Source organism: Fundulus heteroclitus, unplaced genomic scaffold (assembly GCF_011125445.2).
Source record: "Fundulus heteroclitus isolate FHET01 unplaced genomic scaffold, MU-UCD_Fhet_4.1 scaffold_77, whole genome shotgun sequence".
Lineage (NCBI taxonomy): Eukaryota > Metazoa > Chordata > Actinopteri > Cyprinodontiformes > Fundulidae > Fundulus > Fundulus heteroclitus.
Genome location: NW_023397219.1, coordinates 1,037,443 through 1,105,671, shown reverse-complemented (window position 1 = coordinate 1,105,671; position 68,229 = coordinate 1,037,443). Strand labels below are relative to the sequence as shown.

The window sequence follows — 68,229 nt, the reverse complement described above, 5'->3', positions numbered from 1 at the left end:
ATATATATATATATAGAATATAGTGAACCCTCGCTATAGGCGGTTCACCTTTCACGGTTCTCGATGCTTCAGGATTTGCATTGATGAGCCGTTCATTACAGTTCTAATCACGGTGAGCGTTTTCGGTTTTATAAGAATATTTTTTGAAAAAGAGTGACAACTACCATAAAAAGTGTCTTTCTCCGAAAAAAAAAAACTCCTGCACCGCGGGCTTTAGAAGAAAACAACGCTACAGAGCGGAGTCACGGAGCAGCGCTCAGTCAAAAGGAGCAGTGAAATACACACGAGTCACTATTTGTCCTACTGTACTTTGTATTTTTTTTATAATAATTTTTAATTTCTCCCTTCTAATCCAGTGACTCGGGTCGCGGTGGGCCACGCTGATCTCCTTCAGTTCGTATTGATTAAAATTATTATTTTACAGCTTATTTGTAAATAATAATTAAAAAAAACGTTATATAGTACTTTCATTTGTTAAACAAATGCTTGGGCCGGTAAAAAAGGTTTGTGTCTATGGTTTCAATATACTATAGGTATTTAATTGTATATAATAATTGTAAAAAACTACTACTACTACCTTTACAGATTTCGCCCCATCACGGGTTCTTTTTGGGAGTATATGTACATATGTACATGTACAAATGTGTTTGTTTAAAGCAAATAAAAAATTATAAAAAAAATGTGTGCGTGGCTGTGGTTTTGAAACATAATACATCATGTCAGAATATTCTATACTTTAACCCCACTAAGATTATTTAAACACTGGACCATTTGTTATAATAGCTATAGTTTAAAGTTTAAGCTAACAAATGTGAAAAATTAGTTCAACATTAAACGAGTTATAGTTGATTAAAATTGATTCTGACCTGGTTAAAACATTAGGACTGAGCGGATGTTGTCGCCGCCCCAAGATGGCGCCCCTAAATCTCTTCAGGAATAAGGCGAGAGCGAGTCGATCGATGCGGGGTCTCCTCTTTATATATGTTCTATGTTGTGTCCAGTATCACCGGGTGGGTGTGGTGATTTACTAGTTAGTTGGTCCAAATCCTGGTACTGGGAAGTTCCTCAAAAAGGTGCCAATACCTTAATGTCACCAAAGCTCACCAAAGGCCATGTGTCAGATGCTGACAAAACCACTCACAGAAAAAATCGTTAAATAGACGGACTGGTTAGTGCTGGTTTGTGCACATTTGTGCGTTAAAAATTAGTTTGTGCGTTTTTGGTTTTGAAGATATTAAAGAATATTTGTTAAGTTCATCTAGAGTTCACCATCCCATCATTTTGCTTTGAATCCAACCAAGCTGGTCAACTTCTTTAGTGCTTCGTTTGTGCAGGTTGTGCCGTTTAAAATTAGCGTTTATGCGCTTTGGTTTCGCAGATAAATATAAGTTTTAATTCCGGCCGGTGACGTCACCACAGGTCGCCGCTGCAAAATAAAGCGCTACATTGTTATTCCTTTGCTGGTTGCTGAGCTGGAGCCAAAGCAAACCAGATTGGTCAACTTCTTTAGTGCTGTGTTTGTGCATCTTTGTGCCGTAAAAATTAACGTTTGTGCTACTATGGTTTCGGAGATATTATGAATTTAATGTGTTATACTTTATAGGCTGACCAGTGTGATTTATTTTTTGCAGTTTTTCTGTTATTGATTTTAGTTTGGGTTATTGTTTTTGCGTTATATAAGCCTGTATACTTTAATTGCCCTTTTGTTAGGTGCAGACACCCCCAAATCTCCCTATTGTAGAGCAATAAAGGTTTGCTATTCTAATTAATTCAGAGGAGTAAGAACTATGACTACTAAGATCAACTATAACCAAGTTACTGTTTGAAAATGTTATAAATATTATACTCTCGAAGAAGAATAAACCCTTCTGATTAGAAAAATAGACTTTATGAAAACAGTGAACATTCTAATAAATGAATGCCTTTTTTGCAATGTCACTTGACATTGCTATCTAAAGTAAAGTTCTTTAAATGAGACAAAATAAATCGCATTATTTATTCAGGAATAAGTTCAAAAAAATATAACACACATTTTACAATAGCAGCTAAAACAACTTGCATGATAAAAGAAAAATATAAAATTAATAACTGCTTTCTTGAGAAAAGTGTTGAGACCAAACGGTAGATCTGACCACATCTTTTTACACAAATGAGGAACATCATTAAGGACGCCAGCCATCCTGCACAGAGGACTGTTCCAGCCTCTCCCCTCAGTCAGGAAACTAAAAAAACAAACAAAAAACATGTGTCCCAAGAGATCTTTGCCAATAAGCAGGAATATATAATCATTTTATAAGAATGCTGTTCAGGGGGGGGGGGGGGGGGGGGGGCTCGGTAGATGACACAACTTCATAGTAATGTTACATGATTTATCAGTAGAAATATATTAAAAAGACTTACGTTTTTTTCCAGTGACGGCAATAACCATATGATTTACCGTAGCACTTTATTTTGAAGCGGCGGGCTGGGATGACGTCATCGGTTGACATTAAAATTCATAATATCTCCGAAACCAAAGCAGCACAAAACGATAATTTTAACGGCACAAACCTGCACAAACAAAGCACTAAAAAAGTAGCCCAGTTTGATTGGATTCGAAGCAAAATGGGGAGATGGTGAATTCTGGATGACCTTAACCAGACCTCTCAACTTTTATCAAAAGTTAGGAGTGAGATTATGCTAATTTGGGGGCGGGGCTTGTTTGGGGGCGGGACTAACCGGACCCTGGAAGAGCCGGTGGAGTCAACTCCATCTCATTTTATCCCACCAGACATTGAAGTAGACATGTATTACTTGTGTTAAAAAGAGAAAGAGGACATATTAATACTTATTGTTCAGTTAATGGATTAAAACATAAATAATACACAATTGTTTAAATAATACTGAATAAAATTAAGTAGATTTTAATTATTGACCGAATTATTACACTGTTACACATTCATCTATGGGTTGTTTATCATTGTGAATCTATAACCTGATTGGTGAATCAGGCTGAGTTTCATCAAGCCTTTATGATCCCCTCAGCAGCAACACTGAATGCTGGTGAAGATTCTCAGTCACTCCAGGTCATGGTCATTCCAAAAAAAAGGTAAAACAAAGCAACTGGACTTGTTTTCCGTAGTTGAAGACGTTTCGCTTCCTCTCCCGGAATTGAGAAAGCTTCCGGGAGAGGAAGCGAAACGTCTTCAACTACGGAAAACAAGTCCAGTTGCTTTGTTTTTTACCTTTTTTTGGAACAGCAACACTGAAGCACACAGAGGTTCCCGCTGCGTCTTTACGCACGATCCTGCTGCTGATGTGTCCCTCCTTTCAGCTCAATGCACTTCTAGACTGTACAGTTTATAACATTCTCATCACCTTTCACAGCGACAGGTTTCTCAGTCAGTCACCGCGCTGACTAGACAAATCTCTATTGCTCTCGTCAGTGCGCCCAGAGCGCACCGCTCCGAGGGAAAGGAGGGGAGGGAGAGGAGCAAGCGCGGAGGCACAGAAATACGGTGCATGTAGTTAAAAAATGCAGAATTAATAAAAACAAAACGTATAAACAGACCAAGTGGCGTTTTAAACTGCATCTGGTTAGCAGAACTGTTTTTATGATCAGCGTGCAGCCATGACTGGTTCTGAATGAACCGGTCATCTTGCAGCAGCTCTCCCTCCGCCCCCTCCCCTCCTGTGTACGCGGTTACAGGACCTTACCGGCTTATTTTCACCACTGTTAAGACTAAAATTATTCATAACTCTGATCACTCTTCCTGCTGCTCTGTTAACACGAACTGCAGCAGGAATTACTGATGGCCACAAGTTGTGAAAGAAGCTGAAACAGCTCAGCAGAAGGCGGAGTTTTGTCGTCCGCAGCCCAGATGGGCTTTGTGATTTTTATGCGTGAAAAATGCCATGTTTGCGTGTGAAATGTCTTGTGTTGCGTGTGAGCGTGTGAAGTTAGTAAAATGCGTGTGTCACACGGTCAATGCGTGAGAGTTGAGAGCTATGCCTTAACAAATATTCTTTAATATCTTCAAAACCAAAACAGTACAAACGCTAATTTTAACGGCACAGACCTGCACAAACGAAGCACTAACCCATTCTGTCTAATAAACAGAGTTTTTTTTCTGTGGGTGGGGGTGTCAGCTTCACGCAGCTCTTTACCGGCGCTGCAGCACAGGAGAGATCGCGCTGCTGTTAGGCTTTTACTGCCATCCCTCAGTGCCGTGTAGCCTAGCCACCGCATTTCTACCATAATATAAAACCGACATTAAATAAACGACTCACCGTCACGTAGTTGCAAGGAAAACACCCAATGGAACACCCTTCGTCTTGGACTTCATTCAACAATATCCTTCAGTAATTTAGGAAAACGGCAGCAAAGCACAGCAAGCCACAAGATGGAGGAGTTCACCTCTGACCCGGAACTCAAAGAGTACTGCTTGTTGACTGTTTGAGCACAACAAGCAGCGCCCCTCGAATTACGGCCGCCATCTTGGGGCGGTTGACCTGCTACCCTAACATGCTGATTCAAGCTGAACACACTAACGATACCCCGGCACTGTGCGGCGTATTTTTGTTTAAATCGACGGACTATTGACGTCAGGGCTCGAGGGATAACTTTTCATATGTAAGATTAAAGAGATTGTGATGAATTTGATTGTTTTATTGTAGTATTTGGTATATTTAAGATATATGCTGGATAAATTAATCTGGCTATTGATTTAAATGAAAAAATCGTTTTTTTAAAGCCAAAGGGAAATGAAATATTGTATTTGGTATATTTAAGATATATGCTGGATAAATTCATCTGGCTATTGATTTAAATGAAAAAATCGTTTTTTAAAGCCAAAGGGAAATGAAATATTGTATTTGGTATATGTAAGATATATGCTGGATAAATTAATCTGGCTAATGATTTAAATGAAAAAATCGTTTTTTAAAGCCAAAGGGAAATGAAATATTGTATTTGGTATATTTAAGATATATGCTGGATAAATTCATCTGGCTATTGATTTAAATGAAAAAAAATCGTTTTTTAAAGCCAAAGGGAAATGAAATATTGTATTTGGTATATGTAAGATATATGCTGGATAAATTCATCTGGCTATTGATTTAAATGAAAAAAAATCGTTTTTTAAAGCCAAAGGGAAATGAAATATTGTATTTGGTATATTTAAGATATATGCTGGATAAATTAATCTGGCTAATGATTTAAATGAAAAAATCGTTTTTTAAAGCCAAAGGGAAATGAAATATTGTATTTGGTATATTTAAGATATATGCTGGATAAATTCATCTGGCTAATGATTTAAATGAAAAAAATCGTTTTTTAAAGCTAAAGGGAAATAAAATATTAGGTGAAAATGTAATTGCCTGAAATTGGCACAGCTTGGATTCGAACTTTCGATCTTCTGCTTTGCAGCCCGACACCTAACCCACTCCCCCACAACACCAGTGCCGTGCTCAGCTGCGCATTTTTGAAAGGTCAACTGTGTTGAAGAAGTGGTTTTTGGTGAATTTTAAGTGGTTTTTGGTGAATTTTGTTCCAAACGTAAGCCGAAACGGCGTCAAGTACAAAAAGCCCTGATCGCGGCCTCGAGACCAACGTTTCGATATATAGTATGTGGGGGTAGACCCTACGGTTCGGGCTTCATTAACGGTACTATAATAATAAAGAAACCCTTATTAGGTGCATAGCATAAGGCCTCCGCCATGCATTTTCAATGCATAGGCGGGCGCCTAATAATAATAAAGAAACCCTTATTAGGTGCATAGCATAAGGCCTCCGCCATGCATTTTCAATGCATAGGCGGGCGCCTAATAAGAAATCCTTATTAGGTGCATAACATAAGGCCTCCGCCATGCATTTTCAATGCATAGGTGGGCGCCTAATAATAAAGAAACCCTTATTAGGTGCATAGCATAAGGCCTCCGCCATGCATTTTCAATGCATAGGCGGGCGCCTAATAATAAAGAAACCCTTATTAGGTGCATAGCATAAGGCCTCCACCATGCATTTTCAATGCATAGGCGGGCGCCTAACTAGAAAAATTTCTGAAGAAATTTAGCAAGGCGCCTGCCACTTTGTGCGTACCGTACCGTCAGAAATAGCAAGAGGAAGTAACACTGCGAATTTCAGGTTCCTACGGTCTTCACAGCCCTCGCAGCGGCCGTTGAAAGGTGCCATGTTAAGTCAATGGACCTCCTAGGAGCCTCTTGCTAGCAGCGTTGTCATGGAAACTCACTGACAGCTACAGCCCTCTCTGTCTGTAAAGGTTGAAGAACTCTGGCTAAGCAGCTGTTGGTAGGACCTTCCTAAAGCTATTTCCGGTTAGCAACATGCTAACGGTTAGCCGCTAGCATGGCTGTGTTCAGTATCACCGGGTGATGTTACTCTGTTAGTTTGGTTGAAATCCTGTACTGAAAGTGCCTAAAAAGGGAGAAAATCCTAAAATTCACCAAATCTGTCAAGCAGAAGTTTGTACAGGCTTCCTAGAGCTACTTCCGGTTAGCAACATGCTAACCGTTAGCCGCTAACATGGTTGTGTTTGGTATCACTGGGTGAGTGTACTCTGTTAGTTTGGTCCAAATCCTGTACTGGGATGAGCCTCAAATAGGGAGAAAAAACGTCATTTGTATCATTGCCATGGTAACTCAAAATGGCGGGTGGTACAAAAAAATACTTCATGGGATCGCCACACATGTTTTGATATATACACTGTGGGGATTATAATACAAAACTCTTAGTCTCCCACACTGGGTTTCGATCCCACGACCTCTTGCATGCACCTGCTGTCTCCCGATCTACGAGCAAAGTAAGCCCAAAGTAAGCCCAAAAGTAAGCCCACTCCAGCCAATCGCAGCGCGCCCTCTGCCGGCGCTCGGCCAATCACCTGCCCCCGCTGGTGGGCTTACATTTGACCAATCGCCTTCCAGCACCCCGGATCCCTCATGAGCGCTCGGAGGAAGACGCTCCGCAGTCATCTTTACGTTGACAACTGTCTGGACTACTTTGACGAATGGTAAGTTTAAAATATATATGAATATTCTCTCTCTGTTTATTACAAATACCGAGCATGCTGCAAAGACGGCAGATTGATACGAACTCTTTCTGTTAACGTCTCGGTTTTAGCCGTTGTGTCTGTCGCTAGCTTGTACAGCGACCGTCAAGCTTTTTTCATACAGTAATAATAATATTTTACATGAATGTGATCAAGTTTGCATTTTGATCACACTTGATCGCGCTGTTCTGCTGCTGTTATAACCCGCTGCTGTAATAATGCGCGCTTCGCGGAGGTTGTGCGCGCCGGTCGCCCCACTTAAAACCGGCCCGTTTAGCGCTATTCAGATTAGTTATGACTTTCATACAGTAATAATAATATTTTACATGAATGTGATCACGTTTGCATCTTGATCACACTTGATCGCGCTGTGCTGCTGCTGTAATAATGCGCGCTTCGCGGAGGTTGTGCGCGCCGGCCGCCCCGCTTTAGCGCTATTCAGATTACAGTTATGATCATCACTTTATGAATGATCATAAGTGCGGACTTCTTTGATTTTTGTCTACCTCCCTCCCGCCAAGAAAATAAATTGAAATTACACCTGGTATTATAGCAACAACATTATACGAACAAGTAACACGATTATATTAACAAGTGTTGATTCATTTTTGATAGAATTATTATTAATATATCCTAATTTTATTTTACTTAATTCCCGCCTAAAATAGCGCGGTTTTAAAAACAAATGGAAATTACACTTGATATAATATTGTTACTACAACACCAACAAGTCTTATTTTTGTCTTTAATACATTTATTGCAAAAAAGTTTATTATAAAATATATATTTTTTTAAATTCCCGCCTAAAACAATGCGCTTTATTTGCAGTATAGTACAATTTTTGATACCTGGTGATGCTTTATAGCATCAGTAAATGGTAAATAAATGCTGCTGCTCATTTGTAAGTTCTTTAAATGCTGATTGTAAAAATTGACATAAAATCCAGAGTAATGATCGTGCAATATTTCAAATGATATTTCTACCAGTCACATTGTGCTTATGCTGCTCTCCTTTTAGATCATGTATGCGTATCCTGTGTTCCATAAAACTCCTCAGGGTCGACTCCTGATGGGGCCGACTGAGGAGGCAAATAGGAGTACGGTGGTGGTGGCCGGGAGGGCCCGGCGTAAGGAGGAGGTTCTGGCCGAGGCAACTGCCTTTGTGAGGCAGAACGGAGGGGATCCTGGTGACCAATTCCTGGTTCTGGCTCATTGTAAGATCCAGTTTGGAAAACACCAGAACCAGAGGTTCCGCTGGCTGCTGGAGAACTCCCTGGGTTACGCGGTGTACCTGGTCAGCAGCATCATGGGGGAGGAGGAGAGGGACAACCCGCTGTCGGCCAGCAAACACCTGTTTCTCAGGTACACCTGCCAGATCAGGGAGATAGGGGAGGCTGTGGAGGTGTATTGGAAGAAACAGGCGTTGCTCCAGGAGGCCCAGAGGAGCGGTGACTCTGGGTGTTTGATGGTGGAGTTTGGCGACTTCAAGGGCAGGTCCATGAAGGAGGTGTATGAGGACCCAGGCAAGGAGGCCCAGGCTCTCGTCACCTACCTGAAGACAGCAAAGGCCAGGCCCAACACCAACATGGCCCTTTTCAAGGACTATGTGCTGAAGAGGCAGGCTTCAGCTGTAGCCCACCTGCCCACTGTGACAGCTCCTTCCTCCTCCTCCTCCGCTGCTGCTCCACCTGCTGCTGCTCGACCTGCTGCCACTCAGAGCAGGCCCCTGACGGCTGCCGGCGTTAACGCTCTGCTGGCACGTGGGAAGCATTTGTCTCCCTCACAGTTGGCACGAAAAATTGTTTCTCCAGCCAAACCCTGTAAGTACTGTGGTGATTTTCATGTTGTATACGTCATATTTAAAAAAAAAAAAATATATATATATATAAATAAATAAAAATTTAAATACTTCTGACAGCTCCAGTGCCACGTGTCCCCTCTCCATCTACATCCGCTGCCCGCAGACAGCTCTTTAACTGTGGTGAGCATCATTATCACACATGCAGATACTGGATGTTGGCGACGTGTGCTCACTTTATTATTTTACAGACGCTGTTGGTGCTGCTGGGGATTTTTTTAAGGAGCAAGACGACCAGGAGATGGTGACTGTGGCCTCGCAAGCTGAGGAAAAACTACCTCAAGGTATGTGAATCACAAACGTTTCACAAAGTAATGTGTGTTCATAAGTATTTTTAAATGACCCAACATGTTCTTTTATCTTATTGCACAGAGAATTAGCACTGATCCCAGTGTCAGTCTACACTCACTCTTCAAAGCAAAAAGGGTATTTAAAGGTGTATGTTTATTTCATTTTATCCTGATCAGCGACAAAAGCTCCTTGTTGTCGTCTCACATGTCCCCTGCTCCCCCCCTGGATTAAGTGGCTGCACAATGTTGTAGTTAGAGGTGCTCCTAGTGTTGCTGTTGCTTTGTTTCACACTTGGCTCATCCCAGCTCACTTTTCTTCTTGTATCTGACCTAATGGTGCATGGGTGAAAATCAGAATGCTTTCACTGATTCCTTCCATACCTTCACCCTCTCCTCATCATATTGTCTCTCTCCTAACCATCATGCTTTGCACTAAACGTTGTAGCTTTGTAGCTGTCTGGCAGTGCTGAAAAAGAAAGGCTGCGACAGTCTGTGCTTAACAACAAACTAATTTGAACTTTTTCCACTCCAGCCTCAAGAGGCCCTGCTCCTCCTGCTCCTGCTCTTGCTCCTCCAGCGCTGTGGACTCCTGGCCCCGTGTTCCAGCCCCCTGCAGAGCTTCCTGGACACTGGAAGGAGCATCTTCCATCTTTCCAGCAGGACTGGATCCGGAAGGCTTTATTCAGGGCTAACCCTAAAACAGGGAAGCCAGAGCTGGTGCCACAGCTCACCTTCTGGTGGTACCCTCCCCAGCCTCCGACCACCTTCACCCAACCTCATGCCTCTCCTGATCTCTTCTTCTGCCGCCCTTTGTTTCTCTGGATGCCTCTGAAGATGTGGTCCATTCCACTCATCTGTGTCCAGCCAGCTTGCAATAGTCACAGGCTGACTGCAGCTGGCCTGTACAGCACTGTGCGCAAGGTGCTGGACATAGATGGGTGGTATGATATGGCCACAGAGTATCTAGAGTGCAAAGGGTGTAAGAAGAAGTATCCGGCCTGGTCAGAGGACATCCTGGGACAGCTGGACATGGGACACCGCAGGAAATTCCCCGCCCTTCTGACATACAGGCATGACACATTAATGATAACAGCAATGTTCTATAATATGCTTGTGCTGCACTAAACTAAATGGTGGAAAATGTCCTGCATCACCTTAATAAACACTGAGCAGAGCTATTTTCCTGTCTGTACCTTAGGTACTCATGCGACTACAGAGTGGTCATCCTGATGCGGGAGAGAACACAGGGCAACAGCGTCACGCAGCTTCACAAGAAGCTGCAAGAGGAGCACAGCGCAGCATGGACCCGGCGCACGCTGGAGTACTTTGCTGCCTGTGAGCCCTTCACTGACTCCTGTCTGGTCGAGCCGCCAGTGTTCTCTGCCCCCCCGCCCCTCCCGGCCCTCCCTAAACCCAAGTGGCTCCTGGCTGTGTACGCCAGGGACGTCCTGTCACGGCTGCCTGAGGTAAAGGCCAGAATAACCTCTGTGTTTGGCTCCGTGCTCAAGATGGACTCCACCAAAAAGGTAAAAACAATCAAATGTGAATGATTGTAATTGCTTTTATTTATCTATCTATCTATCTAGATAGATAGATAGATAGATAGATAGATAGATAGACAGGTGTATGTGTGTTTATTTTACTGTTTGTTCTTTTTTTTTTACATAGGTTACCAAGAAACTGGCCGGTGCAGCTGCCAACACAGCTGGGTGGTGCACCAATGTGGGCAACGAGCATGGCCAGGTTCTGGTGTCAGTCCTGACAGCAGCAGAGGGCCATGGACTGTGGCCCATGGCGGCTGGTCTTATGAGGCGCTACAGAGAGGCAGGAGTGGCACCTCCTGCCATAATGTATGTGGATCGGGACTGCTGCAGCCCCCACGGACAGTCACAGGTCAGGGCTATGTTCGCTGAGTGGAGAGAGCTTCAGGTGCGCCTGGACATCTGGCACTTCATGCGGCGTTTTGCAGCAGGAGTCACCACTGAGGCTCATCAGCTATATGGAGTATTCATGGCTCGACTGTCCAGGTAAAGTCTTCATCTTGTTTGTATATTTATTGTCTAAAGTCTAAGTCTAACAGAGAACATGAACTCTGTCCAGGTGCATCTTTCAGCTGATGTTGCTGCTCTTAGGCTGGCCAAGCAGGGGCAGCTTCTGGCCCAGGGAGTTGGTCCAGTCTCTGAGAAGGCCCTGGTCGATGAGATGGACAGTGAGAAGGGGAGGGACACTCTGGGAGTGCCCCTGGTGGACCACGAGCGCATTCAGCAGGTCTGGAAGGACCAGCAGAGAGACATCACCTGTATTCAGGACCCAGAGGGCTTCTCTCTGTACCTGAAGACAGGGACACTGAAGAAAGGTGGTGTGGACCTCTGCTGCTACCGCTGTGCTCGTGGCTCCACCTCCTTGGAGTCCTTCCACCTCCATCTAAATCGGTTCATCCCAGGTGGCTGATTTTATCTTTTAATGTTTTTGTTGTTGTTTTAAACGCAGAGAGTAAAAGTCATCTTCTTGGTTTCCCCTGCAGGGACCAGTGCCAGCGACGCCCACTTCCAGGCCTACCTTCTGGAGGGTCTGATGCGCTGGAACCAGGACCGCATGGAGGAAGCTGTGAGAGGAAGCTGTGAGCTGAGGATTTACAGCAGCGCTGAGAGGGAGGCCATGGACCGACTCAGCCGCAAGATCCTCAAGAGGCCCTTGGACGAGCGCTACCAGCCTCCTGGGTCATATACAGGCAAGAATGATTAACCTTAGCTCAGACGTGTTGGCAGAAGAAAAAACTGTTCTAGTGGTTTCTCTGGAGATGCATCCATGGTTTTCTGATGCTGACGTCTTTCCACCAACCAACACTGACATGCAGCGCTAAAAGGAATCCTCCATTTTAAAAGCACAGAAACCAAAGCAACACATTTAGTGGTAAAAGATGTTTTTATTCTTCCTGATGAATAAACAAAGTCTAAAGCAGGTCAGAGACTGAAAGAGCCTGGAGTTTCATCACTTTCTACTTCCACTTTTATTACTTTTTACTTTCCACCACTATGGAGTGCATGTTTGAATACTTCCTTAGTTCACATTCTTGACTAATAATCTGTATTCTGCATTCTTCTACAGGGGAGCTTCTTGGGATGGAGTACCTTTACAGTCAGTCTGGTCGTTCGCTGACTGTAATGGACAACCCAGAGGAAGAGGATCGGCTGGTGGAGCTGATGGATGATGAGGCGGTGCGCGATGAAGGCTTTGTGGAGGAAGAACCCGAGGACCTGACCGTGCCCGTCCTCTTTGCTCCAGAACACAGCAGCGTCCAGCAGGCCTCCAGCCCCTCTTCCTCTGCACCGTCCACATCCAGCCGAGGAGATCCATGTCAGCTCCTCAACCAGAGTCCTCTGCCTCCTCCAGGGCCGTCTCCCCTGCAGCGCTCTGTCCAGCCTCCTCTACAGCCTCCTCTACAGCCTCCTCCTGTGCAGCGCCCTGCTGATCCTCCTCTGCCTCCTCCTCTACCTCCTCCCCTGCAGCGCTCTGTCCAGCCAACTAGAGCCTCTGGTCCTGCAGCATCAGCTGGGTCCAGCGTTGCAGACCAGGCCCCTGTGAGTAGACGACACGTTAGCTTCAGTGCAACATCACTGAGATGTTACATACTGTAATGTATTTTGTATTTTAATACTTTCATGCAGGCTGCAGTCCTCGGACCTGACGGCATACCTGGCTGGGATAAGGTCCAGGACTTGGCGGAGTACCTGGTGTCCCTGCGTCAGGCGCTCTATCTGGACGAGCAGCAGGTCACAGAGACCATCCGTCTGTGGACCGCTCTGCCTGAAGGGGACAAGAGGCGGATCAATTATCAGCCCAGGCACCAAGACAAGCTGGCCCACGGCCGCTTTAAGGCCCCCAGGAATACGGGCGTCACCCCGGGTGTGGACAGCGTCAAGAGGTGCCTGATTGGTCATCCAGGGGGACCGGCTCAGTGGCCCAGCACCAGTCGTCTAGTTGAGGCTCTGTGCATTAAATTGTGTTCACTGCACAAGTCCCCAACTAAGAAGGATGGAGTGCGGCTTCCTCGGTGGACCAAGGTGCTCACGGACTACCACCACATCCGCGACCTGGTGCTGGACTGCCACCCCCTGATGGAGGCCACCTCACTTCAGCTTTTTGTCCTCAACCAGAGGACTCTGACACAGTGGTAAGCACAATGTTTTTTTTTTTACTTGGACATTTGAAATAAAAGTATTGCAGTTAATTGTTATGGTAACAATTTTCCGGCTGCAGGTTTAATCGAAGGGAGAGCACGCAGGAGATCAGTGTCCTCACCCAGGGCCTTGCTGCAGAGGACCACATCGTTGTGGCCAGCTCACAGCTGCCTCCTCCGCGGGAGAAGCTGGACAAAGTGTCGCCCCCATCAGGACTCCAGCATGAGTTTGCCCTCCCGCCGAACAGAGCAGGACAGGCTCCTAAGCTGCGGCCAGGCAGACGACCTGCTAGTGCCACAGTCGTGCAGCCGGTCACCCCAGCAGCTCCTCTTCCTGTCCCAGCTCAGCTTCTTTTATTGAACCCTGGGTCGACAGTGATGGCAGCAGGTCATCACAGGGCTGCTCCTCCCCTGGCTCCTCATTTAACACCTGCCACACAGGTGGCTCCTGCACCCACTGCCCCTGCGTCTCTGTCCCGCTTCACTGAGAGGAACAGGCGGCGCAGGGCAGAAGAGGAGGCCACCGGGAGCCAGAAAAGAAAGTATGTCAGAGAAGTGGCTTTTAACAAATGCAGCAAATGTGGGCAGCCAAAAACTAAAGAGTTTGGCCACAGCCGCTTCGGCAGCGCCACTTTCTGCCCCAGTGCTTCAGGGGGCAAATCCTTGGAGCAGTGGCTGGTAGAACAGCGGCAGCTGAAGAAACCGGGAAACCCACCCTAATAATGATGATGATAATAATAATAATAATAATAATAATAATAATAATAATAATAATGATAATAATGATGATAATAATAATAATGATGATGATGATGATGATGATGATGATGATGATGATGATAATAGTAATGATGATGATAGTGATGGGTCCGGCAACACCGATGCGTCGGCGCATGTGTCGGTCTCATAGAGCGAAACCCGTGTCGATGTGTGTATTGCTACGGAAAAGTCACGTGACCGATACAGGAACTGTTTCGGTCACGTGACCAATACAGCACCTGTTTCGAACTGACTGACGCGCCAAACTGTTTCTGTTCCCTCTAAGCTGCACGCGTGTGCATTCGCGCACAGCAGCGCGCACAGCAAAGCTTATGCTGCGCAGTAAAGAAAATCCAAGCTGAACTGTAAACAAAATAACGGTTAATAATGGTTAATTTTTAACTATTTTGCAACTCTGGTGTGATGGTGTTGTACCACAGTCTCGCTCTGTGAGCGCCAGGTGCTGATCGGAGCGCACCACTGATGGATGGGTTCTGCAACGCTTTTTTGGTTGGGCGGGTTGCGCTGTGCGTCTTTGTTCTGAGCGTCGTTTCAGAAAGAAACGGCTGATCTACACTGAGTAGAAAGTTGCTACTCTGAGTAGTTTTTCCTCCCTTTGTCATACTCAGCATGTCCGATTTCAGAACAGATGATATCAGTCAGGTAACTAAACACAGCGCCCGATCAACCATTTGTAAAAAAAATAAAAAAGCCAGTCCACAAGCATCCTCCTTCACATTATTTATTGACTGTATCTAAAAAAAATCAAATATATGTTTAATTCAAATGAAAATATAAAATAATACAATGCAACATACAATGATTTAAATTGTATTGTGTATACTTGGTCATCAAATCAATGTCAGTTAACTCTGTCAACCAGGTTGCCTGTAGTGATTTTTAAGGTCCAGCAGGTGTCAGTATTCAGTGACACAGTATCGGCACAGTATCGGCACAGAGTTGCAATGTGTCGAAACGTTTCATGACGCCTCATCGACCCATCACTAGATGATGATAATAATAGTAATAATAATTATGACACTAAAAATACACATTATTATTATTATTATTACTATTATTATTATTATTAACAATACAAATAAACACCAATGAAATCAATCAAAATATATACCAACAAAACCAATAACATGTAAATAACTATATATATATATATATATATATATATATATATATATATATATGCACATTGAAATATATATATTTATATGTATATACACGCACATTTAAATATATATATATATGTAAGTTACCTTTTAAGCTACGTTTTATATTTTTGTATTCTGCTGTTTTTTAATTTATATTACTGAATACTGTTATTATATTATCTCTGTTATAATAGTATTTATATTATATTGTTTATAAATGGAAGTGTGTTGTGTCTTGCACTTTGTTTTGTGAATAAATGCTGTTCACAGATTCTGATTAGTTGTGTTGCTTTTAATTGCCTTTCACTGTGGTGTGAAATGTTTCTGCCAGAGCTGCTGTCAATCACAGCAGCTTGTCTTTGAACAAAAGGCTCCTGCTGAGGGTCACAGGGGTGTCAGGGCAGGTGGCTGCTCATCACAGCAACTTTGATGTCCCCTGGGTGAATTTATGACTGCTGCAATTTAAAGGTACTGGGCTTAAACAGTCAAAACAAGTTTACAGTATTATATAGATGTTTATTGTCAAACAAAAATTATGTCTCTTTATTATATTATTTTGATTTTATTTACATATACCTGGATTTATAGTATTATTCATTTAAAAGGGGCCTTTTTTTACCTCATTTGAGCTCAACTGCCCTTGCTATATGTTATATACAATAAACCATAACTATTAACTCCTATGAGGGACTATATTAACCGGCGGAGGAACTGAAAAGTGGCAGATAAAACCAAGGTCGCCGGATCGACTCCACCTTGGGTCGCATCTCATAAATAAACAATTTTAAACCTGGTAACTACGATATGCTAAAATGTCACCCGAGATTCCTCGGTTCACTACCCCGCAAAAACTCGCTCCATTTTGCGCGATTAGCGTCTCTTTTCTCTGTGCGCAGGGGCACAAAGATTGGGCCCCAGCTTCATGCAAAGCCTGCACTTTCCATCTGAGCTATACAGTAGCGCCATATGTGGGCATGCATTATTGGGACCATAAGGGGTTTGGTCCCCCATTGAAAAGCATTGGATGTTTGACACCTGATAGCTTGGAGATGCTTTATGCCACGTAGCCCAAATTTCTTGTGGAGCTTTCTCTCTAAAGTAAGAACAGACTCTGTGAAGCAGAAGCTGGTGAGACCTTCCTAGAGCTACTTCTGGTTAGCAACATGCTAACCGTTAGCCGCTAACAAGGTTGTGTTCAGTACCAGCGGGTGATTGTACTCTGTCAGTTTGGTCCAAATCCTGTACTGGGAAGTGCCTCAAATAGGGGTGCCAATACTTAATGTCACCAAACGTGACCAAACTTCATGGGTCACATTGGCCTCCTTTAGCAACTCAGCCTCACCACATCTGGGCCCAGAACTCAACATTTGACCAAAATGGTCAGTAGTACCATTTCCCACATGTGGGTGGTGCTGTATTGGCCAATTGGGTCGTGTCTGGTTATCATGCCAGGTCCTGTTGGAAGCAAAGGCCCAATAGGAAAGCATGTGAAATCCCAAATGGGACAGAAAACTGACACATGGCTGAAAGTCACATGAAAATTGTAAAATGTTAAGAGGAAGTGACTGTGCGAATTTCAGATTCCTACATTAATCACAGCCGCTGCAGCGGGCGTCGAAAGTTGCCATTGTATCTCAATGGAGCTTCTCCCTCTGGCCCTCAGAGTTCCGTCGTCATGGAAACTCACTGACACAGCTGCAGCGGGCGAGTCTACCGAAGTGCAGAGACTTTGCTCACAATAAGTCCCATTGGATTATAATGGAGAACTTTGCCCCGAACAACGCTTCATATCTCCTGATCTATAAATGGTAGAGACGTAATTTTTTCTGCATTTAGTTCGTAACGGATAGGGGAAGAAGAAAAGCTATCGTTTTTTGCTGGAAAAAGTTTAATAAAGGCGTAAAAAATTATGATCTAAATGGGATTTTTATGGATTTTCAGAAATCCTCTTAAAACGGTTCCAAACAAATCACTGTAGCTCAAAAAGTATAGGAGATATCAAAATAATTCTTTCACCATGAGTATCAGCAGGCTTTTGAGAACCATGAAGCTCATTTTTATGTTTGTACAAAAATCGGTGTAGACACAGCGACGATGTAAAAAAGTGGTTGATGTGGGAAAATGCAGCTCCAAAGCGTTTTTAGGATTTTGCACATTCGCTACTCCCGAACAAATTGTTCCTGCGGGAAAACCGTAACAGTTATCCACAAAATTCCTTTTTTGTGAGTGCCAGAAGGGTTGGGACATTCATGTGTGAAAGTCTCATGTCTGTACATAAAACAGTTTAGGAGTAGCGACGATGCGAAAATATGTGATGTTTTGGATTTTCAGACGTCATTTTTCAAAACCGCTCCATAGGAAATGAATGGGGGAGGTTTCGGGTTTGTGTTGCTCTGAGGTGATTTGCGAAAAATCTATAAATGCCACACCAATGAGGGTTACATTTCCCGAATCCTGACAAAAATACCTACGTTTTGATGTATAATTTGTCTGCGTAGAGTGAAAATTGAGCGAGTAAGGTCAAGTTGTTCGGAGTTTTGAAATCTTTAAAAAAGCTAGAGTGGGCCACTCTAGCGGTTGGAGAATTCCGTCATTGACTTTCATTGTAAACGATGATTTTGCTGATTTTTGGACATGAGCTTTGAGGAGTACTTGTGAGGAGACGATTACAGATATCCACATCCCGTTTTCACTTCTGAGTAGTTCACAGATATATCTACAAACTAGAAGTTAAACGGTGTTCGTAGGTGAAAGCATGACGACACAGTACAGCTTTGAAAATGGTCCTTTTGAGGCTTTTTTGAGGCTTTCTTTCTACCCGACTCCATTCATTCCTATGGGTTTTTTTTGGGGGGGGGGGGGGGTTTCGCTTATTGCGTTGCCATGGTAACTCGAAACCCCGATAAAAGTAGTAGCACACTAATCCCGACCGAGCCGCACGTTTTGGTACCTATATCGTGGGGGTGCACGCTACGGTTCGGGCCGCATTAATCGTGGAATAATAAAGAATAATAAAGAGTCCGTTTAGAGGTGCATAGTAATAGGTGCCTCCATGCATTTGCATTGGAGGCAGTGCTGTGCTTCGCACAGCACTGCCTCCTCATTGCAAATGCTATGGCAGGCGCCTAACTAGAAAAATTTCTGAAGAAATTTAGCAAGGCGCCTGCCTCTTGGTGCGTACCGTACCGTCAGAAATAGCAACAGGAAGCGACACTGCGAATTTCAGCTTTCTACGGCCTTCACAGCCCCCGCAGCGGCCGTTGAAAGGTGCCATGTTAAGTCAATGGACCTCCTAGGAGCCTCTTGCTAGCAGCGTTGTCATGGAGACTCACTGACAGCTGCAGCCCTCTCTGTCTGTAAAGGCAGAAGAACCCTGGCTAAGCAGCTGTTGGTGAGACCTTCCTAAAGCTATTTCCGGTTAGCAACATGCTAACGGTTAGCCGCTAGCATGGCTGTGTTCCGTATCACCGGGTGATGTTACTCTGTTAGTTTTGTTGAAATCCTGTACTGAGAAGTGCCTAAAAAGGGAGAAAATGCTAAAGTTCACCAAATCTGTCAAGCAGAAGTTTGTACAGGCTTCCTAGAGCTACTTTCGGTTAGCAACATGCTAAACGTTAGCCGTTAACATGGTTGTGTTTGGTATCACTGGGTGAGTGTACTCTGTTAGTTTGGTCCAAATCCTGTACTGGGATGAGCCTCAAATAGGGAGAAAAAACGTAGTTTATAACGTTGCCATGGTAACTCAAAATGGAGGGTGGTACAAAAAAATACTTCATGGGATCAGCACACATGTTTTAATATACACACTGTGGGGATTATAATACAAAACTCATAGTCTCCCAGGCCAGGTTTTGATCCCACGACCTCTTGCATGCAAAGCCTGCACTTTCCATCTGAGCTATACTGGAGCGCCATATATGGGCATGCATTATTGGGACCATAAGGGGTTTGGTCCCCCATTGAAAAGCATTGGATGTTTGACACCTCATAGCTTGGAGATGCTTTATGCGACGTAGCCCAAATTTCTTGTGGAGCTTTCTCTCTAAAGTAAGAACAGACTCTGTGAAGCACAAGATAGTGAGACCTTCCTAGAGCTACTTCCGGTTAGCAACATGCTAACAGTTAGCTGCTAACAAGCTTGTGTTCAGTATCACCGGGTGATTGTACTCTGTAAGTTTGGTCCAAATCATGTACTGGGAAGTGCCTCAAAAAGGGGTGCCAATACTTAATGTCACAAAACGTGACCAAAGTTCATGGGTTTAGATTGGCCTCCTTTAGCAACTCAGCCTCACCACATCTGCGCCCAGAACTCAACATTTGACCAAAATTGTCAGTAGCGCCATTTCCCACACGTGGGTGGTGCTGTATTGGCCAATTGGGTCGTGTCTGGTTATCATGCCAGGTCCTGTTGGAAGCAAAGGCCCAATAGGAAAGCATGTGAAATCCCAAATGGGACAGAAAGGTGGCACATGGCTGAAAGTCACATGAAAATTTTAAAATGTTAAGAGGAAGTGACTGTGCGAATTTCAGATTTCTACATTCATCACAGCCGCTGCAGTGAGCGATGAAATTTGCCATTGTATCTTAATGGAGCTTCTCCCTCTGGCCCTCAGAGTTCCGTCGTCATGGAAACTCACTCACACACCTGCAGCCTGCAGCCGCCGTCTACACAAGTGCAGACACTTTGGTCACACAATGTCCCATTGGATTATAATGGAGAACTTTGCCCCGAACAACGCTTCATATCTCCTGATCCATAAATGGTAGAGACGTAATTTTTTCTGTGTTTAGTTCGTAACGGATAGGGGAAGAAGAAAAGCTATCGTTTTTTGCTAGAAAAAGTTTAATAAAGGCGTAAAAAATTATGCTCTAAATGGGATTTTTATGGATTTTTAGAAATCCTCTAAAAAGGGTCACGAACAAATCGCTGTAACTCAAAAAGTATAAGAGATATCAAAATAATTCTTTCACCATGAGTATCAGCAGGCTTTTGAGGACCATGAACCCCATTTTTATGTTTGTACAAAAATCGGTGTAGACACAGCGACGATGTAAAAAAGTGGTTGATGTGGGAAAATGCAGCTCCAAAGCGTTTTTAGGATTTTGCACATTCGCTACTCCCGAACAAATTGTTCCTGCGGAAAAACCGTAACAGTTATCCACAAAATTCCTTTTTTGTGAGTGCCAGAAGGGTTGGGACATTCAGGTGTGAAAGTCTCATGCCTGTACAATAAACGGTTTAGGAGTAGCGACGATGCGAAAACATGTGATGTTTTGGATTTTTAGACGTCATTTTTCAAAACCGCTCCATAGGAAATGAATGGGGGAGGTTTCGGGTTTGTGTCGGTCTGAGGTGATTTGCGAAAAATCTATAAATGCCACACCAATGAGGGTTACATTTCCCGAATCCTGACAAAAATACCTACGTTTTGATGTATAATTTGTCTACGTAGAGTGAAAATTGAGTGAGTAGGCTCAAGTTGTTCGGAGTTTTGAAATCTTTAAAAAAGCTAGAGTGGCCCACTCTAGCGGTTGGAGAATTCCGTCATTGACTTTCATTGTAAACGATGATTTCGCTGATTTTTGGACATGAGCTTTGAGGAGTAACTGTGAGGAGACGATAACAGATATCCATATCCCGTTTTCACTTCTGAGTAGTTCACAGAAGTTAAACGGTGTTTGTAGGTGAAAGCATGGCGACACAGTACAGCTTTGAAAATGGTCATTTTGAGGCTTTTTTGAGGCTTTCTTTCTACCCGACTCCATTGATTATTATGGGTTTTTTGGGGGTTGGTTTTTCTCTAATTTTGTTGCCATGGTAACTCGAAATCCCAATAAAAGTAGTAGCACACATCTCGAGATTGAGCCACAGGTTTTGATGCCTATATTGTGGGGGTGCACGCTACGTTTCGGGCCGCATTAATCATGAAGTAAGAAAAATAAAGAATAACTAGAAAAATTTCTGAAGAAATTTAGCAAGGCGCCTGCCACTTGGTGCGTACCGTACCGTCAGAAATAGCAACAGGAAGCAACACTGCGAATTTCAGCTTCCTATGGCCTTCACAGCCCCCGCAGCGGCCGTCGAAAGGTGCCATGTTAAGTCAATGGACCTCCTAGGAGCCTCTTGCTAGCAGCGTTGTCATGGAGATTCACTGACAGCTGCAGCCCTCTCTGTCTGTAAAGGCAGAACAACCCTGGCTAAGCAGAAGTTGGTAGGACCTTCCTAAAGCTACTTCTGGTTAGCAACATGCTAACGGTTAGCCGCTAGCATGGCTGTGTTCAGTATCACCGGGTGATGTTACTCTGTTAGTTTGGTTGAAATCCTGTACTGAGAAGTGCCTAAAAAGGGAGAAAATCCTAAAATTCACCAAATCTGTCAAGCAGGAGTTTGTACAAGCTTCTTAGAGCTACTTCCGGTTAGCAACATGCTAACCGTTAGCCGCTAACATGGTTGTGTATGGTATCACTGGGTGAGTGTACTCTGTTAGTTTGGTCCAAATCCTGTACTGGGATGAGCCTCAAATAGGGAGAAAAAACGTCGTTTATAACGTTGCCATGGTAACTCAAAATGGCGGGTGGTACAATAAAATACTTCATGGGATCAGCACACATGTTTTAATATACACACTGTGGGGATTATAATACAAAACTCTTAGTCTCCCACACCAGGAATCGATCCCACGACCTCTTGCATGCTAAGCCTGCACTCTCCCTCTGAGCTATACTGTAGCGCCATATATAGGCATGCATTATTGGGAGCATAAGGGGTTTGGTCCTCCATTGAAAAGCATTGGATGTTTGACACCTCATAGCTGGGATATGCTTTATGCGACGTAGCCCTAATTTCTTGTGGAGCTTTCTCTCTAAAGTACAAACAGACTCTGTGAAGCAAATGTTGGTGAGACCTTCCTAGAGCTACTTCCGGTTAGCAACATGCTAACCGTTAGCCGCTAGCATGGTTGTGTTCAGTATCACCGGGTGATTGTACTCTGTCAGTTTGGTCCAAATCCTGTACTGGAAAGTGCCTCAAATAGGGGTGCCAATACTTAATGTCGCCAAACGTGACCAAAGTTCATGGGTCAGATTGGCCTCCTTTAGCAACTCAGCCTCACCACATCTGGGCCCAGAACTCAACATTTGACCAAAATGGTCAGTGGTGCCATTTCCCACATGTGGGTGGTGGTGTATTGGCCAATTGGGTCGTGTCTGGTTATCATGCCTGTCCTGTTTGAAGCAAAGGCCCAATAGGAAAGCATGTAAAATCCAAAATGGGACAGAAAATTGACACATGGCTGAAAGTCACTTTAAAATTTTAAAATATTAAGAGGAAGTGACTGTGCGAATTTCAGATTTCTACATTAATCACAGCCGCTGCAGCTGGCGTCGAAAGTTGCCATTCTATCTCAATGGAACGTCTCCCACTGGCCCTCAGAGTTCCGTCGTCATGGAAACTCACTGACACAGCTGCAGCGGGCCAGTCTAAAAAAGTGCAGACACTTGGTGTCCATGTCTGCCTATTGGATTATAATGGAGAACTTTGCCTCGAACAACGAACGATTTCTCCGGAACCGTAAATGGTAGAGACGTAATTTTTTCTGTGTTTATTTCGTAAAGGATAGGGGAAGAAGACTTGCTATCGGTTTTTGCTGGAAAAAGTTTAATAAAGGCGTAAAAAATTATGATCTAAAGGACATTTTTATGAAATTTCAGAAATCCTCTGAAAATGATCCCGAACAAATCGCTCTGGCTAAAAAAGTATAAGAGATATCAAAATAATTCTTTCACTGTAAGTATCAGCAGGCTTTTGATGACCATGTAGCTCATTTTCATATTTTTACAAAAATCGGTGTAGGCACAGCGACGATGTAAAAAAGTGGATGATGTGGGAAAATGCAGCTCCAAAGCGATTTCAGGATTTTGCACATTCGCTACTCCCGAACAAATTGTTCCTGTGGAAAAACCGTAACAGTTATCCACAAAATTCATTGTTCTTGAGTGCCAGAAGGGTTGGGACATTCATGTGTGAAAGTCTCATGTCTGTACATAAAACGGTTTAGGAGTAGCGACGATGCGAAAACATGTGATGTTTTGGATTTTTAGACGTCATTTTTCAAAACCGCTCCATAGGAAATGAATGGGGGAGGTTTCGGGTTTGTGTCGGTCTGAGGTGATTTGCGAAAAATCTATAAATGCCACACCAATGAGGGTTACATTTCCCGAATCCTGACAAAAATTCCTACGTTTTGATGTATAATTTGTCTACATAGAGTGAAAATTGAGCGAGTAAGGTCAAGTTGTTCGGAGTTTTGAAATCTTTAAAAAAGCTAGAGTGGCCCACTCTAGCGGTTGGAGAATTCCGTCATTGACTTTCATTGTAAACGATGATTTCGGGACCGTGTTTAGAGGATTTCTGAAAATCCATAAAAATCGCCTTTATATCATAATTTTTTTGCCTTTATTAAACTTTTTCCAGCAAAAAACAATAGCTTTTCTTCTTCCCCTATCCGTTACGAACTAAACACAGAAAATATTACGTCTCTACCATTTATGGATCAAGAGATATGAAGCGTTGTTCGGGGCAAAGTTCTCCATTATAATCCAATGGGACTTATTGTGAGCAAAGTCTCTGCACTTCGGTAGACTGCAGCTGTGTCAGTGAGTTTCCATGACGACGGAACTCTGAGGGCCAGAGGGAGACGCACCATTGAGATACAATGGCAACTTTCATCGCTCACTGCAGCGGCTGTGATTAATGTAGAAATCTGAAATTCGCACAGTCACTTCCTCTTAACATTTTAAAATTTTCATGTGACTTTCAGCCATGTGTCAGTTTTCTGTCCCATTTGGGATTTCACATGCTTTCCTATTGGGCCTTTGCTTCAAACAGGACCTGGCATGATAACCAGACACGACCCAATTGGCCAATACAGCACCACCCACATGTGGGAAATGGCACCACTGACCATTTTGGTCAAATGTTGAGTTCTAGGCCCAGATGTGGTGAGGCTGAGTTGCTAAAGGAGGCCAATCTGACCAATGAACTTTGGTCACGTTTGGTGACATTAAGTATTGGCACCCCTATTTGAGGCACTTCCCAGTACAGGATTTGGACCAAACTGACAGAGTACAATCACCCGGTGATCCTGAAAACAACCATGTTAGCGGCTAACTGTTAGCATGTTGCTAACCGGAAGTAGCTCTAGAAAGGTCTCACCATCTTCTGCTTCACAGAGTCTGTTCTTACTTTAGAGAGAAAGCTCCACAAGAAATTTGGGCTACGTGGCATAAAGCATCTCCAAGCTATCAGGTGTCAAACATCCAATGCTTTTCAATGGGGGACCAAACCCCTTATGGTCCCAATACTGCATGACCATATATGGCGCTACAGTATAGCTCAGATGGAAAGTGCAGGCATTTGCATGCAAGAGGTCGTGGAATCGAAACCCGGCGTGGCAGACTAAGATTTTTGTATTATAATCCCCACAGTGTGTATATTAAAACATATGTGCTGATCCCATGAAGTATTTCTTTGTACCACCCGCCATTTTCAGTTACCATGGCAACGTTATAAACAACGTTTTTTCTCCCTATTTAAGGCTCATCCCAGTACAGGATTTGGACCAAACTAACAGAGTACACTCACCCAGTGATACCAAACACAACCATGTTAGCGGCTAACGGTTAGCATGTTGCTAACCGGAAGTAGCTCTAGGAAGCCTGTACAAACTTCTGCTTGACAGATTTGGTGAATTTTAGCATTTTCTCCCTTTTTAGGCACTTCTGAGTACAGGATTTCAACCAAACTAACAGAGTAACATCACCCGGTGATACTGAACACAGCCATGCTAGCGGCTAACCGTTAGCATGTTGCTAACGGAAATAGCTTTAGGAAGGTCCTACCAACTGCTGCTTAGCCAGAGTTCTTCTGCCTTTACAGACAGAGAGAGGGCTGCAGCTGTCAGTGAGTCTCCATGACAACGCTGCTAGCAAGAGGCTCCTAGGAGGTCCATTGACTTAACATGGCACCTTTCAACGGCCGTTGCGGGGGCTGTGAAGACCGTAGGAAGCTGAAATTCGCAGTGTGGCTTCCTGTTGCTATTTCTGACGGTACGGTACGCACCAAGTGGCAGGCGCCTTGCTAAATTTCTTCAGAAATTTTTCTAGTATTCTTTATTTTTCTTCCTTCACGATTAATGCGGCCCGAACCGTAGCGTGCACCCCCACAATATATACATCAAAACGTCTGGCTCGGTCTCGAGATGTGTGCTACTACGTTTATTGGGGTTTCGAGTTACCATGGCAACAAAATTAGCGAAAAACCACCCCCAAAAAAACCCATATGAATGAATGGAGTCGGGTAGAAAGAAAGCCTCAAAAAAGCCTCCAAATGACCATTTTCAACGCTGTACTGTGTCGACATGCTTTCACCTACGAACACCGTTTAACTTCCAGTTTGTAGATATGTCTGTGAACTACTCAGAAGTGAAAACGGGATGTGGATATCTTTTATCGTCTCTTCACAGTTACTCCTCAAAGCTCATGTCCAAAAATCAGCAAAATCATCGTTTATAATGAAAGTCAATGACGGAATTCTCCAACCGCTAGAGTGGCCCACTCTAGCTTTTTTTAAAATTTCAAAACTCCGAACAACTTGACCTTACTCGCTCAATTTTCACTCTATGTAGACAAATTATACATCAAAACGTAGGTATTTTTGTCAGGATTCGGGAAATGTAACCCTCATTGGTGTGGCGTTTATAGATTTTTCGCAAATCACCTCAGACCGACACAAACCCGAAACCTCCCCCATTCATTTCCTATGGAGCGGTTTTGAAAAATGACGTCTAAAAATCCAAAACATCACATGTTTTCGCATCGTCGCTACTCCTAAACCGTTTTATGTACAGACATGAGACTTTGACACATGAATGTCCCAACCCTTCTGGCACTCAAGAAAAAGGAATTTTGTGGATAACTGTTACGGTTTTTCCACAGGAACAATTTGTTCGGGAGTAGCGAATGTGCAAAATCCTGAAATCGCTTTGGAGCTGCATTTTCCCACGTCATCCACTTTTTTACATCGTCGCTGTGCCTACACCGATTTTTGTAAAAATATGAAAATGAGCTACATGGTCATCAAAAGCCTGCTGATACTCACAGTGAAAGAATTATTTTGATATCTCTTATACTTTTTTAGCCAGAGCGATTTGTTCATAGGTGAAAGCATGGAGACACAGTACAGCTTTGAAAATGGTCATTTTGAGGCTTTTTTGAGGCTTTCTTTCTACCCGACTCCGTTGATTATCATGGGTTTTTTGGGGGTTGGTTTTTCGCTAATTTTGTTGCCATTGTAACTCGAAATCCCAATAAAAGTAGTAGCACACTATTCCCGACCAAACCGCACGTTTTGATAACTATATTGTGGGGGTGCACGCTATGGTTCGGGCCGCATTAATCGTGGAATAATAAAGAATAATAATAAAGAGTCCGTTTAGAGGTGAATAGTAATAGGTGCCTCCATGCATTTGCATGGGAGGCAGTGCTGTGCTTCGCACAGCACTGCCTCCTCATTGCAAATGCTATGGCAGGCGCCTAATAAAGAGACGCCTTTAGAGGTGAATAGTTATAGGCCCTGCCCATGCATTTGCATGGGAGGCAGTGCTGTGCTTCGCACAGCACTGCCTCCTCATTGCACATGCAAGGCAGGCGCCTAATAATAAAGAAATCCTTATTAGGTGCATAACATAAGGCCTCCGCCATGCATTTTCAATGCATAGGCGGGCGCCTAATAACTAGAAACGTTCAACTTCTGAAGAAGTTGAAGAAGGCGCCCGCCTGGTGGTGGGCGTGACCGTCAAAGGCAAAGCTTCCGAGTTCCTTGGTCGTAGTCTCTCATCGCTTGGGGATTTTAAATCAAACCTTCTGAGTGAAAAGGATTTGTCTTCATCAAAACCTGCCGACCGGGAAAACTTTGCGTCTGCAGAGCTGCAAACTGCGTATTTCGATCTGAGACGCAGCTAATGAGCTAATTGGCGACAGCCGACAGTCAACATTTCCCATTCATTTGTTACGGTAGTCCTAAACCACTACTGACATAATACACTTTTTGGCCACAAGCGTCATTTTGGGGGCGTTGTTTCCACCTCTTCTTTTAGAGCCGTTTCTAATAGAAAGAAGAAAAGGCAAAAACGGTCCAAACAAAATGTAACGTTTACATTTGTAACCTCTGCCTTACATAAACACTAGAATTAAATCTTAATAAATAAAAGTATAGACAATTATTTCAGTAACTCAATTCAGTAAGTGAAATACAATATATACAGGGGTTGGACAATGAAACTGAAACACCTCTCATTTTAGTGTGGGAGGTTTCATGGCTAAATTGGACCAGCCTGGTGGCCAATCATCATTAATTGCACATTGAGCCAATAAGAGCAGAGTGTGAAGGTCCAATTAGCAGGGTAAGAGCACAGTTTTGCTCAAAATATTGCAATGCACACAACATTATGGGTGACATGGGTGAGTTCAAAGGAGGACAAATTGTTGGTGCACATCTTGCTGGATGTGTCAAAACTTTCTTCAATTGAATAAAAACAAAACTGAAGTAATAATATTTGGACCAATATAGGAGAGATCAAAAGTTAGCACACAGCTTCAGTCGCTTCAGCTAGAAACCACTGATCAGGCCCGAAACCTGGTTGTAGTGATGGACTCAGACCTAAACCTCCAAAAGCATTTACAGACTGTGACAAGGTCGGCTTTCTATCACCTGAAGAATATTTCCAGGAATATTAAGGACTAATGTCTCAGCAGGATCTGGAAAAATTAATCCATGCGTTCATATTTAGTAGAATTGATAACTGCAACGGTGTCTTCACAGGTTTGTCTAAAAAGTAGATCAGACAGCTGCAGCTGATCCAGAACGCTGCTGCCCGCGTCCTCACTAAGACTAAGAAAGTAGAGAACATGAACCCAGTTCTAAAGTCCTTACACTGGCTCCCTGTATCTCAGAGAATAGACTTTAAAATACTTCTGTTAGTCTATAAATCCCTAAATGGCTTAGCACCTAAATACATTACAGACTTGTTATCAGTGTATGAACCCTCCAGACCACTAAGGTCTTCTGGCTCCAGCCTACTCTGCATACCTAGAACCAGAACTAAACAAGGAGAAGCAGCATTTAGTTCCTATGCTCCACTTATCTGGAACAAACTTCCAGAAAACTGTAAAAGTGCGGAAAGCCTGAGTTCTTTTGAATCAAGATTAAAAACACATTTGTTTACAATTGCCTTTGACTGTTCTAGTTAAACTGTTTTACTGTTTTTAACGTTCTTCTTTGTTTCTACATTCTATCTGTACTTGCTTTTATTCTATTTTCTATCTACATTTTATTCCTACTTGCGTTTATTTTGCTATATTTTAATCATGTAAAGCACTTTGTATTGTCTCTGTACTGAATTGTGCTATATAAATAAATTTCCCTTGCCTTGCCTTGCATCTGTGACCAAGACAGCAAGTGTTTGTGATGTATCAAGAGCCACGGTGTCCAGGGTAATGTGGACGAACCAAATCCAACAGCATTAACTGTGGACGCACGAGGAAGCTGTCTGTAAGGGATGTTCGGGTGCTAACCCAGATTGTATCCAAAAAACATAAAACCACATAACTCTACTTATAACTAACTTTCTGAAATATAAACTAAAGGTCACCAATCAGTTCTAAAACATCTTTAGATGAACTCTTGTTGAGCCCTGGAGTATGGAGGACCAAGTCTTCCCTGATCGCGGCGTCGAGACGCACGTTTTGATATATAGTTTGTGGGGGTACAGCCTACGGTTCGGGCTGTATTAACGGTGACGGAATATTAATAAACAATAATAAAGAAATCCTTATTGGGTGCATAACATAAGGCCTCCGCCATGCATTTTCAATGCATAGGCGGGCGCCTAATAATAAAGAAATCCTTATTGGGTGCATAACATAAGGCCTCCGCCATGCATTTTCAATGCATAGGCGGGCGCCTAATAAAGAAATCCTTATTGGGTGCATAACATAAGGCCTCCGCCATGCATTTTCAATGCATAGGCGGGCGCCTAATAAAGAAATCCTTATTAGGTGCATAACATAAGGCCTCCGCCATGCATTTTCAATGCATAGGCGGGCGCCTAATAATAAAGAAATCCTTATTAGGTGCATAACATAAGGCCTCCGCCATGCATTTTCAATGCATAGACGGGCGCCTAATAAAGAAACCCTTATTAGGTGCATAGCATAAGGCCTCCGCCATGCATTTTCAATGCATAGGCGGGCGCCTAATAATAATAAAGAAATCCTTATTGGGTGCATAACATAAGGCCTCCGCCATGCATTTTCAATGCATAGGCGGGCGCCTAATAAAGAAACCCTTATTAGGTGCATAGCATAAGGCCTCCGCCATGCATTTTCAATGCATAGGCGGGCGCCTAAGCTCTTTCTGAAAACTTGGCTTTGTGATGACAGACTTTGAAATTGATGGATATAATTTGTATCACAAAAATCGCCCTGGAAAGAGGGGGGTGGTGTTTGTTGAAATTAAGATGTAAAATAGTCAAATCTATGACTATTTTTATAGAAGGAATCCCGGGAAAGCGTGGCAGTTGAAATCGAACGATCTTGAAAGTTAAAATTTATTGAAAACAAAATTCTCAAAAGGTACTATTTCACTCCATCTAGACTTCGCAAAATGGACGTTAGTAAAGATGAGGTATGTTGGAAATGCCAAAGAGAAAAGGGTACTTTGTTCCATGCTTTGTGGACGTGTCCTCCAGTTCAGTCAGTTTTGAACAAAATTGTAATATATATGGAGGGTTAGTCTAAATGTGAACTACCTAAATCACCAAGACTGTGTTTACTTGGGGACAGGAGTGAAGTACCAAAGCTGGATACTGTTGTCAGTGTTAAATACTGGACTTGTACCTGCTTAATTTTAATGCTATGGAGAGAACCCCAGGGAGTCCCTCAAAATGTGGAAGAATTTTTTTTGAAAATACATCATGGGTGAAAATGTTGGGAAAATTAAGCAGCAGAAAGGAAATCATAACTGAAAAATAGGGCAGACTTTGCTTGTATAAGTCTACTACGTGTGAAAAAGTGAATTACAGTACAGAATTAATTGGACTGAGGTGCAGTGGTTATAACTTATTCGTTATACCTGTTTTTTTGTTCTTGCATTTGTTTCTGTTTAGTTGTCTATACTGCTTATGTTTTGTAATTATATACATGGTTAAAAACTCAAAAAACCTAAATTACAAAGATTACTTACCACTCGCTTTACTGTCCAACTTGCCATCTCCTCTTCTGGTTATGATGCCTGGCTTGACATGCTGTGCTGTTCGGATCACAGTCTGTTGCTTCAGTCAGCACTAACTAATAGGGACACGTCTAACATTGTTGCTCCGTAGGCCCCACTCTTATGGGAGTTTTGGGTGGAATTCTAAACAATAGTAACTGAGTTCCCATCTTTACTAAATGACGAGACGGTGGTATTACGTTCCAGCACCTTTATTGAGAAACAGAGCAGAGATTCAAATAGTTGGAAAGTAATCGCACCCTTCGGTTCCGCTGCGGTCTGCGTCTGCCCTGTCTCCCCCTGCCTCGCTTTTCGGGCTTCCCCTAATACTGCACCGTGGCCTTGGTTTGAGACATAACAAAGACAGTCTATCGTAAACAATCAGTATCCCTCAGCAGCTGCAGCATTTGGCCTTGCAATCAGAAAACAGTGGATCTTATACATAGACATTAGGTCTCCAGGCCTCCTCTGTCCGAGTGGTGTGAGGCCATAGTGATTTCAGAATAATAATTCTTATAACATTCCTCTTTTTTTTTTTTTTTCTTGATGATGGCGTCGTCATCATCAAGTCAAAACAAGATGACCCATCACTTGAAAATGTGAACAAAGCACAGAGGAACCATTTCTGTAAATTCGTAAGGTGGGACCCAAAGGGTTCCCGTGTTGGAACCGGGTAGTGCTGGAACTTTTAATACAGATCAACATGAATGCTTCATAGAGCTTTAACACACAAGATCAAAGATTTAGCTTTTGTCCACAATTTAGGATTCATCTAATTAGGTAAGGCCTGTTTTAGGTACCTATGCGCACATTATTTTGAAATTACATTAGACTAGATAAGCTAAAACCTGTTCAGTAACCAAGGTCGAATCCGTCTACTCTTCCCCACCCTGAATACCCTCCAACTCCTTTCTCCACTCACCCCTACGATGGACACTCCAAACTTACAACACCAGGAGCAAAGGCAGGAGAGGTTCAGTACAGGGCAGGGGAACCCCAGAAAAAGCTACCCCTAGGGGGCAGTAAAAACTGGCAAGGCCCCCCTCCCAGGAAGATCTGCTCTCAGCCAATCTGAGCCTGAAAACCCTGTATTGAATCTAAGTGTTATCATTACCCGCTAATATTAAAGGATCTTTAGAGCCAATCCGATCCTGGTTCTTCCTATATCAAATCAAAAAGGTGCATAAACCATAGATCCTTGTGTGGATGTCTTAACACCCGCAAAAAATCAAACATGTAAGTCAGTGGAACAGAGCAGTTAAACAAACAATAACACAATATGAGAAGAGTCCTAAACGTCAAGAACGCAAAGTTAAGAAAGCCTTCAGGCCATTCAGGCACAAGGCAGAAAATAATCTAATCGCGCTTAGGGTCTCTTCAGGCAACTCCTCCCATTAAAGAATAAGGAATCCCCAGTCCTCTTCTTGGTTCCTCCTCGCAGGCTGGACGATTGAGCTGGATGGTAATAAGCATTCAGTTCTGGATGGGCACTGAGCATTTTATTTTGCATTTCTCTCTAATAAAACACTTTGTGAAGATGGTCTGCAGACACGAGTCCTTGTTTCCACTCGAGAACAGAAACAAGGTGTAATTAGTGTTCTTATCAAAACCCCTTTCATGTGTCATTTATTAAACATCCTCCAAGCACTTTCACATTCAAGATATTTCTGTCCACAATTATTTAGCTCTCAGAATTCTGCAATTTAATTATTAGTTAAAAAGAGTAATCTTTAGGTTCAAATGTATCTGCAGTAAATTCATAGTAATTCTTAACAGAATGCTTTTAATGTGTGTCTTAACTGTTGTTGTCTGACAGTTGAAGTTCTCTGCAACATAATTTCATCAACATATTCGTTTCATGTCATTTCCCGTTTTATTTTGAAAACCCAACTGAGAAAAAGAAAGCCTTTCCATGTGAAAGCCTTTTCCCTCTTTCTCTCTTTTTTTTTTTTTTTTTTTTAAGTGAGGTGCTGTTCTGCACAGAAAAGACAAAATATTTATACCATGCTGTTACTGTTCAAGGATGCCAAGGTTCTACAAAACAAAGCAGTGAGCAGGAGAGAACAGGAGCTTTTGAAAACGTTCTAACATTGTTGAACAACCAAAGCTACTTAAGCAAATCCGAATTATTTCCCAAATGAATCCTAAAATAAAGTAAACCTTACATTGTGTACATCGTGATTATTTATCTATTTATCTTCTTAAACTGAGGATTGAGGACTTTGATTAAGACGTTCTTGGATGAACGCGTCTCTGCGTTCCTATTTGTCTAGGCCTCTGCAATCTGATCTATGATCTATGTATTCTGAGTGCCTGGTCAGGAAGGGTTAAGGTTCTCTGAAGCTTTCTGTTTTCAGCAACCCTGAAAACCCAGAACCCTACTTTACAGTCAGTGTTAGGTGTCAGGTAACCTGTGGGACCACCTCGTCGTCTCTCTGGTTCCACCAGCTGTGTCAAGTCCACAACAGCTCGTCCTGGGTGCCATGCCCCAGGGGTCTCCACACCCCCCTGTGTGGAACGTCTCTCATTGTAAGGATCTCACCTTATGTGCCGTTCAAGATGTTCCTTGCACAACAGGAGTTTCAATGTGGTGTGTCTTTGCTGCTTTGATGTTCCTCAGAGAAAACCTTCATTCACTGATACATCTTCAAGCTGTTACCCTTTTTCATCACAGCCCCCCAACCATCCTGACCAGATTCAAAATGTCCACATAATTTAATCTAATTAAATTAATCTTACTAATAATTACTTACAAATATTTTCTGTATGTAAGACGATAACCATTAAATTATCCTGATCTAAAAGCCCCTAGGTTAACAGCTAAAACTCAGTGTTATGTGTTTTTTCCCTTAGGATGTTTAACTGGTTAAAAAGACTATTGAGTTATTTGTGTTCAAGTTGAAAGATATTAAATCTCCATAAATATTGTAACCATTTTACCCTGATGCTTTAATCCTAAATTTACCCATGTTAGTTAGTAGGATGTGTCATTATGCTAATTTTATTGCAACCTTATCCATTTTAGCCAGTAACCTTTTCTTTGCATTTTATTGAAGCCTGCCGGATTGGCAGAAATCAGCTTGCTCTAAGATGTTCATTAAATGAAATGCTATTTAAAAGTTCAGATTACTCTACGTATATAGTGAAAACTAATTCATTCATTTATTTATTTAACTGTTGATATAATACCCACTTAATTTATTAAGTTGCTCCATGATTCCATCAAGTTACTTCTTTAAAAGTTTTCACCTTTACATAATCTTAATGTGTTTCGTAATGTGTGTTTTGTTTTAATTGTGTACAACAAAATCTGAAGTGAAATGCATGAAGTCGTGTCTGCAGAACTCATCTGTGTTTGTTGTCGAAGGTTGTCCAATGCCTCAGTCATAGTCCTTCATTGTCCATTTTCAGTCCAATGTCTGACTTAAGCACAACATTCTCCTTCTCATCAAGAGCCCATCCTCCAGTCCTCACGCCTGCAAACAGAATGAATTCTGCCAGCATTTTTTGCCAAAGAAAACGCTCCATAGGTTGAAAAGAAATTACAGCAAAACAGTCACAAACATTGTAACTACAGTGTTCCCTCTAACATGACAAACATAAAAGAAACAAAAGGATAGAAAAAAATAAATCAAACTTTGTCTCTGACAAAATAAAACTCAAAACTGGATCAGGCTGAAGTCAATGACATCACCTTAAGTCCTTGTCCCAAGGATCAGCCCCCATGTCACTGTCGCACTGTTTCTGCATTCTCTCGCATCTGAGAATGTCTAAAATGAGACTAAATCTCTATGTTAGCACATTCCTATCATATTGACCAGGTTTCTTTGCAAAGAAAAAGAAGCAGAAAGATAGAGCTGTTAATAGCAGAAAGCAACAAACATCTTTAAGACACCACCTTTCCTGCTGGAAGATCTGGCATAACTTGGTTAAAACTAAGTATAATTTAGTGTCCAAATCTGATTATAACTCCTTACCGCACTGCTAGCACTGTCTTTTCAGAGTCTTCTGTTGGCAGAAAGGTGGCGTCTCCTTTAATCTGAAAGCAATAACTCAGAGAAAAACAAGAGTGTTAATAGCATGCAGTTAAAACCCTGGTCCCCTTAGTATCCCTTTAACGTGATGTTTTTCCCTTTTTTTCTGATCCTGGGAAGGTTTCTATTCTTCACCTTTCCTTTGAAACTCTGTTCAAAACACCTCCAAAAGAAAGAAAACAAAAAAACAAAAGAAATTAACCAAAAAAATCTAAAACAAAATTGTTTTCCAAGGAGCACAATTATGTCTTTTCCAATATGACATAGGTTTTTGACTTATTACAAACCTTTTTGATATCCTTCTGATCCTTTGACCATGTGTATTTGCTGTTAGTAATACTTTTATTTATATATACCTTTTCAATCTAAATTGGTCTAGTGTGAAACTTTAAAACAATGATTTTTTCCCTTTTAGTTTTTTGAACTTCTAGTGTTTCTCTGTAAATGATAAGAGTTTTCCCCGTAAGCACATTGAGAAGGCTACCCAAAACAACCCAAGATTAGAATTAGAATTTAACCCTTCAGAAGCTGGCTTTATTTTATTTTTTCCCCTCTGACATAGTTTTCGTGCCCCAGGCCAGAACACACAGTCCCAGCCTCGCCATAAACATTCAGATGTTTAAATCATGGTCAGATTTGTTTATCATATCTATTGTCCTTCTCAGGTTATACTGTCCGTCTGAGGTTCACCTCAGTTCAGCATAACTAATAACATCAGATGATTTTGTAACTGTTGACAAAAATAAAGTTCTTAATCAATCACTTAATCTGGATGGCATTAACTTGTCCTCTGGTAATAAAGTTAAAAATCTTGGTGTTGTTTTCGACCAAGACATGTCATTTAAATCCCATATTAAACAGGTTTCCAGAGTTTCCTTTTTTCACCTCAGAAATATCGCAAAAATTAGAAAAACTAGTCCATGCATTTGTTACTTCAAGGCTGGACTATTGTAATTCTTTACTATCAGGAAGTCCACAAAATGCAGTTCGAAGTCTTCAGCTGATTCAAAATGCTGCGGCAAGAGTTCTGATGAAAATCAACAAGAGAGATCATATTTCTCCAATTTTAGCTTCCCTTCATTGGCTTCCTGTTAAATCAAGAATAGAATTTAAAATTCTCCTTCTAATGTATAAAGCCCTTAATAATCAAGCTCTATCATATATCAGAGCTCTGATTACCCCGTATGTTCCTAACAGAGCACTTCGCTCTCAGACTGCAGGTCTGCTAGTGGTTCCTAGAGTCTCTAAAAGTAGAATGGGAGGCAGATCCTTTAGCTATCAGGCTTCTCTCCTGTGGAACCAACTCCCAGTTTTGGTCCGTGAGGCAGACACCCTATCTATTTTTAAGACTAATGTTAAAACTTTCCTTTTTGACAAAGCTTATAGTTAGAGTGGCTCATACCCTGAGCTATCTCTATAGTTGTGCTGTGATAGGCCTAGGCTGCTGGAGGACATCAGGGTCTAATTTTCTCACTCTACTGATTTCTACTGTTCTTCAGTCTACTGTTCTCCAGTTTTGCATTGTATTACATTGAAATGACTGTCGTCATTTCAGCTTTTAACTTTTTGCTCTCTCTCTTTTTCTTCATAGTAGGTACACCTGGTCTGGCGTTCTATTAACTGTGACATCATCCAGAGAAGACGGCTCACCCGCTACTACCATCTAATGTAGAACAGATTACTAGATCAATGTGTGCTTCTGTGCTTTTTTGTCTCTCTTGTTGTGTCTCTGCTCTGTCTTCTGTAACCCCAGTCGGTCGAGGCAGATGACCGTTCATACTGAGCCCGGTTCTGCCGGAGGTTTTTCTTCCGATAATGGGGAGTTTTTCTTCCCACTGTCGCTTCATGCTTGCTCAGTATGAGGGATTGCAGCAAAGCCATGTACAATGCAGACGACTCTCCCTGTGGCTCTACGGTTCCCCAGGAGTAAATGCTGCTTGTCGGGACTTTGATGCAATCAACTGGTTTCCTTATATAGGACATTTTTCACCAATCTGTATAATCTGACCCAATCTGTATAATATGATTGAACTTGATTTTGTAAAGTGCCTTGAGATGACATGTTTCATGATGTGGCGCTATATAAATAAAATTGAATTGAATTGAATTGAAGTGTAACGTGGCCTTCTGATATTTTGACGCTTTTCAAAATTTCTCATTAGTTGCATTCAAATCCCAAGTAAAAAGAAATAAAATAAATGAATAGAAAACCCTTAGAAAAGCAACCATATTTAGTTCCATACAGTTTGTTCAAAGCAGTTTTCCCTCATCTATTTAAATCAAAAATCATGTATTTCTTAACTTCTTTCACATGGACTGGTTTGTGATGAATCATTATTATTATAAGCAATGAGATCTCAGTAATTGTAAATTACTTTAGGGCTAAAAACAAGTTATAGGATCTAATTTCATACAGTAAACTCAAGAAGCTTTATGTAAAGCTTATTACCAGTTCCAATTTTCTAACAAAGCTGAAATATTTTCGTTTAAGACATGTTAATCTCACCGTGTATCAATTTAATTTGGTCCTGATATTTAATGTTAAAAAAACAAACAAACTTTGTTATTTAAATATCTCTTTTCCTTTACCTTTTTGTTAACATAGTCCATGTTTAAAATGTCATTTGAATTACGGAGCAGCAGTTCTCCCAAAACAAATGAACATTCTGAAACCATGAACATTACTTTTACCCCGAATTAATTCACACAGATGAACGTTTAGTTACATAGATACATACATACGTACAGTTACATACAAACGATGACATTCAGACAGACAAACACGTGCAGGCCTGCTTTTTCACCATCTTAAATAGTTCTATGTTTTTCATAATTTATAAACGTCAACGCCGAAAGATATTTTCAACGCGTTAAGTTCCCGCTTAGTTTAAAAGGTGGAGAGCGTGCGCTGGTTACGACCCCCGAATGTTTCGTCCACACGCGGTTTTACGCTTCAGTCCCGCAAGGATACAACTCTGTGTCTCGCAGACACTTGGACACTTACCCACTTTTGAAAGTTATACGTCGCTATTAGCAGTTCAATTCAATTCAATTCAATTCAATTTTATTTATATAGCGCCAAATCATGAAACATGTCATCTCAAGGCACTTTACAAAGTCAAGTTCAATCATATTATACAGATTGGGTCAGATTATACAGATTGGTCAAAAATGTCCTATATAAGGAAACCAGTTGATTGCATCAAAGTCCCGACAAGCAGCATTCACTCCTGGGGAACCGTAGAGCCACAGGAAGAGTCATCTGCATTGTACATGGCTTTGCTGCAATCCCTCATACTGAGCAAGCATGAAGCGACAGTGGGAAGAAAAACCACCCATTAACGGGAAAAAAAACCTCCGGCAGAACCGGGCTCAGTATGAACGGTCATCTGCCTCGACCGACTGGGGTTACAGAAGACAGAACAGAGACACAACAAGAGAAACAAAAAAGCACAGAAGCACACATTGATCTAGTAATCTGTTCTACATTAGATGGTAGTAGCGGGTGAGCCGTCTTCTCTGGATGATGTCACAGTTAACAGAACGCCAGACCAGGTGTACCTACTATGAAGAGAAAAGAGAGAGAACAGAAAGTTAAAGCAGAAATGACAACACATAATGCATAATTGAAGAACAGTAGAACTCAATATAGTGAGAAAATTAGATCCTGATATACTCCAGTAACCTAAGCCTATAGCAGTAAAACTATAAAGGTAGCTGAGAGTAACATGAGTCACTAGTTATAATTTTTGTCAAAAAGAAAAGTTTTAAGCCTAGTCTTAAAAGTAGACAGGGTGTCTGCCTCACGGACCAAAACTGGGAGTTGGTTCCACAGGAGAGGAGCCTGATAGCTAAAGGATCTGCCTCCCATTCTACTTTTAGAGACTCTAGGAACCACCAGCAGACCTGCGGTCTGAGAGCGAAGTGCTCTGTTAGGAACATACGGGGTAATCAGAGCTCTGATATATGATGGAGTTTGATTATGAAGGGCTTTATACGTTAGAAGAATTTTAAATTCTATTCTTGATTTAACAGGAAGCCAATGAAGGGAAGCTAAAATTGGAGAAATATGATCCCTCTTGTTGATTTTCATCAGAACTCTTGCTGCAGCATTTTGGATCAGCTGAAGGCTTTGAACTGCATTTTGTGGAATTCCTGATAGTAAAGAATTACAATAGTCCAGCCTTGAAGTAACAAATGCATGGACCAGTTTTTCAGCATCACTCCTGGACAGAATGTTTCTAATTTTGGCGATATTCCGGAGGTGAAAAAAGGAAACTCTGGAAACCTGTTTAATATGGGATTTAAATGACATGTCTTGGTCAAAAATAACACCAAGATTTTTTACTTTATTACCAGAGGCCAGGTTAATGCCACCCAGATTAAGTGATTGGTTAAGAAGTTTATTTTTTGAGGACTCTGGCCCAAAGATTAAAACTTCGGTCTTGTCAGAATTTAGATGCAGGAAATTTAAAGTCATCCAGCTTTTGATGTCATCAAGACATGACTGCAGTCGAAGTAATTGATTGGATTCATCAGGATTTATGGATAAATATAGCTGAGTATCATCAGCATAACAGTGGAAATTAATCCCATGCTGTCTGATAATTTTGCCTATCGGAAGCATATATATAGTGTTTAGACCAATTTTATCCACAACGGAAGTGCCTAATCGGTCCCCACGTAAACGCTTTTCTTTTTTCTCTTAATTTTATTTTTATTATTTAGTAGCAGTACTGCAATAAAATAAAATAGTAATAATAATTAAAGCCGCAAGCGGCATCGAGCGGCCCTCGCAGCCAAGCGCCGCTACGGCCTTGGCCACCGCTGGGATTTGCGCACCGCCGGCCGCCCGCCAGGATCTCGTTCATGTTGATTAGCTCAGAGGGGTAACATAGCGACTGCTAACAATAAAACATGACACTTCCTGTTGTCAGGGGGCGTGGTCTAAGTGATGTCATCATTTGACCATTGGATATTGTAGAAGACCTGATGATGATCAATCACAGAAAGTTTGGTGCCCCTGTGTGTTTCTGTGTAGGAGATATAACAGTTTTTCCTGTTGTCAGGGGGCGTGGCCTAAGTGATATCATCATTTGACCATTGGATATTGTAGAAGACCCGATGATGAACAATCACAGAAAGTTTGGTGCCTCTGTGTGTTTCTGTGTAGGAGATATAACAGTTTTTCCTGTTGTCAGGGGGCGTGGCCTAAGTGATGTCATCATTTGACCATTGGATAAAGTTTGGTGCCTCTGTGTCTTTCTGTGTAGGAGATATAGCAGTTTTTCCTGTTGTCAGGGGGCGTGGCCTAAGTGATGTCATCATTTGACCATTGGATATTGTAGAAGACCAGATGATGATCAATCACAGAAAGTTTGGTGCCTCTGTGTGTTTCTGTGTAGGAGATATAGCAGTTTTTCCTGTTGTCAGGGGGCGTGGCCTAAGTGATGTCATCATTTGTCCATTGGATATTGTAGAAGACCCGATGATGATCAATCACAGAAAGTTTGGTGCCTCTGTGTGTTTCTGTGTAGGAGATATAACAGTTTTCTGTTTTGTGGCGAGTAGGTGAACTTTGACCCCTGCTAACGCCCCTTCAACATGCTCAAAAACTCACCGTTTTGATAACTTTTAATTGGCCATGCCTTATGATCAGACTGACCGAGTTTCAAGCCGCTCGCTCGAAATCCCTAGGACGAGTTCGATCAAATACCAATGCTGTAAACGTAAAAAATGAGGTAAAATTACGACCTTCAATCTAAAATGGCCGACTTCCTGTGATATTTGCACTATGACGTTTATTGTAAATTCTGAGTGTCTTGCTTAGATCTACAACTGTACAACATTTCATTAATCTACGATGAAGTAAGTGAATAGCAAAGGGTCCTTTGAAAATTTCTAGGTGGCGCCGTTGAGGCATTTTTCTTTAGATTTTTGTGACGACCTTAAAATACAAAATTTTTAAACAGTCACCATGCATCTGCAAAGTTTGGTGAGTTTTTGAATATGATAAAGCCCCCAAAAAGGCCCCTCTTTAGGGGGGCAGAATAAAAATAATAATAATTAAAACCGCAAGCGGTGATGAGCGGCCCTCGCAGCAAAGCGCCGCTCTGGCCTATTGGCCACCGCTGGGATTTGCGCACTGCCGGCCGCCCGCCACCGCAGATGCTGTCACGCATTTTGCCCGCCCATCCACTGGGCGATTCACACGAACGTGTTCGGCAGCGCTCCCCCACAACTCTGGTAAATGTGCCAAAATGTTCTTCAGTTGAATAAAAACGAAACAGAAGTAATAATATTTGGACCAATAGAGGAGAGATCAAAAGTTGACACAGCTTCAGTCGCTTCAGCTAGGAACCACTGATCAGGCCCGAAATCTTGGAGTAGTAATGGTCTCAGACCTGAACCTCCAAAAGCATCTAAAGAAAGTTACAAGGTCAGCTTTCTATCACCTGAAACACATTTCCAGGATTAAAGGACTAATGTCTCAGCAGGATCTGGAAAAACTAATCCATGCGTTTATATTTGCAACGGTGCAACGGTGTTTTCACAGGCCTGCCTAAAAAGTGGATCAGACAGCTGCAGCTGATCCAGAACGCTCCTGCCCGCGTCCTCACTAAGACTAAGAAAGTACAGCACATCACCCCAGTTCTAAAGTCCTTCCATGGCTCCCTGTATATCAGAGAATAGACTTTAAAAACTTCTGTTCGTCTATAAATCCCTGAATGGCTTAGCACCTTAATACATCAGACTTGTTATCAGTGTATTAACCATCCAGACCATTAAGGTCTTCTGGCTCTAGCCTACTCTGCATACCTAGAACCAGAACTAAACAAGGAGAAGCAGCATTTAGTTCCTATGCTCCACTGATCTGGAACAAACTTCCAGAAAATTGTAAAGGTGCGTAAAGCCTGAGTTCCTTTAAATCAAGATTAAAAACACATTTGTTTAGGATTGCCTTCAACTGTTCTAGTTAACTGAATCACCACTTTTTTGTTCTTTTTTCTATCTACATTTTATTCCTACCTACTTGCTTTTATTCTGTTTTATTTTGCTATATTTTAATCATGTAAAGCACTTTGCATTGTCTTTGTACTGAATTGTGCTATATAAATAAATTTGCCTTGCCTTGCCTTACTGAACAAGACAACTTGGTTTGTGGTTTATTTGTGGTCTCTTGCTGCCACCTGGTGGACAGGTTTGAGCAAATAATGCTGTCAAAAGATTAAAAATATATGGTTTGATGTGACTTCCCCACGCCACCACGCCACCCTGCTCCATGGAATCCACTTGGTGCTGGAATCCACAACACACCAATATGTCTGGAATCCACAACACACCAATATGTCTTCTGTCTCTTGACACAGTTTCATGTTGATTAGCTCAGAGGGGTAACATAGCGACCGCTTACAACAAAACATGACACTTCCTGTTGTCAGGGAGCGTGGCCTAAGCAATGTCATCATTTGACCATTGGATATTAAAGAAGACCTAGTGGTGATCAACTACTGAAAGTTTGGTGGCTCTGTGAGTTTTTGTGTATGAAATATAACAGTTTTGTGTTTCATGGCGAGTTGGTGAACTTTGACCCCTGCCAACGCCCCTTCAGCATGCTCAAAAACTCACCGTTTTGATAACTTTTAATTGGCCATGCCTTATGATCAGACTGACCGAGTTTCAAGCCGCTCGCTCAAAATCCCTAGGAGGAGTTCGATCAAATACCAATGCTGTAAACGTCAAAAATCAGGTCAAAATCAGACCTTCAATCTAAAATGGCCGACTTCCTGTGATATTTGCACTATGACATTAATTGTAAATTCTGAGCGTCTTGGTGAGCTCTACCACTGTACCAAATCTCATGTCTCTATGATGAAGTAAGTGAATAGCAAAGGGTCCTTTGAAAATTTCTAGGTGGCGCCGTTGAGGCATTTTTCTTTTGATTTTTGTGATGACCTTAAAGTACAAAATTTTTAAACAGTCACCATGCATCTGCAAAGTTTGGTGAGTTTTTGAATATGATAAAGCCCCCAAAAAGGCCCCTCTTTAGGGGGGCAGAATAAAAATAATAATAATAATAATAATAATAAGAAACAACACAGAAACAATAGGCCTTCGCAGCGCTTCGCTGCTCGGGCCTAATTAAAACCGCAAGCGGTGATGAGCGGCCCTCGCAGCAAAGCGCCGCTCCGGCCTTGGCCACCGCTGGGATTTGCGCACCGCCGGCCGCCCGCCACCGCAGATGCTGTCACGCATTTTGCCCGCCCGTCCACCGGGCGATTCACACGAACGTGTTCGGCAGCGCTCCCCCACGACTCACAAAAAATCTGGTGCAGATCGGTCGATGCAGCAAGGAGATACAGCCGTTGAATAATGATAATGCATTTGGCCATCGGACCGGACTAAATCGTTCGGCGGGCTGAATTCGGCCCGCGGGCCGTAGCTTTGACACCCCTGGTTTAAACATTAGTATACCAATTTAATCAAAGGTATCTTACTAGCTGTTAATCCAGCTTAATGTGAAAAGTTAACAAAACCATTTTAGTTTTTTAAAGTTACTTGCTATTTCATGTGTCTAAAGGGTTTTGTTTCTTGCATTAAGACAGCTTTTATGAAAGTTTAACATCTAAATCGGTGGATACACACCCAAAAGTAATGTAAAAGTAACACTTTAGCAATTGGACTATTGCCAAAGGAACACTTTATCAATATCGCGGGGGTAGCAGCTTTATAAAGGAGGCCCAGACATTCCTCTCCCCGGCCACTTGGGCCAGCTCCTCAGGAGGAATCCCAAGGCGTTCCCAGCAGAGAGACATAGTCCCTCCAGCGTGTCCTGGGTCTTCCCCTGGGCCTCCTCCCGGTGGGACGTGCCCAGAACACCTCACCAGGGAGGCGTCCAGGAGGCATCCTAACCAGATGCCCGAGCCACCTCAACTGGCTCCTCTCGACGTGGAGGAGCAGCAGCTCTACTCTGAGTCCTCCCCGGATGACTGAGCTCCTCACCCTATCTCTAAGGGAGAGCCCAGACACACTACGGAGAAAACTCATTTCAGCCGCTTGTATCCGGGATCTCGTTCTTTCGGTCACGACCCAAAGCTTGTGACCATAGATGAGGGTAGGAACGTAGATCGACCGGTAAATCGAGAGCTTCGCCTTTCGGCTCAGCTCTCTCTTCAGCACAACGGACCGGTACAGCGCCCGCTTCACAGCAGACGCCGCACCAATCCGCCTGTCGATCTCCCGCTCCATCTTCCCCTCATTCCTGAACAAGACCCCAAGATACTTGAACTTCTCCACTAGAAGCTGGCTCTTTGGACTTTCCTTTTTTAAAAAGCTTATAGTTAGAGTGGCTCATGTTACCCTGAGCTACCTGTATAGTTATGCTGCTATACGTTTAGGCTACTGCAGGACATCAGGGTCTATTGTTCTTCAATTTTGAATGACTGTTGTCATTTCAGCTTTTAACTTTTTGATTTTTCTTTTTTCTTCGTAGTAGGTACACCTGGTCTGGCGTTCTGTTAGCTGTGGCATCATCCAGGGAAGACAGATCACCCGCTACTACGATCTAATTTAGAACTTCTGTGCTTTTTTTGTCTCTCTTGTTGTGTCTCTGCTCTGTCTTCTGTAACCCCCAGTCTTTTGAGGCAGATGACCGTTTATACTGAGCCCGGTTCTGCTGGAGGTTTTTCCTTCCTGCTAATGGGTGTTTTTTCTTTCCACTGTTGCTTTCTGCTTGCTCAGTATGAGGGATTGCAGCAAAGCCATGGACAATGCAGACGACTCTCCCTGTAGCTCTACGCTTCTCCAGGAGTGAATGCTGGTTGTTGGGACTTTGAAGCAATCAACTGGTTCCCTTATATAGGACATTTTTGACCAATTTGTATAATATGATTGATTTTGACTTTGTATAGTGCCTCGAGATGACATGTTTCATGAATTGGCGCTATATAAATAAAATTGAATTGAATTGACCAAAGCTTCATGTCTGAACTGGTATGTATGTAAAGTCTAAGCTAGTGAAATTTAATTCAGTTTTATTGGGGTCTGGCAGTAGATCTGATCTGAGCTGGAACAAATCATCAATAAATTGAACAGTAATCAATAATTCAATTAATTGGCAACTATAGTTTTCTTAAACCAAAAAAGTCCTATTCTATGATTTCAGCTTCATAAATAACAATATTTTGGTCTTCTTTGTTCATTCATGGCCATAAACCGAGTATCTCTTTGTTTTGTGGACAGAACAAGAGATTTGAGAAGCACCAACATATTTCAAAATGTTTTAACACTTTATTTTATATCAACCAATCAATTAATTGTTGAAATAATCAACAATTATACATTAATCTATATTGATAGATTAATCAACAATGAAAATAATCTAGATCCAGAGTTTGTGTTTTGTCAGGTTTACTACAGTGGCTCTAAAAATGATTTAGTTGGGGATGTGCTCGTGGCGTAGCTGGTAGCGCCACCCATGTTTGGAGGCTTTTGGTCCCACCCTGGGTCCTTTGCTGCATGTCTCTCCCCTTCCTCCTCCCCTTTCCTGTCAGTCTACTGTAAATAAAAGTGAGCCATTAAAAGCTGCAAAAAAATTAAAAATTATTTAAGTTTGTACTGACTTTGTTCCCCCTTAGGTCACAGCACTGGCAGACATTGGAGGGAGCACTGTAGATGAGGCCACAAGACACATGATGGTCTTCATCATGGACCATGACCTGTCAAGGCAGTATAACTTTGTGAGCTGGAATGGAAAGCGGGAATTCAGGACTTTAAAGTTGTTTGAAGTCATATTTGGTAAGTGCGTGATGGATAATAATAACTGTAATATAGTAATATTTGTTGAGAGAAATTTATACTCATTTATTGTGAACATAGTGACCATAACATATATTTCCTGGCGGAGCTTTAAAGAAGAACACCTTAACCAGCTAGATCACCAGGAAGGATGTGGAGAGGGCAGTTTCGAAATGGCTGATTGGATCAAGGGACAGGGGAGGCAATAGACAGGCCAGACAGGTCTGACAGGTCCCTCCTTCTCCCTCCTTCTCCCACTAGATCCACTTCTTGCTCAGCGGAAGAAAATTTTTTATGGGACCTTTTTTTTTTTTGTTGTTCCATTTTTTTTTTCTTGATGTATAACACTTTCATAACTTATTATAATGGTTATTATAATCTGTATCATATTGTGTGTGCGTGTGTATTACGCATCTGATTTAATCTGTAAAATACTATTATTGCTTTTCACTTAATTAAAAAAAGCTTGATTATTGGCATGGCATTTTTATTTTATATAGTGGATAGAGGCAACTCACAGTTGATTGCATCAAAGTCTTGACAAGCAGCATTCACAAAAAATAATACATAATACAATATTAAAACAAAATAAAACCCACTCCAAAATTATATAGCCTGTAATAATAAAGGCTAGCCTGGGTACAGTGTTGGACATAAAAGGACCCATAATTGGCCCAGGGTCCAGTGTGGGTCCCATGTGGGAGAAAACTGGGTTGCTCATGTGAAACCCACCCTCAGCCTATGTGTGCTTGTCCACAAGGTGCCACCATGAAACCCACAGACAAAAATAGCTGGGGCTTACTCACCAGCCCACATTCAACCTGCATGGGCCCCTCATGGTGTGTTGGCAGGGATAAAATGGCCTGAATATATGTTCTACTGAATATGATAAAAATAAAAATAAAACCATCATACAAATACCTTAAATGTTTTCTATTTATGGGTCTAATCCTACTTTTTCTTTTTTTTAAAGTCACTGGTAAATAATTTGTTTGTCTGTTTATAACAGCCACCAAGAAAAATCTCTCTTTAATTACTCTGCGTTGCGCTAACGGAACATGTCAATTGCGCAATACGTGATTAATTCGAAAAGATCAGCAAATTATTATTGCATTTTCCGCAACAGGTTGCAGTCGTAAAAATGGACATGGCTAAAACAGACTTCCCTATCTCCTTTGGTTATAAAGGTGCGATCTATTGTTGTTTATATGAAATAAACCTGCTCGCGAGCAGGCTTTAGTTTGCGCGCATGTTGCTATGACATCAAGTCCAGTATGAATTTCGAAGAAGCAAACAATCCAAGCTCATGCCAAATCGTCATCAATCAAATCTAGCTAACTGAGTTAGCAACGTATGAATAATGGTCCCCCGTCACATACTCATGCTAAAGGGTTTGCATACATTGCAGATGTATGTATACTATTTTGAAACGAACGTTTAGTATTGATTTAAGTATATATTTACATTTTTATTCATATAATTTTATTCATAAAGTATGACAATGAAAATTAAGTTGTATTTACCGAAGATGACGAGTAGACTGCAAATTCTTTTGTGGTATGATGGCTACTACAGTCATTGGGATTGTGTGCTTGCATCCTTTTCATTGAAATTATTCATTTCTTTCTTCTTTCTTCGGTAAACGAAAGAAACGCACATCCGACGATTTGGAATGCCGTTGTGTGCAATTAGGAGTACAACAAGTAGGCGTTGTTTATATTCCAAAAATAGACTAACTAAAAGTATGATCTAATTCACCCGTTGCGTTACGCTGGTATGCGTTTTGTTTACCTGTTAACAGGAAGTGTGTTTGTGAGTCGGCTACGGATGTTGTCGCCACGCAACCACGTATCAGCCAATGAAAGTGGCCGCCTTAGTAAGGTTCATTATAAAACGAACTTCTGCCATCCATCACAAACTTTGTCCAGTTAAATTTCAGAATGAGTGCGGGTCTTTCTTTTAGTACTGCCCACTTGAGGCTTTGCGATATATATACCAGTTTCGTTGGCGGACATTTTATTGTCTTCTTCATCAGAGTTATTGAAGTAGGTATTTGATGGTATTATTTGAACAATAAGTTAAAGTGCTCTATTGTGTTTCGTTTTTAGTTTTTATTATTTATATATTTTATCTTTTCTAGAAGATGGCGAATTTTTCCCCGTTAAAGCTGCCGAAACTAACGGATCCGGAGTTGAAGGCAGTGCAGAACGCGGCTCAGCTCGCTTGTGTAAGTATCTTATTTGGTAATAAATTAAAAATATATATTGTTTTTGGAATCTTGTGTTTTAGGTTGTGTAGTGTTAAATAGTTTGAATTACGGTAATTGGTTTTGTATATTCAAACATACTTGTGAAGTTTTAGATTAATGGAGGTAGGAGGAGTGTCGCCATTACAGTATGGGACAGAGGGATGAACTTCATGGGGTGGGACAAATGTATGTATGTATGTATGTATGTATGTATGTATGTATGTATGTACGTACGTACATATATATATATATATATATATATATATATATATATATATATATATATGCTTCAGGCTGAACAGTGGCTCTGTGACTATTGTAATGAACAAACAAGTAGCAATAGTGTAGTTAGTGTTGCCAAATTAGGCAGGTTTCCAACTAATTAGGCTTTTGAACATATTGAGCTGGAACAAAAATAGGTTTTGGGCAGGTTGTAAAAAATTTGGGAAGTTTTCACAACATTGTTGGGCTTTTAGAAAGAATTACTAAGAAAAAATATAAAAATAGTTGTCAAGGTTGGACAGGAAAGCAAAACAATTTTAATAAAATGCTATCTCTTTCAACTGATACTGGTCAATTAATTTTTAAATAAGTTGTATCTGTCGATGTGACATCATCAATGAATAGTAGTTATAATGAATAATATTGATTGTTATAATAAAACAAGAAAAGAATAATGGTTAATCAAGTGTTTGGTCATTTTAAACACCCAAGAGAGGTTGAGTTCTACTTATCAATTTAAAAATATTCATGACTGTGTGTAAGAGAAATGTTTATATTAAGGTAGATTTACAACTCATGTTGGGAAGCTATTTATAATTTTTTTTCCGGTTGATATATCATGGTTGTTAAAGAGATCTTGAGTGTTATTTGGTTGTCTGATTGTACATTTTGTTCGGAGCCTGTATGCGCAGTTTTTTTTCTTTGCTTCAGTGCAGTTGTGCGCTAATAGCTTGTTCTTATGTGTTGAATAGTTCTATGCTTTTAAGATGAGAGAGCTTAAGATTTGGGTTTGTTTTTTTTTCTTTTTAGTTGGGCAGGTTTTATGCTGGTTTGGGCTGGCAACTAACAGTGAGATACAGCAATCTGTAGAGCTGTGTCCTCACTTAAAAGTCCAGCATAAGCTACTCGCTGATAAATATGAGCGCTGGTTTCAGGCTGAACTCTGACTGAAGTAACATTCTGATCAGAAGAGGTTCTGTAATTATAGCACCTATGGAGGAGCAGAACAAAGCAGAGTCCCTTCTGTATGCAAGTAACTCAAGTATCTTCAGTTTAGCAGCGTGAATGTTTACTTAAGTTTTGACTTCAGTGCTGACATTTCAAACAGAAATTAATAGCGTTGCTTCCAGCTTGCTCTCCTTTGCTTCGTTGTCACTTCTTGTAATTCTTTGGTAATCAGACCAAATTTCTATTCTGCTGTACCGACACTGATGGTGACTACAGTTGAACTGTGGCGGTGACTGAAGGCTATCACTCAGTGTCCTGCCTCACTCCAGCTGTGATTGGCTAGCACGTTGCCTTCAGTCGTTGATTTGTTTTGTCAAATTGTATGATTGATACATCAAAGATAGTATTAATAGGATGATTGCCACTCTGAGGTAAAAAAAAAAAAGCTTCCAATCTAGAGCGGGCGCGGCTGGATTACAAGGTGGGCACGGCCTCTCAATGCCCGCCCATGCTGTTGGGTCTGTGTGGGAGGGAGAGGTAGGAAAATATTAATATTTGAGTACGACTGGAAAGGTGGGTAAAATAAGCCTCAGTTCCCTGCCAATACGGGAGACTTTACAGGTAGTTTTTAATAAGCTATAAAACACGGGGGTGTCCAGGAAATTAAGAGCAGGGTAAGGAAGGCAAGCCATGTGTGGAGTAGAGTCCGTTTTAATTGTAGGATACATGTGGTTTATATTGAACTTCTATGTGTGTCGCCTCCAGGATTGTTGCTGTGTTTTTGTAAAGCTTTGCTTGATTTGAACTGTATAGAGCGTTTGATGCTTTGAGCGCAAGCGACACTCCACATATTTGAATGTAAACCTTATGACCAAAGTGTGTTTTTTGTGTGTATGTTTTGAACTTGAGGTGTCACATGCGTTTGATATCAACGCAGCTTTAAATGTGTTTTATGAAGACTGATTTCATTTGAAGTGAAGTAGTTAAATTCTTTATTGATATTGTATAAAGATAGAATTATAATAGCTTGTTGAAGACATTCAAAATATCTGTTTTGCTATTACTTTCCTAAACATCAAAACAATAAAGGTAATCCAAATATTGATATCTGATAAATTATTTCAGTTTTGATTGAATTGTGATAAAAAGTCAAGCCAAACAGAAGATGTATCAATTGACAAAGCAATATTAAAACATTTTGATTGTTGTAGATTAATAAATATTTTTTTCAAATAGTTTATATTTTTTTTACTTTACATTTTGATGATTTTGTTTAATTAATATTTGATTAATGTTGTTCAAGTTGTATAGGTTTTTTGGGTGAAGACTTCTTATTAATAGAATAGTTTGAGTGATGGAAATAGAAATTACAAAAAATTTTTTAGTACTTAATTCTTCTTTTGTATTTTAATTAGGGTTGCTTTTCATGCAACATCCATGTCTTTTTGAGAGACAGCATCGTCAGTTTGTGGCAGTGGCACTTTTGGTTGCAGGTCGTGGCAGTGGCAACTCCTAGTGAAAGTTCTGGGGGCAGGTTGGGCTGCTACGGCGAATACTGGCAGTGACACTAGGCGAAGCTCTCGATTTACCGGTCGATCTACGTTCCTACCCTCATCTATAGTCATGAGCTTTGTATGGTGACAGAAAGAACGAGATCCCGGATACAAGCGGCTGAAATGAGTTTTCTCCATAGTGTGTCTGGGCTCTCCCTTAGAGATAGGGTGAGGAGCTCAGTCATCCGGGGAGGACTCAGAGTAGAGCCGCTGCTCCTCCACGTCGAGAGGAGCCAGTTGAGGTGGCTCGGGCATCTGGTCAGGATGCCTCCTGGACGCCTCCCTGGAGAGGTGTTCCGGGCACGTCCCACCGGGAGGAGGCCCAGGGGAAGACCCAGGACACGCTGGAGGGACTATGTCTCTCTGCTGGGAATGCCTTGGGATTCCTCCTGAGGAGCTGGCCCAAGTGGCCGGGGAGAGGGAAGTCTGGGCCTCCCTACTGAAGCTGCTACCCCCGCGACCCGACCTCGGATAAGCGGAAGAAGACGGACGGACGGATATATATATATATATATATATATATATATATATATACAGAATTTACTGTGGACTTTGTATAATGCTGATTGTTTTGACATCTCTGATTACCTTTCTTGTTTTCTTCACATGCACAATGACTTTTTTTCCCCCACTTCATTCAACAAAGTGATTTTCTAGCAGCTCTGAGTAAACTTATTTTCTTTTTCTTATAGACATTGCAACTGTATAGTCAGTTGTCACACATTTAATGTCTGACTTTCTTAAATCATTGCTTTATTTTTTGTGTGACATTTTAAGTTATCTTTAGATGTTTTCTGTGTTTTAAACTAGTTCACAAAGTAAGCATGTGTGGTATTAAGCATTTAGAGTGATGGAATAGTCTCCATATTAGTTGTTCAACAGGTTTTATTATTTATAGTGCTTTTCAGTTAAGTATTAGTTTTCATTGTAAAATATGTTTAACAGTTCTTTTTTTTTTCTTACAGTACCATTGCACAGATGCAAATGCTTCTCGGGAAGAAGTGCAACAGAGTGTGCATGGGGCTTTCCAGTTAACTCTGGAAATGGTTGAGAAGAGAGGCCGGCAGCTGAGGGCGGCGGAGAACAAAATTAAGTTTCTCCAGAAGGAATTAGATACAGTGAAGGAAAAATTGGTTGCTGCTCACAGAGAAATTGAAAAGTTAGAAAGCTGTGAAGCCTTTTATGATGATGGTAGGTATATATTTGTAATATATCATGTTGATTATTGGTTTTATTTCTGTTTTATATTTTAATATTAATTAGCATATGATATTATAAGGGTAGCACTTCTTGCAGAAAGAAGGTTCTGGGTTCAAATCCAATCCTGGGTCTTTCTGCATGGAGTTTGCATGTTCTCCCTGTGTATGTGTGAGTTATATCTGGGTAGTGCGGCTTCCTCCCACAGTCCTAAAACATGACTGTTAGGATAATTGGCTTCTCTAAACTGTCCTTAGGCATGGGTGTGTGTGTGAATGGTTGTTTGTCCTGTCTGTCTCTGTGTTGCCCTGCGATGGACTGGTGACCTGTCCAGGGTGTACCCCACCTCTCGCCCAGTGAACGCTGGAGATAGGCATCAGCACCCTGTGCGACCCCATGAGGGATTAAGCGGGTCAGAAAAAGGATGGATGAATGGATATGATATAATGTATATCATGATGTATTTGTAGTCTATATAGAAAGTATTTTTTGTTCTTGGATGGTTTGTTATTTTTGTTATTTTAACAAATGCATTGTGAATAAAAGGAAATAGATTCACTTTTGATTAAAAAATCCAAAATATTTATATATGAAATTAAAGATTGAGCTGCACAAAATAATGACATTCATTCTCTCATTTAGATGTGAAATAATGATTGTATAAGTCATTAAGCTAGTGAGGTTCTACTAGTTATTCCTTCATATTCAATGTATGAGTATTTATTGTTATTTTTATTGTTCATGGTGTGGATTGTCCTGAGAATTTGTTTATTTTACTATATCCAGTTGGAATTGGTATATGTGTTCTTATATTGTTTTTTTATGCTAAAATGTTTCAGAAAAAAGTGATGCAGCCTGCCAAACAGTGGCGGAGGTGGATGTTGACAACCTGAACTGGACGGCTGATAATTAATGTTTTTTTCTTTAAGTTCAGAATTTTTGTTCAAATTTGTAAAATGTAAATTTTATCAGTTTTTTAAATTGTTGTATTAAAGAAAATAGTTCTACTTTTGTGAATGGATTCATTTGCCCTTTTTGTAACATGTCAAACAAGATGACCCCTCTAGGGTAAAAGGTAGTTTAATGTGAAGTTTAGTTAAAGTTTCAGTGAAGGACCAAGTGGGAACAGACTAAAGTAAGTTTGGTATAAATGTTGATGTCACACAACTCTAAGCGTGTCGGAAAAAGGATAGATAGACTGGGCTGTTTCTTTTTCCTCGCCATCAAGATCTTTGCAAACCGGCACCAGAAAATGTTATTATTGGGCTGTTTTTCTGGAAATATATTACTGACGAACATTTTACGGGGGTAGCCATGATGATCTGGTAACAGTCGCCTTGCTGACAAGTCGCCTTGCTGTGATTGGCTGAGCAGCAAAATTCGAATCACGTGACCTCTTGGACCGAAGAGCAACAGTTTAGATTTTTTTTTTTTATCATATTTAATTTATTAATGTGCAGGTGAAAACGTGGGAATCTTGGTGTTTTGAGATCACTGATATATGTTGCACATTATCCCAGTGCAAGAAAGTTGCCCCCTGACTGTTAATATGAAAGCTCTTTGGGAGACGTCCTACAGATTCTGGCCCACAGCGCTGTGTACTTCACGTATGACCGTGAACCACTGCGTGAGACGTAAAGGTCCTACGACGTCATACGCAGTGACCTTGTCTGCAACTCTATTGGTTGGTTTATATTTTAATCTGATTGGTTGCTTGACGTCGCTAACTTTACGTACATCAAGATTTGAATTATTCTCTCAAAGACCCCCTTTGAGTGAGTATCGTGAGTTTTCACATAATCTCAAATTTGAACTTGAAGATTGCTTTGAAGACTTTTCCGTTGAGGTAAGTTTTGTATATGTTTAATAAAGATGTTATGACTGTGAAGTTTGTTAAAATACAGTGCTGTATTTCGCCCATAATATAAACCATTGCATTCACGGTAGTAACATAATGTAGCTTCAGGCTAGGTCTTGTAATATCTGCTACTGATGTGAATAAATGTAAGCCTGGAAGATTTGTTTAACATCGGTTACGAGGGCCTGGCTTGATCGAAGTTGTCCCGACGTGTGTCGAGAGCGCGCACCGCAGCCAAACATGCGGTTCGTTAAAATTTGTAGTTGCTAATTTTAATCAGGAGTTAAGTGTTTCCCCCCTCATTCTGAATTGTTTTGGTTCTGTCTGTGGGGCCTGTCGTATTTCAAGTATCCTTATTTCTATTTAAAGTGGTGCTAGTGTTCGTAGCTCGTAGCTATTATCAAAGCATTCAGGGTGTTAACTGCTACGTTTTGCGGCTGTTTAATTCTTACAAAATGTCTCAATTAAAAGAAAACAGAGAGTATGTAGTTGTTTAATGTTATTTCCCTTAATTACAAAAAGGCACAACACAAAGTCAACTGCTTATTCACTTATAATCGCAGATTTTATATATATATATATATATATATATATGTGTGTGTGTACGAGTTCACGCGTGACGTCACGAACTACATCCGCGCTACATCCGGGTCACGCTGGTAAGTAAAAACAGTACTGTTTTCGGTAACTCTTGTGACAAAATGGATGAATTAGAGCGTGTTAGTTAGTTTATTTTTTAAATCTAAACAATGCTTACGAGTTGTTTTGCTGCCGGTTGCACACTAGAGGCTGACATTTTGTCGGGAATCCTGCGGGTCCGTGATATCCACGGGAATCACGCTGGATGGGACTCAACAGTAAATATCACGCATTTGGGACGGTACAGGATTAAATATCAACGGGTGCGGGAGTAAACCAATAGCAGGTACAATAAACTAGGATAGATGCCAAAAAATTTAATAATATGGAGAATCAAAAATGTAGGTTCATCGCCGCCATTTTGTAGTTTTTTTTTCAAGAAACCTAAACTATAATGCAAGTCAAAAGAACAACAAGACCCAGAAGCCAACAGTGCTTCCGGTATATATTTTCCGTCAGCGCTCAAAACAGCGGTGAAGTTGTTTTGATATTGGACATTGGACATTCAAGCTCCGCGGAGTCAGCGGGATCTAGCTCACGGTTGATCCGGTTGAAGGACTCCGATTTCGGCCAACGTCTGTCAGCTGTTCCCTCCTCCCACACGCGGTGGTGCAGTTAGGGACCGTAAAAAAGTTTTGAACCAAGCACTCTTGACAAATAAAAATCAATAAATTCCTTATCTAGTCACCAGCTAAGACAAAACTAATAGGAAATTATGCCAATAAATAACATCTGTAAGGCACACTAATTTTTATCCCATTTTAAGACTTTGTTTATTTTTAAAGAATTTTTATTATAGAGAAATGTGATATTTTTTCAATAGCTTCCAGGTCATGTGACCCACTGACTTAAAATCTATGTCAAATTGTTCTACTACATTAGCTTGATCGGGCACATTCATTTTTATCCAATTTTAAGACTTTTTCTATTTTTAAAGAATTTTTATATTGAAAAAATGTGATATTTCTTCAATAGCTTCCAGGTCATGTGACTCAATGACTCCAAATGTATGTCAAATTGTTCTACTATTCTAGCCAGATGGGGCATACTCATTTGTATACCATTTTAAGCCTTTTTTTATTTTTAAAGGATTTTTATTATAGAAAAGTGTGATATTTCTTCAATAGCTTCCAGGTCATGTGACCCACTGACTCCAAAATGATGTCAAATATGACAGAAACAAGTTAGTTGTAACCACTGCTGTCCTGATTAATCAGGCAAATTATGCGATTAATTGCAATTAAATATTTTAATCGTTGCCCAGCCCTAATATATATATATATATATATATATATATATATATATAGTTGTTATTATCAATTTCATTTTGAAATGTAGATGCCTCGAGGAAAGTCCCACCGCCGTTCGGAAGCTGCAAAAAAGAGAGTAGAGGCAGTCCGGCTTGGACGTGTTGGGATACCCAAGGCCTCCAGCGATTTTGTTCCAGGTCAGAGTAATTACATTTCTTTAAATTGAATGTCTTATTTTGATGTAAATGAAATATCCAGAGTACATGGTCTATATTTCTTCATCTGATTTTGTTTCTTTTTGGATTTTTGTTATTTAACAGTGCGTGGCACGGGTTTGCGCCACAAAGTTAAAACATGGCCAACTAGTGATGTGACTAACCACTGTCACAAGTTGGTCATTCCTGAGGGAACGTCCGATAAGAAAGTATGTAAAATCAGCAATGATTTGATATAGAATATGTAGGTGTAATTCTTATCATGCTGTGTCTTTTCTATTTTAGTTTGTTCTTGTGATCGGTGCGTCCCATTTGCGTTCATTTGTGGACGGCGTTGTTGTGATGGCAAGTGGTGACATCCAGTTTGGGTTCATGTCCACTCCTGGTGCTTCTGCAGCTGACTTGCGTCTCGAGGTGTTGAACGCTGTCATACCTCGGGAGCCTGATGCTGTCTGCATCATGGCTCCATCAAACAACCTTACGGCCAGTCGTCACCCAGAAGAAGCCGGACAGGAATTTGAGCGGTACCTGTTGGCTGTGCGTAGTCGTTGGTCTAAGGTAATAACCAGAGTTGATTTAAAAAGTAGTGGTTCTCCATGCTGGTTCACAGAGACTACTGCCCTGCATATTTTAGGTATTTAACATCAGACATACATCTAAAACATGCAGAGCAATGGTCACTAAGGACCGGAATCGAGAAATACACAAAACACCATTTTCTTAATAGGTTAATAGGTAATATAAATTACTAAACAAGTTATTTGTCTAGGTATTTTGTACCGGCTTTGTTCCCCGCTTGACTGAGTCCAGAGAAAAGCAGACCGTGTTTCAGCAAGAATTCCATCGCCGGTCGGCAAAGCTAGGTAAGTATTAAAATATTTCTCATTGTTTGGTAAATGTATTGCATATCTTTTTGTTATACTTTTGGTGAATGTTTGATCATTTCTTTTCATCTTGACATGATGTTTTCAGGGATTCCATATTATGAAGTTGCTGACTACTTTCCTCTGGACGATCTTGATCTGTGGTGTCCTGATGGCGTGAGTACATGTTCATTTTAAACACAGTAAGGAACAATATGGCAATTAAATAAAATGTTGGTTTTATCTGATTGTTCTTGATGTGTGCAGATCCACCTTAGTGACAACCACGGGATGCACATCCTTAATCATCTGATTTGGATGTTTGCCTATGAGTTCATGGAGTTGTCAGCACCAAAGCCACTGGTCCAGAGTCAGGCAACTCCTCCTTACAAATCGAGGTTTGTGCCCCGTGTGTTGGTTAAGGGAGAGGAGCGTTCTCGTCCTTCTTCTCCACTCCCTACGGAATGGACGCTCGTGAGATCCGGCAGGAAGGTTTGAGTCTTTTATTTTTGCTTGGTGTGGAAGAGAGATGTTTCATTTTGGCTAGTCATCCTAAAAATCTTATGTGATCTACCTTTGTAGAGGAACCTCTCGGGAGAATCACCCAAGAAAAGAGTGGTTCATCACCAGGTGCGTGAGGCTTGCAGCTATGTATGACATAATTTTCAATGTCACTGGTATTTTAATAATAAATATTTTGGTCTTATAGAGGGAACACTCTCCTGTGGCTTTTTCGGAGTGTGTCATTCCATCCAATCCTGTTTGTTTCTCACCTGCTATTTTGGTTGCCATGGAAACAGTCTCTCCATCGGCCACTCAAGATGTTTGCACAGGCACTGAGGTAATTAGCAAAATACGTCAACTATTAACAGAGTCATTATTTGCTTTTATAAGTAACAAATCTTAAATGTTGTTTGTGATATTACAGACAAAGCCTGTGGAACATCCAATAAAACCATCTGTCTCAAAGTCTAGGCGTGTGAGACAGAAGGTTTGTAAAAGCATAAGCTAATTAATAGTTTCTAGTGCAGATGACTTTATTTTATTTAACTGTTCATTTCTTAATTTCTCCTTTAGGTTTCAGCTGCATCTTGTGCAACTCCTGCCAGAGGTGCGGAATTATTGTTGGCTGAAAACACTGTAAGTGATTTGCATATTGAAGTTAATTGTGTAATTAATAATGAATGTTGAACAGTGTCAAGTGTTTTATTGAAAACTTTGATATAGCATCTTTATTCATATTGTGTAACATCAGCTTGATGTTATGTTTTTGTGTCATTTATTTATAGGTTGGGCCTAAGCGATCCAGGATTTTTGTGTCTGATGCGCGTCCTGCCTGTCCTCGTGTGGCGTCGGATTGTTCTGCTGTGGGTCCTGCCTGTGCTTTGGAGAGTCCGGCTGGTCAGGGGGTCTGTATAGTAATGTGTCCTGCAGTGTGTATTAATAAAAAATGTCTGAGTGTTCTTTTCAGTGTTCTAGAATTTTCATAACATAATTCAGAATTTCTGTTAAAAATTATTGTCATTGGCTGATGTAATAAATCTGTTGTGCATAAAAGGGGATTAATTTGCAGTCAGGAGAGATTGAATCTTTAAATGTAGAAATTTTTCAAGGCCTCCCCTCTGAAGCTGCTACACCTGTGACCCGACCCCAGATAAGTGGAAGAAGATGGATGGATGTATTTTTTTAGGGACATATTGTAATAAAAGTAACAGTTTAAATTAACAATTAAGGCTCAAGCCATTAATTGATTGCTCACAATGAATTATTTTTCTGAATTATTTGAATTAGTAATTAATCGTTAACTGGACTATTATTGGTCAAAAAAGGCCATTTGCTATAAAGTCAAAAGTTTTATAGGAGTGATTTACGATAAATACTATAAAAAACAATTTTTTTTCATTTAACACAAAATAATTATTTCTCAGTAAGCTTTGTAATATACTTTATAATAACTTTTTGAAAGAGAACCAGAATGTGTGACTTGCTGCAGCAAATTTAGACTGAGGGAAATTTCAAGTTTCCTGTCATATTTGTAGGCAACAATTAGACTTCGCTTAAACCCATCCATATTGTAGTGGAATTTCACTACAATATTCTTAAATAATTTCTTGTTTGGTTTACATATATATCTTGTATAGAACAGACTTAAATGAAACATTAGCACAATGTGGATTATTTGTTTTAATTTGATTGAAATAGTTCTTTGTTTCAGTTCTGCTAATGAAATCAGATTTAGGGAAGGGCCTTTACCAAATGAAGATTTAGAAATCTCATGTTTTTCATATTTTCATTCCAGACGCCTGAGGAGATGGGTGATTTCCAGCGTACTCAGACATCACCCAAAGGTCTGGCTGTTAACCCTCTTCCTTGCAGGTGTTCAACGGAGCTTCCACTGCCTCTTGTTCCAGGGACATTTTTTGGTAGTAATCCGTGTAGTCATCATACTTTAATGTCATGTAGTGTTGTAGCAGCGATAAAACACCACATTTCTCCCATTTGTACCTGGAAGACGTCGGATGTAGATGAAGTTGGTGTAGTAGGTCAGAAGTTGGCGGAATATGTTGCTGGAGAAAGACCATACAGAGGCCCAAAGCCAGAGTTGTGCAAGCTGGTTGAAGATCAGACTATTTTTGGTAGAAAGTGGAAAGTAGTAACTGGTAGCATGGTGTTTGGGACATTTAATTTTCAGAAGGAGGAGGAACTGTATGAAAGACTAAATAAGTACTTGTTGAGAGATGGAATGTGTATCTTTAATCTTCATGGTGCAATTATCTTGGTAATCCAGCACGGAGACTACTTTGTTGTTGTGGACTGTGGAACTCGGAATTCACAGGGGTTAGCATCAGAATCTGGTACATCGGTAGTGGTGTTTAACACGTGTTTAAATGATTTAATGATTCACTTTATTAACCTCAGGGAATCATTAAATGCGACCCAGTATGGCATCTGTGCTATTACTGTACAAGAGATGTACAGTAATGTGCAGACATGTGCAGCAGTCACTGCTGACAGACAGGCTACAGATGCAAGTAGCCATGTTGCATCACTCTGTGGATCGTTTCATCAGGGTGATGATCGGTTTAAATATGCTGGACTTCAGTGTGCAGCCATAAGTGCTGTTGCTTTAACAAAGCATACAGTGGACAGCGTTTTTTCGTGGAATACTGACATATTGGATGATGTAGTTGTTTTGGGTGATGAGCTATATACATTTTTGCGTGATAACAATTTAATCAGTGGTGGAAGTGAGCTTCTCTCTGTTCCAGACTTGCCTAAAAAGATATATGTTGATGGGCAAAGTTTTGAGTATGATTATGGGGACTATGTTGCTGGAGATGTGGATATACTACAAGGACAGTTTATTGATGCAGGTGTACACACTAGTCTTTGGGATGGACTCAGTAAGATGTGTGCAAAATATGAAACCAGCTTTATTACAATAAGTGGCAGTACTTGTGCCCTTATTAGTTATAATGGACGTTATGCTGTTGTAGACTCTCATGCACGTAACACCGACGGTATGGTACATGAAAATGGAAAAAGTGTTGTCCTTTACTTCAATACTCTTGATCAAGTCTTTGTGTACATTAAAAGATTTTCCGGTGAACTCAATGACACTCCCAAATTATTTGAGATCAGTGGAGTTCATATTGTTCAGATTGACACAAGTAAAATTCCATCTGAACATGGAGCTGCTGTTCCAGAAAGCAGTGGTGTTTTTGATCAGACCTTTACAAGTGTTGATATGCAGGAAGATTATTGTGTAGGACATTCATCCCAACTTGACATGTCAGACATGGATGATGATGATGTAGTTGTTACTGGTGCCCAAAGTAAGGTGTTATATTTTAAACCTGTTTCTGAAGACATTGCACGGTCACTGTGTGGAAAGTTGAATGTGGAGTATCAACTGTCAAATTCTGTATCTTGTGTGGCTGGAGAACTGGGTGTTCCGTGTATGATAGAAAAAATTGTTGGAGATGGAAACTGCTTTTTTAGAGCACTTAGTCAAGCCATCAGTGGCACCCAGAAAAATCATCGCAAAATTAGGCTTGCTGTTGTAAACTGGTTACAAAGGAATTCTCACATGTATGATAGTATTTTAAGAAGTGAGTATTCTTCCATATCACAATACATTGCCGATTCAAGGATGCAATATGTTGGCAGTTGGGCAACTGAAGTAGAGATTCAAGCTGCAGCTGATTATTTTGGTGTTAATATTTTCACATTTTGTGATGATAAATGGCTTGAATACTGTTCTTTGAGTAGTTTGTCTAATCATGGTCTCTATTTACAAAATATTAGCGGTAATCATTATGAGACAGTTACTTGTGTGAAGCAGCCTCAGTCACAAACATGTTATGGTTATTGCATGAATAGAGATGTTTCTGGTGAATATAAAACTCGGCAAGCTAAAACAGGACAAAAAATTGCGCCTATGAAGACAGTAAAAACTGAGAATTCCATTGAAGACGAGTGCGTGGGTAATTTACAAGATTTCCAATATATTTCACTATTTACTCCCATCTCTGAATTTACTGCTAAAACTCTGTGTAAGAATTTAAAAATAGACTTTGCAGAACATAATTTTCAAAACGTAACATTGCGTGGGCCTTTGGGAAATGTGTGCAAGACTAAAAATATTATAAATGATGGGAACAGTTTTTTCAGAGCTGTAGCCTATGCACTTAGTGGTTCTGAAAGAAATCACCGTAAAATTAGACTCGCTGTTATTTCACACATGACCAATAACAATGAAGAATGTGAAAAATATTTGGAAAAACGTTTTGCTTCTGTGACAGAATATGTTAACCAGTCACAGATGAAGTACGTGGGTCACTGTGCTACCGAAATTGAGTTTATTTCTGCCGCCAATATGTTAGGACTGGATATATATGTATTTAATGGCACTCAGTGGACAAAATATAATTCAAATAGTAGTCATTTGACTGAAGCTATATATTTGCAGAAGTGTGATGAGCATTTTGACGTTGTTATTTGTGCAAAGCAAGGTGATAAAGACTCTTGCTTTGAACTATGTGAAGAAAATGTTTTGTTAAAGACACAACACATGCATACAAGATCTACGGAAGTCCAGCAAAATGTAAAGCAAACTGTTTTAAGCGGTAAAGCAAAATACAGTTTTTCTATGTATTTAAGACACAAAAAGAATCAGAGACAAACCATTAAATATAGATCTGAAATGGTATATAGGGAAAAATTTAAATCTAATAAAAGAAATACGTATAAGAGAAATTTGCTATACAGAGAACAAAAAAAACTTTGGTTTAGAAATAGATATTGTGATGATGAGATTTTCCAAAAAAACCTTAAGAAAATCAGCATTACTAAATATAATCAAGACAAACTTCATCGCGAAAAAGTTAAGCAAATGAGTATTACGAAATATAATAAAGATGAAAATCATCGCGAAAAAGTTAAGCAAATGAGTATTACGAAATATAATAAAGATGAAAATCATCGCGAAAAAGTTAAGCAAATGAGTATTACGAAATATAATAAAGATGAAAATCATCGCGAAAAAGTTAAGCAAATGAGTATTACGAAATATAATAAAGATGAAAATCATCGCGAAAAAGTTAAGCAAATGAGTATTACGAAATATAATAAAGATAAAAATCATCGCGAAAAAGTTAAGCAAATGAGTATTACGAAATATAATACAGATGAAAATCATTGCGAAAAAGTTAAGCAAATGAGTATTACGAAATATAATAAAGATGAAAATCATCGCGAAAAAGTGAAATACTTAAGTAGACAGCAAAACCTTAATCCACAACATAGGATGCACATACAATCACTTGTAGAGCTAAAAAGACAGCACATTAAAATAAAGTCAAAGGAGTTTGATTTTGTTGTTGCAAAGTTTTTGGACAAAGTAAAAGAGGGGCCCAATTTTGTGTGTTGCGTGTGCTTTCGGTTGTTATTCAAACATCAGGTGTTGAATTGTTGCAAAGATTCCTACAGGAAAACTAAAGAAATGTCTTTAATCGCAGATAGATGTATAAGTCATGATTATATACATATATGCAATGATGCGTGCATATCGCCATGCAATCTCAAAACCTGTCGAAATAAGTTGTATATCTGTTATTGTTGTCATAACAAAATTAGCAAAGGTCAAATGCCCCCAGAAAGTTCATGCAATAATTTGACTGTTGATGACATCCCTCCTCAGTTGGCATGCTTGAATAGCTTGGAACAACATTTAATAGCTTTACATATTCCATTTATGAAAATGTTGGCTTTGCCCAAAGGTGGACAAAATGGAGTGCATGGTCCCGTTACTTGCGTCCCTGCAAATGTTGTTGAAACCTGCAGTATGCTGCCACGTAGTAATATGGAAGGGTCTTTGTTACCTGTTAAGTTAAAGCGTAAATTGACATACAAAGGTCATTATGATTATCAGTATGTTGACTCAATGCATGTCCAGGAAGCTCTTTGTTACTTGAAACATTGTAACTTTCATTATAAAAATGTAGAGTTCAATGAATCTTGGATCAATGAGTTTTCTCAGGAAAATGATAATTCTGTTTTAAAAAATAATAATGTTAAAGAACAAGATGAGGACATGTCCATAGATGAAAATGATGATGACCTTTTACATGACAGACAGCAACACTGCATGTTCCAGGACACTTGTCTTATGCCCGTAGATATAGGACAAGAAGCATTGGATCTGTATGTTGATAATGTGTTGAATGTCGCACCAAGTGAAAATAATAACCCTATAAAACTGCTTTCTGATTGTACTAACGAAGCAAAATGTTTCCCTGTATTGTTCCCATCGGGTTGTAACACATACCATGAAAAGCGGCAGTATCATTTGACTTTGAGTCGTTATTTTAATAACAGACTTCTTCATGCTGATGGTAGGTTTGCGCGTAATGTGGAATATATATTCTTTGCACAGTACATGTCAGAACTTGAGCAGGTTGTGTCTAAAGTGTCAGTAGCTTTACGTAAAGGTACAAGTTGTACATCTCAAAATATGAGTGAGGTTTTGAGGGATGAAAACTCTATAAATAAGTTATTACAGTTTGATGATGGTTATCGTTTCTTGAAACCTATTCGAGGCACACCAGCTTTCTGGCAGACTGCTCAACGCGACTTGCTAGCTTGTGTTAGAATGTTGGGGAAACCCACATGGTTTGCCTCGTTTTCGTCTGCAGATATGAGATGGACTAATCTGCTTTATAGCATCTTAAAGCAGGAAGGGCGAACACAGACTTTGGAACAGTTGCAATGGGCAGAGAAGTGTGAATTGTTGCGTCGAAACCCTGTTACTGCTGCTAGAATGTTTGATTTTAGATGGCATGTTTTTCTAAGAGAAGTCCTCATGTCTCCTGCTAATCCGATCGGAAAAATCGAAGACTACTATTATCGTGTAGAATTCCAGCAGCGTGGTTCTCCTCATTGCCATTGTCTATTTTGGATTTCCGGTGCTCCAATTTTGGACAAGAACACGGATGAAGAGGTTATTGCGTTTATTGATGAGTATGTGACATGTGAAATTCCATCTGAAGAAGACACATTGTCTGAAGTAGTTACATCTGTACAACAGCATTCAAAACGACATTCAAAAACTTGTAAAAAGAAAAAAACTGTTTGTCGTTTTAATTTCCCTCGGCCTGCATCTTGCTGCACTTTTATTTGTCGTGGTGAAAAATATCAAGATCCGGTCAAGACTTGTAAATGCAATTTGGATAAAACTGATGGTAGTGCAGATTGTCAATGTGTTGATGAGAATAAGACACTTTTGGAACAAATGGACAGAGATGTAGCAAGCGATATTTTAACAAAGATAAAGAATGCCATTTCAGTTGACAACTGTCCATACAATACCGTGGAAGAAATGTTTGAAGGCTTGTGCATTAGTCAAGGCTTATTTGAAACGGCATATAAACGACTTAGTAGGAATACACATGTGGTGTTGAAAAGGCAAATTAATGAAATCTGGATCAATCAATATAGTAGACCACTGTTAAAAGCTTGGAATGCAAATATTGATATCCAGTATTGCGTCGATGCATATGCATGCTGTGTTTATATAGTATCTTATATGTCAAAAAGTGAACGTGAAATTGGTCTTCTTCTAGGAAATGCACAAAGAGAAGCAGCCAAAGAAGGCAATGTTAGTGCTAAAGAAGCTTTAAAGAGACTTGGTAGTGTCTATTTGCATAATCGCGATGTTTGTGCTCAGGAAGCAGTATATAGACTCACCAACATGCATTTAAAGGAGTGTTCTCGGAAAGTTGTTTTTATTCCAACAGGTGATAATATTGTGAAAATGAGTTTACCCATTTCTGTTTTGAAACAAAAGGCTACATTACAGGATCTTACCCCAGAAGACATGTGGATGACTGGTATAGTTGACCGTTATAAGAATAGGCCAAATGATGATGTGTTTCCCGATATGTGCCTGGCCAAGTTTGTTTCAGAGTATCGTGTTTTGTCCAAAAATGAGAAGAGTAGAAATTCAGTTAAATTGAATAAGGATTTTGGGTTTGTTGCGAAAAGAACTCGGTCAAAACCAGCAGTTGTTCGTTATGCGCGTTTCTCTGAAACAAAAGAGCCAGAAAAGTTTTATCAAAGCATAATGCAGCTATTTCTGCCTTATCGCTCTGATACTGAACTGAAACCTGTACATTGTGAAACCTTTGGTGACTTTTATCGAACTGGTGTCATTAGTTTTGTTGATGGAACAAAGCATTCAGTAAAGTCTGTTGTAGATTTAAATAGGAGTGAATTTGAGGTGGTATGTGATCATTTTGAGGCTGTTGACAATGTTACTGGAGATGTAATGCTGGAAGATGCATGGGCTGAATTGTGTCCCGAAGTTGAACTCGAACGATTGGAATGCGTGGAATTACAAAAAGAAAGAGAAATAGAAAACAGTGACCAGGAACAAATCCCCGATTTAAGTTTTCAGTGTAAAGAATTGTCAGTATTTGAGAAAGGAAAAATGACTAGAAGTGAAGGCCTTGCATTAATTAGATCTTTAAATGAAAAACAGTTCTCTGTTTTTTATCAAATCAGGCAATGGTGTCTAGCCAAAGTGAATGGAAAAAATCCTGAACCACTGCATATTTTTATCACAGGTGGTGCTGGGACAGGAAAAAGTCATTTAATCAGGGCAATTGAATATGAATCAAAACGATTATTGTCCACTGTGTGTCAGTCTCCTGACAACACATGCGTACTACTGACAGCTCCCACCGGCATTGCTGCATATAATTTAGAAGCAACAACAATCCACACCACATTTTCTATTGGAAAGGATGTACGCTTACCATATACTCCTTTGAGTGAAGAAAAGCTAAATACCTTGCGTGTCAAATATTGTGATCTTCAGCTTCTTATTATAGATGAAATATCAATGGTTGATCACAATCTCTTATCATATGTTAATGGTCGACTGCGTCAGATTAAACAAAACGTAAAATCATATGGTAATATTAGTGTAATTGTGGTCGGTGATTTCTATCAGCTCCCTCCCGTGAAAGGTAAACCACTGTATTCAGATGGTGTTGCCACAAATATATGGTCAGATTTATTTAAAATTGCAGACTTAACTGAAATAGTTAGACAAAAAGATTCTGTGTTTTCTCAACTGCTAAACAGGATGAGAACTCGTTCCAAAGGCACACCATTATTGGCTGATGATTTGCAGATTTTAAAACGTTGTGAAACAGGTGAGGTTAGCTCAGCCTTGCACATATACGCAACCAATAAACAAGTAAATGAGCACAATATTCATCGATTATATGAGACTTGTCCTGAATTTGTAACTATTGGGGCACAGGACTATGTCAATGATAAAAAAACAGGAAAATTGAGGTTGTTGGTAGGAAATCATGCAAAAGCGTCAAATACTTGCTTGTCAGAAGTGTTGTTATTGGGTAAAGGAGCGCGTGTTATGTTGTGTAAAAATGTGGACGTTAGCGATGGTTTGGTTAATGGCGTTTGTGGTACTGTTATGGAAATATCAATACCAGAAAAGGACAAGTTTCCTAAAGTGGTCTATGTTAAATTTGATGATGATCGTGTAGGCATGCAGAAAAGGAAGAGCTACCACTATGCATCATCAGATTTGGCTGGATCCACACCCATTGCACCTGAGGAGGAACGAGCTACCGTTAAAGGTGGATTGCGGCGACAATTTCCACTCAGATTGGCATGGGCTTGTACAGTACACAAAGTTCAAGGACTAACTGTTGATGAAGCTGTTGTTTGTTTTAGTAAAATATTTGCACCGGGACAAGCTTATGTGGCTATAAGTCGTGTAAGAAGTGTTTTAGGATTGACAATTCAAAATTTTGATGAAAAGAGGATTTATTGTAAGGATGACATTTTGGTTGCACTTCAGAGTATGACACCTCTTTTTATTGAATCAAATCAATTGGATCGATTTAACACATTTGTTTTTACTGTATTCCTAATGAATGTGCAAAGTTTGAATCGGCATGTAAAAGATTTAGCCTGTTATACAGAACATTGGAAACCTAAATGCATTGCTCTTACAGAAACATGGGTGTCTTCAACCCAAATGGATACAGTAAAAATAGATGGTTACAGTTTCACTAACCGTCCACGATGTTTGTCGTATACTGGCAGGCATCCGGAATTGATTCCATTGCAAGACCAACAACACGGTGGTGTTGGCATCTATTGTGCAGATGATGTAGAATTTCAAGTACTTCAGCAACCAGAGCTGAATTTGGAGTGTTTAGTGTATCGGTTTTGTAGTTTTAACATGGTTCTTGGGGTAATTTACCGACCTCCACTATACCCTCTTTCACTATTTAAAAAGAATTTAGGAAAACTACTTGATTGGCTTGAGAAACAAAGTGACACAATAGCAGTGATTGGAGATTTTAATGATGATATTTTGAAGTCATCAACTATCACAAAATTTGTTTGTGATAAAGGATATCTACAAATGGTTAGAGAAGCAACTACTGAAAAAGATACTTTGATAGATCACGTTTATGTTAAATCAAGGACATATAAAGTGGAGGCAGTAGTTGTGCCTACATATTTTAGTGATCATGAGGGTGTAATGTGTGGTTTTAGCTTGTAATCATTTTAGTAATCTGTTGTAAGAAATATTCTGAAGTCACTGTGGCCTCATGCCACTTGGTGGTGGGAGGCCTGCAAGACATGATGGCTGTGTGTAAGAGCCACTGTCTGCTGATTGCAAGGCCAAATGCTGCGCAAACTGATTATTGTCTATGGGTTATGATCATTGAGTTCAGTCTGATCCAGTTTTGAGTTTTATTTGGACAGAGAAAAGAAAAAAAAAAGTCATTATTATTATTTCTTTTAGTATTATTAATGTTTTCTATTTTCTTTTTTTATGTTTGTCATTTTGAAGGAAGCGCTGTAGTTAAAATGTTGTTTGTGACTGCTTTGCTGTATTTTCTTTTCAAACTATGTAGCATTTCTTTGGCAAAAAATGCTGGCAGAATTAATTCTATTTGCAGGCACGAGAACTGGAGGATGGGCTCTTGAAGGGAAGGAGAATGTTGTCCTGCTGAACTCAGACATTGGACTGAAAATGGCAAGTACTATGACTGAGGCATTGGATAAAAAACACAGATGAGTTGGGCAAACACGTCTTCATGCATTTCACTTCAGATTTTCTTGTACACAATTAAAACAAAACACACATTATGAAACACATTAGGATTATGAAAAATGTGGAAACTTTTATATATATATATATATATATATATATATATATATATATATA

The 68,229-nt window shown here is 40.5% G+C and overlaps 4 protein-coding genes across 5 annotated transcripts; all 4 read left to right on the top strand.

The window, feature by feature from the left end:
- The first annotated feature begins 7,990 nt into the window (after window positions 1–7,990).
- On the top strand, window positions 7,991–9,818 carry LOC118561958. Of its 2 annotated transcripts, none has more exons than XR_004930385.1 (5): window positions 7,991–8,865; window positions 8,964–9,026; window positions 9,095–9,187; window positions 9,276–9,339; window positions 9,726–9,818. XR_004930385.1 is itself a non-coding variant. In XM_036134223.1 (5 exons), the coding sequence occupies exons 1-4, from the start codon at window positions 8,067–8,069 to the stop codon at window positions 9,281–9,283; spliced, it is 963 nt and encodes a 320-aa protein (XP_035990116.1). In that variant the 5' UTR covers window positions 7,991–8,066; the 3' UTR covers window positions 9,284–9,329; window positions 9,726–9,807. The 2 variants fall into 2 exon arrangements, 1 of the variants encoding a protein (XP_035990116.1); XM_036134223.1 differs by having other exon boundaries at window positions 9,276–9,329; window positions 9,726–9,807.
- LOC118561961 lies at window positions 9,534–14,148 on the top strand. Its single transcript, XM_036134228.1, has 9 exons — window positions 9,534–9,537; window positions 9,771–10,263; window positions 10,392–10,719; window positions 10,862–11,086; window positions 11,294–11,636; window positions 11,718–11,924; window positions 12,302–12,774; window positions 12,862–13,367; window positions 13,454–14,148. Exons 1-9 carry the CDS (start codon window positions 9,534–9,536, stop codon window positions 14,091–14,093), a joined length of 3,219 nt encoding a protein of 1,072 aa, XP_035990121.1. The 3' UTR covers window positions 14,094–14,148.
- Window positions 14,149–53,407: 39,259 nt separating this feature from the next.
- LOC118561966 lies at window positions 53,408–58,337 on the top strand. Its single transcript, XM_036134230.1, has 12 exons — window positions 53,408–53,471; window positions 55,461–55,569; window positions 55,693–55,796; window positions 55,873–56,145; window positions 56,357–56,450; window positions 56,560–56,627; window positions 56,718–56,942; window positions 57,033–57,080; window positions 57,160–57,291; window positions 57,379–57,441; window positions 57,528–57,590; window positions 57,740–58,337. Exons 2-12 carry the CDS (start codon window positions 55,461–55,463, stop codon window positions 57,938–57,940), a joined length of 1,380 nt encoding a protein of 459 aa, XP_035990123.1. The 5' UTR covers window positions 53,408–53,471; the 3' UTR covers window positions 57,941–58,337.
- Window positions 58,338–58,702: 365 nt separating this feature from the next.
- On the top strand, window positions 58,703–67,812 carry LOC118561965. Its single transcript, XM_036134229.1, has one exon. The coding sequence runs from the start codon at window positions 58,726–58,728 to the stop codon at window positions 67,555–67,557; it is 8,832 nt and encodes a 2,943-aa protein (XP_035990122.1). The 5' UTR covers window positions 58,703–58,725; the 3' UTR covers window positions 67,558–67,812.
- The last annotated feature ends 417 nt before the right edge of the window (window positions 67,813–68,229 follow it).

Coding starts and splice junctions, on each gene's coding strand:
- LOC118561958 (XM_036134223.1), top strand. CDS start 8,067: ATGTATGCGTATCCTGTGTTCCATAAAACTCCTCAGGGTCGACTCCTG. Junction 8,866..8,963: donor TGTTTCTCCAGCCAAACCCT/GTAAGTACTGTG, acceptor TACTTCTGACAG/CTCCAGTGCCACGTGTCCCC. Junction 9,027..9,094: donor CAGACAGCTCTTTAACTGTG/GTGAGCATCATT, acceptor ATTATTTTACAG/ACGCTGTTGGTGCTGCTGGG.
- LOC118561961 (XM_036134228.1), top strand. Junction 10,720..10,861: donor AGATGGACTCCACCAAAAAG/GTAAAAACAATC, acceptor TTTTTTACATAG/GTTACCAAGAAACTGGCCGG. Junction 11,087..11,293: donor GCCCCCACGGACAGTCACAG/GTCAGGGCTATG, acceptor AACTCTGTCCAG/GTGCATCTTTCAGCTGATGT.
- LOC118561966 (XM_036134230.1), top strand. CDS start 55,461: ATGCCTCGAGGAAAGTCCCACCGCCGTTCGGAAGCTGCAAAAAAGAGA. Junction 55,570..55,692: donor CTCCAGCGATTTTGTTCCAG/GTCAGAGTAATT, acceptor GTTATTTAACAG/TGCGTGGCACGGGTTTGCGC. Junction 57,292..57,378: donor ATGTTTGCACAGGCACTGAG/GTAATTAGCAAA, acceptor GTGATATTACAG/ACAAAGCCTGTGGAACATCC.
- LOC118561965 (XM_036134229.1), top strand. CDS start 58,726: ATGTTTTTCATATTTTCATTCCAGACGCCTGAGGAGATGGGTGATTTC.